This window comes from Cupressus sempervirens, chromosome 3 (assembly GCF_028749045.1).
Source record: "Cupressus sempervirens isolate cs-2001-9-10 chromosome 3, ASM2874904v1, whole genome shotgun sequence".
In the NCBI taxonomy this organism is placed as follows: domain Eukaryota; kingdom Viridiplantae; phylum Streptophyta; class Pinopsida; order Cupressales; family Cupressaceae; genus Cupressus; species Cupressus sempervirens.
Genome location: NC_143120.1, coordinates 1,067,380,154 through 1,067,452,242, shown reverse-complemented (window position 1 = coordinate 1,067,452,242; position 72,089 = coordinate 1,067,380,154). Strand labels below are relative to the sequence as shown.

Here is a 72,089-nt window from a genome sequence, read left to right as displayed (position 1 = left end):
CATACTCCTTCATCCTCCCGAGGTAGGCCTTTAAGTGAATGGGTTCCAAGGTGGCTAAGAAAGGAAATAATGAGGAGCATAAAACCATAATTTCCAGTGGATGAGGAGGATATTATTGAGTTGGCCGAGATTTTGAATAAACCTGAGTCTCCATCACATGAAGTGAGACCATTAACAATTGTCAACAGTACCCGGGATCAGGATTTGTTCACACAAGTGGCCATCCATCCTATTGATACAGATGTGGAAAGCCTCGGTCCACAAGATTATGAAATCAAAGAGGTCATGCTTGGGAAGCCCACATTGGATATAACTATATTGATGGTAACTATAGGGATCAAAGAAGTTTTTAGGAATATGGAATAGGAAGAGGTTGAACTTTGAACACTATGAAGGCAAAATGAAATCCTAAGAGGATATTTAGCCAAAGTTTTTGGTCCTCTAGACCCCGAGCACCCCAAGGAGACCTTAAAGACTATACTCAGAGAAGGGGAAGCGGTGCATTTGGACCCATTTTTGAAAGCCTTTCAACAGTGGTGGGAAATTTTTGAAGAGAAGGGCATTTTGATCATCCAAGGAAATTTTAAATTACTTCATGCTACACAAGAGAATGTAAATAAGATGGTAGCAATTTTGAAGCAAGATTTTAGTATACTAGATGAAGTAAGGGCTTGGAGTAAGGACTTACAAGTTTTGCAAGCCATAAAGGGGCAACGATACATGATTTTGGTAGATGTGTATACAGCAGAAGAGTTGGATTTGATTGATGATTGGATAGAGAAGATTGCAAATGGTAATAAAGTAATGGAAACATTACACATGGAGATCCACTAGCTCAAGGACCAAGCCCGAGAGAAAATTTTGGAACCAGAGAGACATTATAGCAATGCATGTTTAGAGATTTTTGAAGATGAGAAATGAGAGAAGTTGTTTCCTATAGAGGTAGTAGTGGAGAGTTTCAAGAAGATTTTTGAGGAAGCTACTAATGATGAAGACATTTGGCAGGCTTAGAATAGAGGAAACCCTATTAGAGTTGGATACCAAACTTGTGGATTTTGCTGAGACTTGAATTGAGGTAGAAAACTATAGACAGAAGGTCAAAGATAAATATGAGGCTCTAGATTTACCAGATGTGGCTAAAATTACTGAGATTATAGAGAAATTCAAGGGCAAACATCCAGACATAACTTTGGGATGAAGGGGAATAGATCCCAGAATTTAGAATTTCAATTTTGACACTCAGTAAAATTTTGAGATTTTCAACCATTTTGAGGTGTGCAATTCCTCAGGTCCATAGGTGCGCTTTTCTAGAGGTGCATTGACAATTAACTCCCAGTTGCAAAAATAGAGCTTTTCATGCATCGAAAACACATTTTGATGGTAGTTTAACTCTGAAAAATGCATAGGGAAGGATCAACTTCTATTTTGTGCACTTCCAAACACTTCCACTTAGACTAAAGCTTTCTTATTCTTCCTTCTCTCATAAATTATTTGTTTTTGACATGTAAAGGCTCATACATCCAATTAATAAATATAAAATGGATGGAGTCCTACTTAGCACTAATTAGATTGTTAGTTTGTATATAATTAGTTTGTTATATTAAATTAAAAGCATTTTATTGCATTAAGATATCTCTCACTCTCAACACAAATTTAGGAGACAATTTCTTATTAATACTCCATTGTAATATGTAATTGGGGCTGTTGTTATTTTGTAATAAAATTATGCTTTTTGTGCTTGCATTTGGAGTATAGTAATTCTTGCCTAAATGTGTCATTGTTTTGTGAATTTATGTTCATGGAATTGTGATTGAGCCAAAGGTTTATTGCTTTGTTTCTGGTTGTATGATTCATTAATTTTGGTGTTTTCTATGGTTTTGATGAATTTCACTAACATAACTAGCTTGAGAAGAAATCATTGAATTGTGCTTGCATAACTTTTCGTCTCACATGAGTGTACTTTTTGTGGCCTTGCAATTTGATGAAGAGTGAAACATCATACGATCACTAAGTTTCTAACCGACAATTGCATCAGTGGAATCGAGGAAGCGCTACTCCTTCTTTCATTGGTTACCTACTGATTTCTTTGAAAGCTTAACTTGTAGATGCATTTTTTTTCCATAGCTTATGTCCATTAGGATTTCAATTTTATGTTATTTGCTTTAATTTTTTTTAATTTGCTTTACTAACCCCCTTGTTAGAATAGGGCTTCATATTAGTTGCATTATTAGATTGCATTCATAAAAAAAATATAAAAATACAAAACATAGTTCTTTTTGTGTGTTATTTTCAAGCAGTGTGCAGATTCTTCATGTCATCCGAAATCAAAATAAACCAGCAAAGGCCTCCTTTTGAAAAATCACATTTATCTTCAACTAAATGGATTCTAGTAGGTTGCAAGACAACCCAGAACCTTGGAGTTGATTAACAAAATTAGCTTTTCAAGAGAGGAGTTCACAAGAATTCCTGCCATTTAGCATCGTGCATAATGATAGCTCAATAGTCATTTGAACTTCCTAGATTAGGAGGATATCAAATTTTGTGTTAGACAATTGCTACTTGAGAGAAAACTATTTTTGAGGGCTATTCAAGCCTCTCATATTCCATGATAGAATAATCATCTTCTACCCTTGGTCATAGACTCTAGGGTCAGTTGCTTGCCACTAGCCACCTCCCTTGCCTTCTGCTTCATTCTTATATTATGTTTCTCAGATTCCCCCACATCCAACTTCAACTATTTCTCCTCCTCAGGTTTCCTTGAGATTCTAGTTAGTCTTCTCTATTTTTTTTATTTCCTCTCTTCTTCCTTAAGAAGGGACAAAGAGGTAATATTTTTTTCTATCCTCTTCTTGGCTAGGGGAATATCTTCACTCAAACTAAGCACTCTGGCTGCCTCCACCACTTCCAAATCTTTCCCTTTATCCTCCACAATCCCTTTTTTTTCTTCCTCCAAACCTCTATACACCTCCTTAATCACCATATTTCTCAATGGGGTTCCAAGGAGATCCTCAATACCTTTCAGAAAAGGAAGAGGATCGCCATCATCAATATCCACTATCTCACCTTCCTCCAACATACTAGAAGACCCAACCAACTCTAGGATCTTCCTTGTAGCCTCCACCAGTTCTATCTTTTCCCCACTTGGAGGCACAACAACCTCCACCTCAAGCCCTTCCCTAGGTAAAGAGTCCATGATCTCCTTCTCTCCCAACTCTTCCTCCCCCTTATTCGTTGATACAACTTGAGCTTCATTTTCCCCTACTGACCCCTCCTTCCCTATGGACTTATTATTCTTTTTGTAGTCCACAAGAAAATGTCCAAATGAAGAATAATTCTAGTAAAAAAGCCCCACATTCTCATAGACAATGGGTTGCACCCTCTCACCCCACTTGGAGCTCAACATAATGGGCTTAGGTAAAGTAGCACCAATCACAAAATTTACACTAAACCTTGCAAACACTAGTCTAGATTCCTTAAGGATAATTGTGTCTGCCACAAAAAAGTGTCCAAAGGAGTTCCCAACTGACTCAAGGATCCTTTTATCCCAAAACTCCAAGAGGAGTCTCGGGAGCCTAACCCAGACTGGAGCCATTCTATTCAACTCTTTTGCTAGGTCTAGAGTAGGATGCCATTTAGCCATCATTAGACCATGTTTCCCATAGAACCAAGACCCTGCCAAAACCATTGTCATGTCTTCCATTACCATAAATTTGAAGTAGAATAATCCTCCTGACATTGGTGGAACAATCACACTCCCTTTTAATTTCCACTTATGACTCACCCACTTCCTAGCCATCTCAATCAATGAGCGGAAGGCCATAAATGTGCCAATCAAGCATAGTTTTAGATTGGTAGACACACTGTCAACCAAACTATCTAGAATAACAATTTCTGCTCCCTCATCTCCATTGATCACCTTGGGAGCTTCTAGTGGGACATGAGTCTCCTTTTCTCCAAGGACCATGTCCTTCCATCCTTGAGCTGCTATAGAGCTCACTACTCTCTCTTGACACTATTTAGGAAGCATAGTAGACTATACATGATCCCCACAAGCAAGACGATTAGAATCTACTCCCCCCTGGACAACCCCAGTCGAGGTCAGAACAAGTTGCAGACATGGGCAAGAATAAGGGATTTGGCCCATCCCTGTGGGGCCATTCCCACTCATCAAAATTCAAACTCCAAGAGAGTGGGAAAACATAAAAAAGTTATAGAGCTTACTCAACACAATTCTTATGTATTGTTTGTTGTAAATAATTGTTTTCAAATGAAGCTGGTAGACATAGTTGACATCTTGATCACACCTAATAAAGTGTGCAATTTCTTCTTTTAGAAATTTGTAAATCTCAAACTTGTAGTCACATTGTAGACAAGATGTGATGAAGCAATTATAAAATGCACTAGCGACCTTAAGAGTTCCATTCACCTTAGCCACATATTTTGTTATGAATTTGGCACATGATTCATATGAGATATTAAGAATTTAGAAAAATAACAAGGCTTTCTTGAAATATTTGTTGCAAGAGACCATTTAACATTTGTAGTGTTCTTTTGTTCTTTGTCTTATGAATGTATGAGGATTGGGTTGTTTTCAATGTGCTTTTGTAATCTATCCTTGCAACAATTCTTCTAAATAATAGTGTAGGGGTTGTGCATATTTAAAGTTGTTCCTCTATAGCCAAGTAGTGGTGGCCAAGGCCTAGGTGTAGTAGAAGCTTTTGACAACAAATATTGTTAGTGTTATTTTTTTAGTTAAAATATCAATGCATTAATTGTTGACAACATGTGAAGTATGCCAAATTTGGGTAATTTTTGTCATTTTACCAATGTTGTGTTTGCGTCAGTGTGGTCTTCCTTGAGTTCAATTGAATATTAGAGGTCAATTTCTTTGTGGTGGTGTAACACCCGTCCTTTGCTATCATTATAGACTTAGTTGTTAAAGTTCTATATGACTCTTCTGTAGATGTGTTAGCCCTTATTTGATATTTTAAATGCAATACTTTGATATGTTGAGTAATTGATTATTTCAGGTTGTAACAATTTCCTACTTGTAGTGATGATGCTTTAATTTCTCTTAGTTAGTTAATTAAATTAATTTTATGGTGATGTCATACGGTGTGTCTTAAAAGGATGTTTATTATGTCCTCACGATGATGAGATATTCATGTTAGAATATGATGTTATTTGTATTTAGGATTTTCTATTATACTTACCCTATACTTGCATGTGTATGTCTATTTTATATTTATGTTTGGCATGCTTGATATGGTTGAGGGAGGGAGTCGTAGTCACCAACTAGTTGGGATCTACACGATGTACCACTCCCCACTATTATATGTTTAGCTTAGATATATATGCACATACACATGCTCATCTTTTATACAAATTTGCAAGTACCAAATGTCGATTGCCAGGATGAGCGTGCCTTATCGCAATAGCTCAATGGTAAGAATGAGGAGATAATGTTGAGGTCCAATCCCAACCATAGCTTAATTACCTGTTCTAAGAATGAGGACATGTATTTGACTTTGCACCCTTTTTAAACCCATGAGTTTATCTTTACTTGTGTTGTTTAACTTTAAGTTTTGGTCAGCTTTGGTAATGTTGCTTTTATGTGGATTTGGCTATGATTTATTTGGTAACTAATTTAATTATAATATTTGAGTTAATCATATAATATTGAGAATTATTAAATATTATTTGATTAAAAAGAAAATATAAGAATATGATAATATTTAATAACTTAAAAATTAATTAAATATGTAATTTAATTTAAAAGACTTAATTTTGAAAATTGGTTAAAGAGAAATTAAAATAAGATGATATTTTTAATTTTTTTAAGGCAAAAGTGGACTAGCCACTATATATATTTTATTAATAAAACTTGATTCAAAGTCTTAACTGGGAAAGAATCAAGAAAGAAAACCTAGCATCATTGACATTTCATAAAAATAGTTAGAAAGTATTCACCTATTACAATATTGGCTACAAGAAAGTCAACAACAACATCTCAAAACGAAATCCCCTAGACCTATAGACTATACGACACCACATTTACAACTCCAATTGTGCATCTGACTAATGAAAATGAAATTCCCTGAGACAACCATAAAGTAAAGGCCAACACATGCACATCATTCCTCCATGTCAATCTGTTCAGAGTGGCACTATTTATGGGGAACCCAAGAGAAAATTAATTAAAAATGTGCTTCAGTTTAATGAATTTAATTTAAAGTCTAAATTGAAAAGTTGGATTAAAAAGAATTAAAATATTAAAAGATCAAAGATTTAATATTGCTTTATTATAAATATTTAATTAATAATTAAATTAGAGTTGCATTTAAATAACAAGCTTTAATTATTATTAATTTCAATAATAAACTATGCTTTAAGGAAAAGAAAATAAAAGAATATTTTAATTAAAAAGTTCTTTAAGTGTGCATGAAAGGATTAAACAATTAAAATATTAATATTTTTAATAAATTTAGTGGCTTTTGAAATATTGGAGAACATAAACCCTAGTCAGGGTTATGGTTCTTTATTAGGGGGTTGGTAATTCATTTGAGGGACACACAAGTTTTGGAGAGCAAAATTTGAAATTTGAGCCAAAGAATTGTTGAAAGTTTCAGAGGGTTTGGATTTGCATGCATTCACAAGTTATCTCATCTTTTAATTGTTGTTTTGAGGTAGATTTGAAAATCCATTGTAGAATCTTATTGAAAGATCTGTTTACTTCATGTCTTCCTAGGTGCTTGCATAAATCTTATTAACTTATTGTATTGATTACTGTAGAAAAATCTAGAAAATTATTATGGTTGTATTCTTCTAAAACCCTTTCTAATATAGAGAAAATTAAATCATAGAAAATTGGAAGAAAATAACAAATTGAACAACTAATGTTTCAACTTTAAATTTGCCATTAGAACTATGTGATTATCATAAATTTTCTAAATAAAGATAAATATTCTTCTTATATCTAAAATAATTTGGTTGTAAAATTTATTGCAAAAACAAAAGATTAATTGAGAGAAAAGCATGTTAAAACTAAACTTATACATGCATGTGAAAATAAATATACTAAAGATAGAAAACTAAGTACATTATGGGTGCATGATAAGAGTGATCAAAGACATGTGAAAATACTAATTACTTTTTTATTTTTATTTTATGAAAATATAATATAACTTTTAGATTTATTTATTAAAAAAATTATGATTAATTATTAATTTTCAAAATTTTAAAAATATTATTTATTTATTTTGAAAATTAAATAAATAATACTATTTATTTTCTTATTAGTGAGTTTTTAATATTAATTACTTTTAAAACTCTAAGTGAGATATAACTTATTATATATTTATTAATGTAAGTGAAGATACAAATTAATAAATATATAATTATGATTTAGATATATTTTAGAAGTTATAGTGGAGTTCACTATATAACATCTGGTTGTGAATATTTAATATTATGAGAGAAAATCTAAATAAATAAATTATAATTATAATTTCAAATTTGAGTTGTCTCTATTTGCATTATAAATTAAAGTAAAAGTATATATTAATATTGGACTTAAATCTCAACAGGCTGTGCTAAAAAAAGAGTATCAGACAGTCGGCAACACCACATTCAGGGCTCTAGCTTCGAATGCGGAGGCTAACCTTGATGAGGTGGTTTCTCTTTTGACTCCAAGATGGGTTCTCATTAAACAAATTCCTCCTTTTTTGTGGCATTTTATTCCTCAGTTGGTTGAACCCCTAGGAAAATTCTTGCAAATGGATGACTCTACTCGTTTATTCCCTCATTCAGATGTGAGGGTTCTTATTGCATTGAAACCTAGTCAGGATTTATCAAAAGAAATTAACATTTCTATAGTTAATGAGCAAGTTTCCTACCCTGTTGAAACCCTAGGAGGTTTGAACACGTATTTTTTATATAGAAAAGAGAGGCATCTTAGGAAAGATTGCCTGATTATTAGAAATAAAACCCAAAAGAATACTAATCCTTTTAACCTCCCCAGTTCTACCGAGCCGGTTCCCCCTTCTTATATTAAAACTAATCCTATGCCTTCCCCACTTGCCCCCTCACAATTTGTCCCCTCTCTGCTTCAAACACTATTCTCTCAAAATGTGTCATTTACTAGCATAGTGGATATAGATGGTTTTCAAACTATTACAAAAAAAGGAAAAATCAATCAAGTAAAAATGACTCGACTCCAAATATGCTTTTTGTATCCCCTCCTTCAGCAGCTAATATGACTACTAAAGATAAAGCTAAACCCACTGTCCCTCCTCCATCTGCTCCTAAGGTTCTCACTGAACAAATTACTTCAAAACAAAATCCCCTTGTGAAAGTTTTTCAAGAGATCTCAGATGATTTCATTCTTGAAGTCATTTCAACAACCCCTGCTCTTGTTAATAATCAGTCTCCAGAGCTGGAGGCTTCTTCTCCTTCTCTGTCTGATAATGAGGTTATCCCACTATCAGGATCCAAGAATAAGAACAAGACCAGTAAGAAGTAGAATCAAACTGACTCTGAGGATGTTTCTCCTATGGAGGACATCGTGGGTGCTAAGGCATCTAATTCTCTAATTCAGTCTCAATGAATTGTGTTTCTTGGAATATTAGAGGACTGGAATGTCCTGATAGAAATTTTGTCATTAAGAATTTTATCAGTTCTCGAAATAATATTGATATGATTATGCTAGAAGAAATTAAGTCTACTGGATTCAATCTTGAATCCAATCTTAATTTTATCTAGAGAGATGCTATCAAATTCTCCACTAATCACCCTCAGGGTAGAGGGGGAGTGGTAATTTTACTCAACCCCAAATGGGGACCTAAAATTAAAAGTTTCAATTTTTCAACTTGTAATAGAGCTATTTGGTTGAACTTTAATCATAATGATATGGAATTTGGTATATGTTCTTTTTATGCTGCCAATGATTATATGGAAAGGAGTATGTTTTGGTCTTGGCTCAGCTCACTTCCTAACATCCCCTGGATGTTTGGAGGTGATTTCAATATGATAGAGAATCAAGAAGATAAAATGGGAGGTCTCCCTTTCTCTTGGAAAGAGTAGGAAAGACTTACCTGAAAAAACTTTAAAAGAGCTAAATTCCTTTTTGATCCTTTAAGGGGAAGCAAGAATAATAACCGTGGCCTATGGTTTACTTGGTGTAATTTTCAAAAGGGTCATTATAGAATCTACTCTAGACTTGATAGATTCTATCTTAATAGCAATTTCTTTTTTGTGATTCTAGATAAGAATAATAACTTGGTGCTTGTCTCCCCTACCACTCTTTCGGATCACCACCCTATTTCTATAAATGTTAATCTTGGATGCTCACCTATTTGTAGCAATCATTCTAACCATAAATTCATTCTCAACACTAGCCTTCTAGAGCATAATGAAATTCTTACTGCCATTTCCATTATAAGACTAATCAATGAGTCTCATTTTCCCTCTTTATCCTATACCCATAGGTGGAGTCTAGATGTCTCTGCTTGGCAGAACTTTTTAAGAACTATTGGTCAAAAGAAGGCCAAAGATAATAGATTTAAGGAATCTTGGCTTAATAATAATCTTTATAATTCTGAAATTGATATCCAAGATAACTCGGATGATCCTTATCTTTGTCACTAGCTTGCCCATGCTAAGAATGCTCTCAGAAAACATCAACATTAAAAAGCTCTAGGGGTGAGAATTCGTTCAAGAGCCCATTGGTTACATTATGGAGATAGAGGTAGTAAATTTTTCTTTAATCTTATTAAACATAAGAAAACTAAGGAATCTATAGATAAGCTACTTATTAACAATCAATTGATTATTGATATTGATATTATCAAGAATGAATTTGCTGAATTTTATAAAAATCTATTTACTTTAGAGGATACTCAGGAGGCTAGGGCCCTTAGAGATCAATGTAAGAATCTTATTCTTAAAAAGATCTCATCTGAGGATGCTTCTATTCTTGAGCAGCCCTTGTCTCTTGAGGAAATTGAGAAATCCATCAATTCCTTTAATAATGATAGAGCTTCTGGGCCTGGTGGGCCGCCTGCGAAATTCTACAAGGCTAACAATAAATGGATTAGCAAAGTCTTAATTAATATTTATAATGAAGCCATCGATACTAGAACCCTGGGTAGGGATATTAATTCTAGAATCATCAAACTCATCCCTAAGGAGGGTGATAAATCCCTTAGTAAGAATTGGAGGCCTATAACTCTTTTAAATGTTTCTTATAAAATTTTGGCTAAGATTATGTCAACTAGGCTTGAAGCCATTCTCCCCAAATTTGTTTGCCCTACCCAAACTAGATTTGTGAAGGGTAGATATATATTAGAGAATCTTATTACTAGCTGGGAAGCTCTTAATTGGGCTAAGCATACTAATCAAAGTGTCTCTATGTTATTGCTGGATTTTGAAAAGGCTTATGACAGAATTGAATGGAATTTTATTATTATGATGCTCGAGGCTTTTGGTTTCCCATCTTTCTTTTGTGGTATTGTGAAAATGCTTCTCAAGGATGCTCATGCTCAAATTGATGTTAACAGATCCTTGTCAACCCCTTTCCCTTTGGGAAGATTGATAAGACAAGGGTGCCCTCTTGCTCTTGCTCTTTTTTGTTATTTCTTTTGAAGCCCTATTTTTTATTCTTCAAGACAACACTTTATCCCCTACTATTAAAGGCATCATCCTTCCTAATAATAAGGAAATTATAAACTGTCAGTTTGCTGATGATTCTTCTCTATTTCATGAAGCCTCTGAAAAGAATTTTGTTGCCATGATCAATAAACTTAATTTCTTCTGTAAAATTTTTGGAGCTAGATTATCTCATGCCAAATCTATTTGTCTTGGTTGAGATGATCAACCTCCTAATTGGTTTAGTAAATTTGATTTCCAATGGGGTGGCCCCTCTAAAGTTGTCAGATATTTGGGTATCCCCTTCTCTATTGATCCCTCTTTAAAAGAGATGTGGGGTTGGGTCAAGGATAAGATCCATAATAAGATGAACAAGTGGCACAATAGGTCTCTATATCTTGTTGGAAGAATCCAAGTTTACCAAAAAAAATTGTCTTCTTACAATATATATTATGCTTCTACTTGGATGTTTAATGACTACCAAGTTTTGAAAATCCAAAAAGCTATTAGAAATTATCTCTGGTTTGATGGGAAGGGAAATAAAAAGCTGCACTCTATCAATTGGGAATGGTGTCATGTTGATAAGCTCCTTGGGGGCCTGGGGTTGAAAGATCTAAGACTTTGTAGTCTTGCTTTGGCCTCCAAATGGATCTTTCATGCCTTAGAGGGAGATGAACCTTGGAAAATTTTGATTCATAATAATATTGAGAGGGGATATCCTAAAAATGCTAAATTCTGGAAAAATCTTCCTCTCACTGATCTCATTTATGGTGAATTTCCTATTATACTTCAAGGCTTGACAGTTTTTAAATCCATCTGGAAAGCCTAGAACCATGTTAGGAAATTCATCACTAACAAAGACTTCTATGATAATAAAACCCTCCATGGTGAAAGATCCATTTGGTGGAACCTTAAGCTTGGTAATAAACCCCTTGCTCTTACCCAAGGGTGCTCGACCAAGTATTGGGCTAACCTTGGAATCAAGCAATTCATTGATATCTTTGAAATGGATAGATTTATCCTTTGAGATGGATTAAAGAATAAATTTAAACTTCTTGATTCCCATAAAAAGACTTATAGTATGTTTGTTAAAGCTAGCAAAGACATTCCTACCTTGTGTCACGTGGACTCTAATAGTTTTTTGAAGATAAAATGACCTGATGGTATCATCATCTCCAAACATAAAGCTAAGAATATTTATTCTATTTTAAATTATAATGTTGACATCATAAACCATATTAACAATATTTGGAATACTGATTTGGATATTTCTTCTTGGAAGAAGGTTTTTGATTATCTTTGGAAAAGTTCTATTGATCCTAAAATTCAATTTTTTAAATGGTTACTTATTCTCAATAAGTTTCCTATTAGGAACCCTTTCTCTGATATTAACTATTGCAGCATTTGCAAAACCTTGGAAACACAAAAGCATATTTTCTTTGACTGCAGTTTTGCTAAAGAGGTTTGGTTAGTGTTTGGTATTTCTATTCCTTCTAATTTCAATATTTTTGAAGTTATTACTGGTTTTATCTCTAATGCTAGAAATGATGTTAATATGAATTGGGATATTACCTCATCTAACATTTTATGGAAAATTTGGAAGTGCATAAATGAAGAAAGGTTTCAAAATATCCCTAGAATGCTTACTGAGTCTTTTCGAAGTCTCATATATTTCAAAAAAATTTCACAGATTTAGATGACTATGAAAATCAACAAGGCTAAATTCGAAAGTCTGCTCAAGGACGGTCATGCTACCTTTTTTGTGAATGAGGTTAAAAATGGATATTTCTGGAGGCTGCACTTGGTTAATATACATGTTTTCAATCAAACCTTTAGCAGAATTAGCAAGGAGATTAAAAGAAGACCTCACAATACTACTAGTGAGATGGTTTACATGCTAAAATAAATTCAAGATCAGAAAAACATGGTTTGGATGGATGGCTCCATGGGCTAGATGGCTTGGGTGGACACCTAGGATGATGTGCTTCACTAGGTGTCTTGGTTCATGATTTTGTTCTACTATTTCATTGCATAGACTTCTTTTTTGATGTTGTGAGGCTTGGCCTCTGAACTCTGATACTCTTCGATCTCTTGTATTTTTGATCTCCTTATTTCTAATATAAAAATATTGGACTTAAATAGGAGCCAAATTAATATTTTAGAAATGAAATTAATATTAATATGTAATTGAATAATATGCATTTATGTTATTAATTAAATCATCCATGATTAAAAATAATAACATGATAAGACTGCATAATATTTTATATGCACAAAGAAATTTGACATTTAAATACTTATTGATTTGCTTAAGCATATTAGCATAACAATTTATATTAACATGTACATTCTTACATTATTTCTAAACATGTACTTATGACCCAAACGAAAAAAGAGATGTTGATGGAATCAAATCATATGGTTGAAAACTATGTGTTTTCTTATATTTTATTTATAGTTGTGATTTTTATTTTGGTGATGATTTTCTACACCTCATAGAAAAAATAGATCCACTCAAGTATTTACTAGGTAAGGTTGCCCTCACCGGTAGACTTGCCAAATGAATGATGATCCTTTCAAAATTTGACATAGAGTACATTGAGTGTAAAGCAATCAAAGGACAAGCCATAACATATCAATTGGCTGATTTCCCAATACAAGATAATGCACCTATTCAAGTTGACTTCCTAGATGAACATCTCATGTATATGATTGAAAGAACATGGAAGATGTTCTTTGATGGATCTTTTATGTAGAATGGTTTAGGAGCTGGTGTGTTGTTTGTTTCTCCTCATGGGAACACGATTCCTAAGTCTTACAAGTTATTGTTCCCATGTACTAACAACATTACTGAGTATGAAGCTTTAACAAATGGACTTAAGATGACCATAGAATGGAGAATCAAATATTTACACACCTATGGGGATTCACAATTGATAATCAACCAAGTCAATGATGAATATCAAACAAAAAATGATAAAATGGTACCTTACAAGAAAATGGTTGATTCCTTGAAATGATACTTCACATTTTTCACGTTTTAGTAAATCCCTAGAGCATAAAACAAAGTAGTTGATGCTATGGCTACACTTGCTTCAGTCCTTCAGTTAGAGCAACATGAATCTAGATTTGAATTCTTTGTGGAAGAGGTACATCACCCTATCTATGACTCCCAAGAAAGTCATGTTATTTGTACCCTTGTTGGTTGTGAGTCATCCTATTATGGTGCCATTAATCATACCTTCATGATGGAATTATACCTAAAACCTTTAGCTGATCTAAATACAAAAACCTTACCTGAAATGACTCTCACCATTCTCTTATCTTTGGTGATTTTTATAAGAGGGGTCTAGATGGAACACTTATTAGATGCTTAGAAAAGGAAGAATCTGACCAAGTGTTAGTTGACATCCACAAGGGCATCTTTGGGGGGCATTCCAATGGTCTTTCCATGACCCAAAGGTTGCTTAGTGTCGGGTACTATTGGCCTACGATGCAGATTGATGTAATAGCTTTTGCAAAGTGATGTGAAAAGTGTCAAAAACATGGTAACTTGATACATGCTCTAGGCAAGGAGCTCATTCCTTCTATATCTCATTGGCCATTTTAGTGTCAGGCCTTTAATCTTGTTGGGGAGATTCATCCCAACTCATTAGGTGGACACAAGTTTATTATCATTACTACTGATTGCTTCACTAAATGGGTAGAAGTTATCCCACTTTCTGTTGGCCCAGGAAAGACAGTCTCTCCATTCATTCTGAACCATATCATCTGTCAATATGGAGTGCCTTCTGAGATTATCACTGACAATGGAGGTTGGTTCAAAAATAAAGACCTTAAACAACTCTGTAAGAAATTCAAGATTAAACAACATTGGTCCTCCATTTACTTACTACAAGGAAATGATCAAGAAGAGGCATCAAACAAAACCATTCTTAAAAATCCTACATAGAACAGTTTTTAAGAGTGGTAGAAATTGGCACTTACAAATAAATTTGACTTTGTGGGCCTATAGAATGAGTATTCGTACTCCTACTGGGGCTACTCATTTTTCCCTTGCATATCGTGTTGAAGTAGTGTTACCTTTAGAGGTTGAGATTCCTTCACTTAGAGTTTCCCTCAAAGGTCTAGTTACAAATGAAGACTACCATGCCATGAGACTTCAAGAGTTAGAACTTCTTGATGAGAAAAGTCAAGCATCATTTGACCATATGAGAGTTTATCAAAAGTGCATGTCTAAAGCCTTCAACAAAAGGGAAAATTTGTACCTAATTGCCTTGGACCTTACATCATTACAACAACTATTGGGTCAGGTTCTTATTTATTGTCTATAGTAGCGGGAGAGAAGCTCCCTAATCTTATCAATTTCTTGCACCTGAAGAAGTTCTATCCATGATGCCCATTCTAACTGAGGGCATCCTTTGTACATACTTATTGATCTTGAAAAAAATGCAAAAAAAATGATATATTGTCAAAAATTCTAAAAATTAGAAAATGTCTTGAAAAATGATCCTCTTATGAAAACCTAGCAATAAGCTCTTTGGTGTATCTCCAAAAAAATTATATGTTCTAAAAAAACAAAAAACAAAAATCAAATTTCAATAAAATCCAAGTGGTGAAAACTTGGAAACAGGCGCTACTTGAGGCCTTTGCACCCTTGTTTCTTAGTGCGTGTCCTCAACACTTATCCTTTCTCCATCATGCCTTGTCGTTGTTGCCTTAGTTTGGACTTCGTCTTTGTCTTTGTCTAGGGGGCATAACTATGTTAGCTTTGGTCTCTTGGATGTGTTAGGCTTTAGGACACCTCGCAAATAGTGTTTTTTTTAACACCACCCCAACTATATTTTTCAATACAACCCTTGACATTGAGTGTTTTTCAACACTTATCAATTTGGTCTTACCCAATTTTGTCATGTGATCTTACCTACTTGTAAGCATTTGATCCTTATCCTCTGAACTCAGTATCAACTAACACACTTAATTTTTTTTAAACAACACTTAATGATTGAGCTATGTCATGATCTTTTCTTTGTGTGCTGACTATTATTGATTTTTATTGAGTGTCCTTGTCTAATAAGTCTCTTTGATCTGCATAACTAGAGGACTTGGGAAATGGGGCATGTTTTTATTTTCTTTTTACTTTTGGTTGTGGTCTTGAAACTCTAGAGTGTCTATTGTTGTCCCCTTGAAACACTTTAGAGATTTCAGGCATCATCCTTCACTATTTTTGCAGAGCTGTTCTATGCGTTGATGCAAGCATGGTTTTGCTACATTAAATTGGGTAAGCTAACATTGAAGTCATATTGAACTTTATGTCTTTCATGCTTATGTTATATTATTTCCACATTCTAATCTAATATTAATCACATTCATATCTTCATAGTTGTGCTTGTGACTAGTGATGATTGTGTGATTTTTCCATGTCCGTTAATAATGGCCCAATGATGAAAATAAGTTCCTTAAAATTCTCTAATGAATGATGAACACAAAATCCTATGTTAATTTCTCTATTGCAAGTAAACCTTTTCATTTTCATGTGGCTTGCATTGTTAGCCTTCATGTTAATTTGTATTTTTAGGCTGCATTATGAGTTTGAGAGGGTTTTTTTCCTTCATCTTTCTTGTGGACTTTTAATCAACTGTGGTCATATTTTTATCTTCATTTCCTTATCTTCTTTCATGATCTCAATTGAAAATTTCTATCTTAAATAGTTGATTGATTTTGGGGCATTCTCTTTCTTAAGATAAATGATCTTTCTTCTCTCCATTTCTTTCCACCTCTTCCAAACTTGTATCTTCCATTCGCTTTCACCCCACTTCTTTTCTTCTAATTCAACCTTGAGGAATAATCTTTCATGCTTGATGATCTACCTTGATTCTGTGATCCTTATATCTTTCATCTTACATCGAGAGCTTTATCTTTAGTTTGATTTGATTAAATTTATTAAGTTAATATTTATCCTCTATCTCATTTCAATTTTGTTCACGAGGGGGCAATACCTACCAAAATTCAATCCTTGATTCAACTTTATCAATCCTATCAATTGCTTTGCTTGAGGCAACATTGCTTGAGATTATTATCTTGGACATGTCAATTACCTATTTACAGGGGTGTTGACCTTGTCTTTTTCAATCAGCTTATCTTTGTCCTAATGTGTTCCCATTCATCAATTACACGTCTAGGTTGTTTTGTGATCCCAAATTGATCTCACACTTCAACTGCATTCTTTGATTGCATGTGTTCCCATAAAGATCACACATTAGTCAGAGGGGCAAATCTATGCACTATAAAATAGTCACCTAGACTATGGGCCCCGATTCTTCAATTTATCAAATGATGGAATCAAATTATCAATTTTCTAAATCAATGCCTTACAATATTTTTAATTCAAATCAATTTTCTTGATCAAATCATAATTAATTCAATTATTTCAATATTTTCTAAGGTTTGATCATTTCATCAATAATTTTATTTATTTAAAAGAAAATCTCTCTTTTAATTAAATAATTTTATCTTATTTAATTGAAACCTCTCTTTTAATTAAATAATATTATCTTATTTAATTAAAAGAAAATATCTCTTTTAATTAAATAAATAAATCCCCACTTAAAGCTTTATTTTTAATGAAAAAAGGAAATAAATTAAATTAAAATAAATAAAGTTTCATTTTTTGCAAATATTTTTAAGTGGTGGGGTTTTTCCTCCCACTTGTCGTTTTAGGGATATATACCACATTGCTCTTGAGGATGCATTCCTTTCTACACCTTCCTTTATAAGAAGCCCTTTCCTTCTCATTTTCATAGATCAAGATTTTATTGTTAGGCTATAGGCTTGGAGAGTAGTTTTGGAGGAGAGCTTGAGCAATTGAGCTTGGAAATTGCAACTTCTCTTTTCTATTAATCTCATATTGGTTTTGACGTATGAGTGACAATATATTTTTAATTCATTTACTTAGTTCATGCCGAACAAGTAATACATGCTGAGCATAAGTTATCACATAGTAATGTCGAGCGGCAGATATTTAGTATGTGCCAAGTAACTAGTAAATGTTGAGTTACTCAAGTGTCAAGAAAATGGTATGTGTTGAGCTATTTAGATGTTGAGTTATCGATGGATGGTGAGTCATTCGGAGGCTGAGTTATAGCATTGAAGTTGTAGTTGATATTGAACATCAGGGACTTCAAGTGCCAAGTTATACAGTGTTGACATAGTTGTTTGTAATGGCACAAACTTGTATGAAAATTGTTTTTGGATGAATTAAGGATTGTTTTAGGATCTTAGATGATAAGGATGAATCTTAATTGTGAATCCCTATGCATTACATGCATCCAATCAGAAAAAGAGAAGGATTAAGTGGCAATTTGGGTGAATCACTATCATTGATTCATACCTAACCCTAAGTCACCTAGGTCTGCTTAAGGAGGACAAACCCTAAAATTTTTATGAATGTGAAAGGAGAAAGGAGAGAAGTTTTCATGTGCAAACAGAGCATACATGGTGACTAAGGAGTTATGATTTGAGTTACATTGAAAAATTAGTTAGAGTTAGTTAGAGGAGAACAAAGGAAAGGAATCAAAAGACAACATAGATACATCTAATTAGAAAGGAACAAGTACACATAAGGAAAGAGGTGATCTAACATCAAGTAATAGAGTGCTAACCAAAGGATCACTACTGAGATGTTCTAAAAAGTGAATCAATTAAATCTCTTAATAGAGTAGTCTTGATAGGCTATTATAAATCCTTTAACAGTGTGCTTACTTCATTGTAAGTTAAATTCCTTTTACTAGGCACACTTTTGATAGGGTGTTGAAATCCTTTAACGTGGTAAGATCTAACAATCTTGTAAGCCTTTAATAGGGAAGACCTTTCATAGCCTAGATCATGTTTCATGATCAAAAAATTGTAACCTTTATTGGATACACTTTATTACTATAGTAGTAAATATTTGTGGGTGTCATCCCCACCCTAGTTTTACCTTCACCTTAGAAGGTTTCTAGGTAACCAAATATCTTGTGTCATATATGTGTTGAATGTTTTACTTTCATGTTATGGATGTATATGCTTAATTTGGTATTTTAGTTTATATGCATAGATCGTGAGATGGATGTGTGGTGAATGGTTTTTGAGGTTGAAAGTTTTAAGTGTTGATTTACAGCCCCCCCCCCCCCCGCCCCTATTGTATTTCTAACAATTGGTATCAGAGTTGAGTTCTTTGGAAAGTAAAGCTTTGCAAATTTGAGGAATGATCTTAGAAATGGAAGTCTACAAGTTGGGAAAGACTATTGAGAACCAAAAGATTTAAATTCAACTTTCCTTACATTAGTTGAATGAAGCAAGAAATGAGTTAAAGTGATCACTGAAAATAAGGAAGGAAATAACTATTGAAGAGAATGACACACTATCAAGAGATTAACACTACTAAATTGTTTGCAGATGGAAACACCAATGAATTTGATGCAACCATTACAGATCTAATGGAAAAGAATGGAACCCTAATTGAAGAGGTCAAAAATCTCAAGAGAGAACAAGAGTATGGACATGTCGTTGAAAATTACATAAGAGTACATTTTAGAAGTGACTACAAAAGATGGTTGAGTCAAACTACATGTTTTAGCTATTTGAAGATTGGTCACATAAGTAGGAATTGTCCAACAAGGTCAAAGGCACCAAGCAGTGAGCTGAACAAAGGAAAAGGAAAGTTAGATGTTGAAAATGATAGAGATGAGATGAACAAGATATGTAAGAGAAAGGAAGATTATAGCACACCAAGTGCAGATGGGATCACTTCACCCAATGTGTCAGGTGATCACATAACCTCTAATTAAGCAATCAAGATGTATGTATGCGACTGATATTTAAAATACATACTATAAGAATTTTCCTTAGGGAAAAATCACCCAAGATCAAGAAGCTCAAGCACTAGCACAATATGGACCAATAAAGTATGATTAAAATAACAATATGAAATTGAATTGATGTACATACACACTAGGAGTGCCTATATATAAAGGCCTCTAGAATGACTCAAAGTCAACAGAGTGATAAGACTCATAGCTAAGCACATGTCCACCAAGAGTGGATTATCCTCCATTGAGCATAAAAGTTAGTGCAATGATGAGAGGATAAGCTTACATAGACGTGTCACATAAAAAGATGTTGTAGACACAATGTGCTTAATTAGAGTGTGAAAAAATGTGTTGTCTACATGACAACTCAAATAAATATGAAAACTCCTATGTTGTAGACATCATGTGTTAAATTAGAGTTTCTAACTCTTTTTTTGTCAATGAGACAACTCATATGAGTACACATACTCCTAGGTGTCTAACTAATAAAATAATAAAAGAATGCATTAACCTAAGTAAGTAAAACTTAGGGAAATGCACTTAAGCTCATGAAAGCTATGATGAAAATGCATGATGGGTCCAGGCTACTAGGCCATATTAGGTAGCCATGAACAAATGCAATGCAATCTCTCTAAAAACAAACCCTCCCCCAAAAAGAGAGATGAAAAAACAAGATGCATGGATGGATGGAGTAATTAAGACTCCCCCCATTACAACATACATCATGTATATACAATAGAGAAGTATGAGGAGGACAAAACCCCATAAGAGGAAAAAGTCCTCCGCCCCACCCTTCCCCCACCTCACCTCCCATAAGAGAGAAGAAGAAGAAGAAGCAAAAGACAAGATAGTCCCCCCCTAGAAAAATGTAGAATGTCGATCAGTGATAACTACTCCAAGATGAATGTCGAAGCTGATCCATGACTGTTGAATAATGTTCCTTCCTTTAGGAAGAAACAATGTCATAGGTACATATCAAATGCTTCCCCATTGTGTAGAAAGAATCCTAAAGATGAATGGTGTCTTTGAAACCTACTTAACTATCCCTATGTCAATATTGACAGTCACCCCTTCCAACACTATTGAAAAGAACAATTTTAGATCTAGCAAGGATTGATGTAGAACATGTCCCAAAGAACCAATTCTCTCGTTGAATGATAAAGAGATCTCCTACAATTTTTGTACATAAGGATCCACAATCATATCAACCTTATAAGATTGATCATGTAGAGAATGGACAAGAGGGTCAGAGTGTTCCCTCGCAACAACTAAAGAAGGATCTTCTTCATCAAAGAGAAGATGTATATCATCAATGATGTCTCCCAAATCTACTATGTAGGAATCAACAAAAAATCCTAAAATATCTGTTATGTAGTCATCCCTTGATTTTGGAACTATAAGACAAGGTGTACCTAAATGTACTAAATTACATGGACCAATCACTGTAGCAATGTATGCATGTGGATTTTGCTGATGTTGTGACCTTGTCCTGTATCTATCAATAGGATCCCCCATATATGAAACTATTGAATCACTATCATTATTGTCACTATCAGTTTCCATAATGTGTGAAGTATGGAGAGGATTAAAGGATAAGCTAGGTGAACTTTCCTCAAAGTGAACATTCTTCTCTATAAATATCTCATGAGTCTTAGGATCCATAAGTCTATATGCCTTAACAATGTTGTCATATCCAATGAAAGTACAAGGCCTTCGTGGTGGTACCTTACATTCCCTTGAAGATATGTGTACCCATGTTGGACAACCAAAAACTCTAAAATATTTCCCAACTAATTTTCTTCCGCACCATGCCTCAAAAGGAGTCATTCCATCTAAGACATTATGAGGAGATCTATTAAGGATGTGATTGGCACTACTTATAGCTTTGACTTCAAGTGATGGATCAAGAGACTTAGCTTGAATCATGCAACTTGCCATTGACTTAAGAGTTCTAATCCTCATTACTGCAACACTTGTCTTTTTTAGACTAAATGCTACTGGATTCTGAAGATCAATTTCCTCAAGCTCACAAATTTCTCTAAATCTTGAGTTCACATATCCACTATCACTATCCATACAAAGAACCTTGATGGATTTACTTGATTGCTTCTCAACATGACTCTTGAAGGCTAAAAACATATCAAACACTTCATTTTTATGATTAAGAAAGTAGACCCATGTGTAGCGTGAAAAATCATCAATGAAAGTGAGGATATAACGACCCTTGCTAACTGATGCCACTGTAAAAGGGCCTACTAGAACTGTGTAAACCAACTCAAGAACAACTGATGCTATCACTAGTACATTTGAGGTCATTTTTTGACCTTTATTGGTCAAAATTTTCAACCAAATTTTGACCAAATTCGACCAATCCATTGGTCAAAAATTTTCTCGTCGAAATTTCAACCAACCTATTGGTTGGTCAAAATTTTGACCAACAGGTTGGTTGAAAATTGCACATAAGTGTTGGTCAATTTCTACTAAGCATTGGTCAAAATTTTGACCAATGCTTGGTAGAAAACTCCATAGCATTAGTCAAAATTTTGACCAATGCTTGGTAGAAAACTCCAAGCATTGGTCAAATTTTTTTTGAAGCTCACAATTGTTGAGGTCCACTTTAGCAATGGCCCTTCCTATGAAATTGCTGTCTAAAACTTTTCTAATGAGATAATGTGTTGTGAGCTCTTCATCAGTGGGATGGAACGTGAATCCAGGAGGCAGTTGTGCATCACCCATATCATGACTGTAACTAAAGTTAAGAGCCTCTATTATTGAATTCTCTTCCCTATCACCCATATTTGCAATATGGGTGATAGGGAAAAATATGGGTGATAGGGAAGAGAATTCAATAATAGAGGCTCTTAACTTTAGTTACAGTCATGATATGGGTGATGCACAATTGCCTCTTGGATTCACATTCCATCCCATTGATGAAGAGCTCACAACACATTATCTCATTAGAAAGGTTTTAGACATAAATTTCACAGGAAGGGCCATTGCTGAAGTGGACCTCAACAAGTGTGAGCCTCAGGGAGGGTTCAATTCCCTCCTTTATTATTCACATTTTTCTAAACATAACAACAATCAATCTAGATTAAACCACTTAAGTTCCATAGTAACATAGGCATTACAGTAGAGGATCTGACATGCCTTTCCCTCAAATCTAAAAACCAATAATTATCTCATAATGGAAACATTTATACCAACTTGGTTTGTATCTTAATTATAAGCAAACCATCCAACATTCTTTCTAATGGCAAGCTTTGACAGTATCAAGGGCATAATGAAGCACTTTGCAGCAATCACAAAGAAAATCTTCCAATTTGCCATATACCTGTTCAAACTTAGATATATCTTGCTAATATAACAACATCCCATCATTAAAAGTGCCAGAAAGGCATGCAAACATTTGTAGATCAGCATAAGATCCATAATACTGAAATGTACTTGTAATATGCACTTGGAGATGATGCATAGAACCTCTATCTACAAGAGTCATTCTATGAAAATTCCTACAAAAATAACAAAGTTCCAGATACAAGCAAACAATAATGTGCTACTCATCTTGGATCCTATGCCTTCCCACACCTGAGATATTAATATCTTTAATTTATGAAATAGTAAATGCTGCCACCAGAATCTCTTCAAATTCTCAAGCTACCAACTAGCAGCTTGTATAACATTTTTGTAGTTTGATTCTCATTCAACCACCTTAAGCTACAAGAGCCTCTTCTGATATAAAAAGAATGTTGCCTTTAAAAAATTAAGTTATGCCTCTCAGAGCCTGATTCTATTCCAGCCTATGACAACCTCATGATCACATATCGGTATGCCATAAAGATGTGTTAAGGAGACATCATACTAATATAGCTCTGTAGTCTACTACTCAAACCCCAGTAAGCTCTCACAAACAAAAGATTAGACTTCACTATTAGAGACTAAAATTTTATAGTAGAAAATCTGACAATTATACTTACAGTTTAATAATAGGATGAGCCATTGCCACGTAAGTATCCACCACCCATGCCATGACTCGAATACAAAGATGAGTAAGAACCTCCACCACTTGCAAATAACATTATAAAATGAATAGGAGACTTAATCTGACTTCAACATATGGAAGTGTTAACATAAATAAAATCATGCAATTCAACATGGTTTCTCAATATTGTCTTCTTGTTTGTAAGATTCAAATAAACTTAAAGAAATGGAGGATCATGAAGATCTCAAGTAAAACTTGATTTACTGTCCATATATTTCCAAGTCTAGCCAATAGAAATAGTAAACATTTATCAACTTTCTATTTAAATGAGAAGTTACACAAGGTTCCCTAGAATGTAATCATTAAGGATGTATCACTAATATCAAGTATGAGCCACAATGATGCCTGTATTTGAAGTATCAAGGATGTATCACTAATATTTCAAAATTTACATTTTTTAAAGCTTCACAGGTGTACTATTAATTATTAACAAGTAAAATTTTGCTAGAAAAGAGTTGAATATCAATTATATCATTTACAAGGAACATTGATGAGCTTGCTAGAATTTTGTTCCTTTCAAAGTTTTTTGAAACCTGGGAGACTAGTTGCCCCTGCCTCTTATTTATTTTCATAAAAACATGGAAGACTTGGTGGACTGCTTACAAAGCTAAAAGTTATCACTTAATTGTTAGAATTTCACAACTGAAATTATTAGATGTTGCAGTATAATTTTGATAAAAATGCACGTCTGATAGTCACTTGTTATCCTTTTATGGGGCCTCAAGTCAGCATGTACAAAAGGAAAACACAATTATTCAAAGATGTTAGTTGATTTCTTGTCAAGCGAATTTTCATTGTGCAGATGGCAAGCATTGCATCTTGACAGACACATATTGCAACAGAACTGTAGGGTCACTGCCAATTTTTTGGAGAGACAAGAATGCCCAGAACATGAAACATATAGGCCTTAGGCACATGAAATAAGAGCCAAATCTAGGCACAAAACTTGTAAACAAGGACCTAAACTAGATCCAATCCAAACATGTCACCTCAAATCTACAACGCAGATCCTAATCGGCAAGGTGATCCCAAATCTAGGCTCTAAGCTCATTGATAAGAGAGGCCATCAGCAAACTAACATGCATCCTTGGAGGGATAAATTAGGCCCTAATTCAATTAAATTTCAAGCAATTTAGATCCTAGTCAAATGAGTGCTTTAATTGGGACCCATGGAACTAAATCTGAGTTTGCCCTAAATCTGAGTTTGCATTAAACTTATAGCTGCTTCTATCAACCATATGGACCTAAATCAGGCCTTAATTTAGATGAGGCATGACATAAATCTGCCCTCTAATCGAACACATAGTTCCAATTTCAAATGCATGGGCCTGATAACCAAATGTGTGGCCCATTTTTCAATGATTGGCCCTTATATCCAAATGTGTGGGCCTCTAATTGGGCCCAGATCTAAATGCATTATGCCCTACCATGAAATGTGTAAGCTAGAGTTTGTAAATTGGACTAGAAAGAAATGCATTAAGCCCCAAATTATCTAACGTGTGGACCCAAGGCCTTAGATCTGGCCCCTTGCTCAAGCAAATAGGCCTAATGAGGCCCAAAACTCAAAAAAATAGACCTTAAGAGAGAAAGAAAGAAATGAGCAAGCAACTATAGGAAAGGGAGTTAGAAATGCTGAAAGTGCTAAGGCGTGAAGGTTGGCATAGTTGAAAGATGATACATAAGAAATGACACATCAATCCAACTTCACCTCTACATGGGAGAAAATTGGAGACACCAATCTTGGGCCATTTGATATGAAATTTTATAAGGGATAGAACCAATCCAAGGTGATCAAGATGATCATTATGAGTGGCATCGCACAAGTAGCGGTCTTCCCTCCTACACATCAATGAATAGAGTTAGTTTTAGAGATGGCAAAAAACTACACTCTAACCACAAAACAAGTCCTCACATTGAAGGGAAATGTTGCAGCTCCACTCATAGTGGATACCATAAGAGATTGATTATAGTAAAGATGAAGGAGATCTCATTTTGATGCATGGTCACCTGGGCATGTCCAGGGGCTGTTTGGAGGAAGAAGAGATTCTTGGCATATGTTCTCAATGGACTCCAGCAACCACCATGCATGGTGTAGGGCACCCTGGCAAGAGCATGAGAGGAGAGTCATTTAGACTCATGAAGATCAAAGTGATCTTGAAACATTAAGAGTTAAATGTAATCGGATCTATGATCCATCTTTGTATTTGATGTTTTGATGTAATGAAGCCTAAAACTATAAAGGCAATGTAATAGAGGTAAATGGTATTGAAAGATTAAAATGGACCTAAGGGGTTATTAAGGGTCATTTTTTGGATCCTAGCCTAGTTATGGGATTTAAAGACCTATATGGTATTGGACCAATGTAATATGGTCTCTAAAAGCCATTAAATATTGTAAAAGCACTAAAAGTGCTCAAAAGTTATACTTTGCCATGTTGGCAATTTAGGTCTAGTAAGGCTTATAAGGGGTTTAGGTGTCTTTGGAAGGGTTAGTGAAGTTATAAAACCTTTGAAAAGGTTAGTGAAATGTATTAAAGGCATATATGATTGTAAGTTGTCAAAGTTGACACTTTTTGTCAACTTAGACAACAAATTTTAGTTTATAACTGACTATTACTATTACGGTTAGACAATAGTGGGTATTGGCCTTGTTTGGCTATTTAGTGGAAGGTGGTCAAGTTTTAAAGGAAATGGAGAGTTGGTGTTTGGAATAATAAGACATGTAATAGACTCTAGAAGCAATAAAAACAAGTTTTTTCTCTATTAACTAGCCACTATTTCGGTACAATCATAACCAATACCTCTGAAATGATAGTTGAGTTTGGATCTTGATTGATCACAATGTAGGAATCTTAAGGAAGTTGTGTCCTATTCTTTTCACGCATTTTCTTCCTTATTTCATAGTGAAGTTGTGTTTGTAAGATAGTGATTGGCAGAGCACAGTCGGGTTTAGATTTGAAGTTTTCTACAATGTGGCAACTCTTACACCCTATGTGATCTATGTGATTGGTGGAAGATTTCCACAATGTTTTACATACTCTTATATTATTTTTTTTCTACAGGAGAATAGAGAATCTTGGTGGAGAAGCAGTGTTGAGTGTTTATTTGCTGATTGTGAAAGAGCCTGTGTGAGCACCAGTCAACATGAATGGGCTTTCCTTCAAGGATAATGATATTTGGTGAAGGAATATGTATGGGTAGGACATTTATGAAGTGTTGGTGAAGTCCTTTTGTTTTGGTGATGTTGTTAGAGGTCTCATTGAACATGCCCTAGTTTAGTGACCCTAGAACCAAGGGTTTGGCGGCAAATGAATTGGATGGCTAATAGAACATTGGAGATTTCAAAATATCTTGTTTTATGAGCCCTAGAAAGACTCTTTCAATGTTTGGGGACAAGAGGATAAGTGGAGCTATGAGTTGCTTTGAAAATGGGAGAGAAGTAGGCCTTATTTGGTGTCACTAGCGGTATTGGATCTTGGGTATGGTCCAAAAGAGTTGATATTGAAACTTAGGGAGGATGTATAGATCCCAAAAGGGTATCTTAATTAGGTTCTAGTTTCCCTAGTTGTTTGGGAAATATTGGAGAAAAACCCAAATTAGTGACTGGGATAAAATGAACCACAGTTCTTAAGATGAACCATGATAATCATATCATTCATGGGATAAAATGGGGTTGTAGTAGAAATCATCTCTCTTTGCAAAATCTCATGTTTTAATTATTTGATTGGAAAATTGCTCTTACCTGAAATTGCTAAGGAGTTGGCTTATTTCTGAATCTCTCATAAACAAAGGCTTCATTCGGGACATTTCAACATTGGTGGTGAATTCAAGTCCAAGCTACAAAAGAAAAGACATTTACATAAAAACTAAGCAACCCTGTCTAGCAAGAAAAGATATATAGAGATTTTTGACTAAAATTACAAATTGATGCTGAAAAACTTAAACCATAAGAATTGTTCTATAGAATAATAAAACAAATGATGATAGCATACATTTCTCATTTCTAGGCTGTTCTGGTGCTTAGTGGCAGATTTTTGTACCTGCTGAATCATGCTACATGGAATTATATGGAATATTTGATTATTTAATATAATCTACATGCATTATGCAATCATATGATTCAATATCTTACCTAGTCGTACAATAGACAAATGATAAGATAGTTGACAATGATTTATGATTTACTAGGATGTAGAATATGCAAATGCCACGACAATCAAGATCGATCTCACAAAGTTTAAGAGGTGTTGCTTGATAGCTTGACTTGTTTTAGAGGCAGTCACAAAAGGATCAAATGCCCTAGAAAGAAATCCATTACTATAATATACCTAACAATTCCCTTAACAAAAATAATATATGCTACCAATTTATTCCAAATCCAAGCAATCAGATTCAAAATACACTAAGCCAACAGGTTTTTAGTTGGTTGCAGCTAGGATCGAGGAATATGATACCTAAAAAACAAAAATTATTGTCTATCAACTACATATTCCTCTTAGTAGCTCTTTCTTTATTTTTAAAGCTCTTAAATTCAAATTTTACCACAAAATTTGCAGTATCATCCCTAAACTGGCATCAAGTAGAAAGTTGAACACAAAAAATATAAGAAACCTCACCAGCATTGAGATAGTTGGCCACAATTTTCAGCACATTTCTTTGGATGAAAAGTTCCTTGATAGTTGTATCCATCTAAGTAGACACCATTGACATGATAAGAAGGCCAGTACCATCCAATATTCTAACCATTTACCCATGCTTGGCCTTTACCCATTGTGCTCAAATCTAATCCTACTGGATCTTCACTAGTTGGTGCATCAAATGTTGCCTGTACAGTAATAATTTAAATTTTAATGAAAAATTTTAAACAAAGTACACAAATTGTAACTATGCAAACCTTTTCATGGTTCTCATGGTTGCTGACACAATCGTAGATTTAACATTTAACATCAGGAGCATACCTTGTACCATATTAGTGGTTGTCTCTGAGGGACAACTACTCCTTCCATCCATTCAACAGAGGAATGCCCATCTATTGTATGGAGATCCATTGATTCAACACCTTTCAAACCAACCTGCATGCAAAAAAAATTAGATATGCATATACATTGAAAAATATTACAAAATAAGTTGGAGCTATATTATCAATCATAATAAATCACAAGATTCCAAACAAGCATTTCTCCCAAAAATCTGTACCACACATTTGTAATCCATTCAATACCATTCACCCTTTTACATTTGAACTCCAAAAAAAATCCTTTATGTCAAAAACTAATGCTAATATCCTTGAATATTAAGGAAGAAACTTAAGTTGTTCTAGAATCTGAAGAGAAAAAAATTAAAAGACACCTAGGTCCACTTGCCACAGGTAAAATGTGTAGAGTCATCATGTTATTATAATTTGCGAAGACATATATAGAAAAAATATGGTGTTGTTGGGATGTTTGGAAAGAAAAATAATCAATTTCAGTTCAAATTGTGATATATTAAGCAAAGTACAAATATCACTAGCTTAGCAGGAAGACACAAAATGACATATTTGATCCAAAATTGATGACTTCAACCATGTTTTATTACTTATCCATTTGTGCTCTCGAAAACATGTATCATATCTAAATAATTTAATCAATAATTAAAAATTTAAATGTATATAAACTATTCTTTTCTACTCCAAATTATAGTATCCTATTTAAGAAAACAAAATAAAAAATTTACATAAACATGGTTCATACATAGTAGGACCACTTTTGTATCGACAAGTCTCGTGTTCCCTCCTTAAAGCCACTAAGGGTAAGTGGACCAAGAATCCCTATATTCCAAGATTCAAAATGGGGTCCAATATTTTGTAACATAAACAGATAAATCAGGAATTAGTATCTAATGTGGAAAAGCATTATACTATTATAGTGACAACCAGTAATATTATACCTGATTTCATTTCACATAAACAACTAGTGACCAAATTCTTATACATGAAATTAGACAGAAAACAAGATACTGGCATCACTACACCTACTATTTTCACTTCTACATCTACCAAATAAGACAAAAATATAGAAGCAACTGCACATATGTGGTTTAAAACAAACCTGTAAACAACTTGTCATACTCAAGAGTGCAATTATGTTTGTTCCAACCCTAAGCTTCACACCGGATGGATATCTCACTTTAGGGTTTTCCTTGCTTCCAAATTGAGAGCCTGTCAAAAGCATAAATCCAACATGAAAAGTCCTCCCAATTCTCAATTTCTATGTCTCAACATCCAAAAACCAAAAACAAAAACACAAACCAAACTAGCAATTATTAGTCCACTCTGATTGTCTGACTCAACAACACTAAATTAGAAAACACACTCTGAATTCAGGGATGTCGGATGATCTTATACCTGCAAATTCTCCATTGATGAAAACATGCAATGCATCACGTACTGAATCTATAGAAAGAACTGAAAGAGCATCACTCTTTATAAAAGGCTCATCCTCACCAACTTCAACACTATACCATACATGATACAACAAACATATTAATATGTGAAACTGCCAATTTGTGCCCAGTGAAAGAAAACTCTTAGGTTTGAATTGATTTAAGATTCTTGTTTAACAAACTAGATTCGTGTTCAACAAACAAAGTTACAAACTAACCATATGACTATTCATCAAGTAGTCTTCCTATCCACAATTCAACATTAAACATTTAGAATCTAGAGGAAGCATTAAATATTAGATCTACTTGGAAGAAAAAGGAAAATAATTGTTTATGATTTCCTTAAATATTCCTCTGTTATCAAGAGTAACATGTTAATATTTAATGGAGTTAAAAACTTAAATTGTTAAAATAGAAGAGCATTCAGAGCTCAGATACAATCAATATGGATACCGTAAAACAAGTCAAATTTGAAGCGTAAATGAGCAGCAAGGAACATCAAGAAAAATATTTCCAAAAATGGAAAAGATATGAATGCAAGACATTGAATAAATTTATTTCACAACAAGCATAAGCATGCAAGAGATCAACTAAAGTTATCTTGTGATCTATGGATTAGAAAAGAATTAATTTTCTAACATTTCTAAGATACAGTTACAAATCTCAACAATGTGAAAATCGAAACCAACAGAAAACAATCATTCTAATTAGTAAGAATGTTTGATAAAATATTCACCTTGGTAACCATTTAGAAAACTACAACATTAAAAAAAGATGTGGAAAAGGTATATCTCACCTTGTAGTGTACCACAAGTAGTTGGTATTATCTCTTATAGTGTTTTTTTGCTCCAGCAAACCTATTGCAGTGAGAGAGCTATCCACATTGGAGGTAACATATTCCTGGAATGATTCCCAAGAAAATCCCTTAATGGTTGTCATTTTCATTTGAGTTGTTTGGGCAGCAACCTGTCATAGAGCATGTGAATTTATTAGTGCCATAAATTCTGCAACTCATGTGCAACTAAAGTAATTCAAATACATTCTATCCATGTATAGAAGAAATATAATGTACTCTAGAAGAGAGCATATTTTAATAAATAAATTTTCACACTAAGTTTCTGCAGTCAGGGATAATGCTAACAGACCAAGTAGGAATGTGATAGTGCTGATTGTTAAAAAAGACTGCTACATCAGAGTTTGCATCAAAATTTGCAAGGAAAGCAGCACAACTTCCATGCCTTGCAGAATACACATAAGACTGAAAAGACAATGTTGTTAGCTCATTGTGTTTATAATAGCATTATCAACTTCTTAATTTTTTTCCCCCTTTTTCAAATGAGACTTTAAAGTTTAAACTAAAAATAGCCTATAAAGTAGCAAACTAGTCAACATGCTCAACTTACTTGCTGATAAGTGCCAAGAGAGTTAACTTGAGGATCACCACTAACTAAAGCAACCTCACAAAGCTTTATAGCCTTATGTAATTTCGTAAGATGTCCCCACTTTGGTTTCCTGAGAAGCCCCACAAAGAAAGGAAAAGAACAATAGTTCATGTTCTAATTCCTAAAGACTTTATAGTATTTTTGAGATAGAATAAAAATACCAAGCTCAAAACAATTTACATGTTTAAAAATACTAAAGATCCAACTGATTTAATTTGACCCTAAGGTAGCAAGGGACTTAAAGCAAGATATAAACCTCATCTTTTATAAAGATAAACAAATGTATTGCTCTTTAAGAATTTTATGTAATTTAGAAAAAAATATCTGTTCCAATTTGACATTGTTAACAAAGAAGAATATCAGCACAAGTCTTATCTCATGCCTGACAAAATATACCATATTCATCAATAGGTGCATCATAGTCATAACTAGTTGTAATGAAAGGTTCTCCTGTAGTACGACCAAAATTTGTTCCACCATGATACTGCAAAGAAGAGAAACTAAATTAATATAAAAAATGAGGCCATATAAGAATGGCATGTGGTAGGATAACCCATTTGCTTCAAGGTGAGCTCTACCATATAATAGTTCACAAATGATCCTCCTTTTTTAATAAAGCGAGCAACTGCAAAGGCCAGATCTTCAACAAGTCTATGAGAAGTAGTACCCCCAAATTCTGTAAACCTACAAAAATAGTAGACAGTGAACTTATAATTATAATGTTAATGGCATTCAGTGTACCCACTAGTTAAAACTTAAAAAAGAAAACACTTTACTATCATTTCTTAGAAAGCTAGAATCTACAAGCCATCAAGAAGACCGATTGCCTAATTACTGAAAATAGCACTATATAAGCAATTTTCAAAATTCAACAGCATTGAGAAGAGGGAATGATCTGTACTAGCTACTCCATGCCTCAATCTACATTGATGGTTTGTAGGGTTTGTTAGGTACAAAGTTGTCACAGTAGAAACCGTTGCAAGTGTTAATCTGTCAACAATATTCAACAAAAGGGTTGAAGCATTGAATACTCAGATTATCAACAAGAATTATTATAGGAACATAAAATAACATGTAGACACCTCAGAAACCTAAAAGCTTACATTACATTATTTACCACTTCTTCAATTGTTTGGATAAGTGTACATTACATTAAAATACAAAAACTTAAATGCTAGGAAAGTGAACTGATGAAATGGATTTAGTGTAATTGCAAGGACACAAGATAATTCCAAACTAACCATCACAATTGATAGAGGCATTAGAGTCCCCAAGCCTCAAAATAGAAATGGGTCGTATGAAATAGAACTCAGCACAGGATTTGGCGCATCATCCTGTTTGCACATAACCCAGGGTACACCCGTACCCAATCCCTTAGCCATTTGTGTAGCCTAGTTCATGTATGATACCCCAACAGGCCCAAACACCACTTCATCAGGTCTGTATTCATTTTCTACCTGTGAAGAGGATGAATTAGCAGGTCAGGGTATTCATTGATTCCATACAGATGTACACTTAAAACTCTTCTTGTTTCACTAATCTTTTGTAAGATCAGTGGCCTTAAGATAGAAAAAATTGCCTTAACACAGATTCATGGTAATGTTGTAAGAAACACACACACTTGGGGCATAATAATAGGTCCACCTTGAGACTCAAAGAGCCCTTCACTCTTCATTAAGTCCACAACCTTTGATGTAAAACTTTGCATTGCCATCTGCAGTACTCATCACTTATTCAATATGAGAAACTAGATCAAATATTATGCATTAAAATCCTGTAAAGATACAAGGCATTTATAAGTATTAAAAGTGTCATCATTTCATAGAGAAGCACCTTGAAAGACACGTTATCCATCCTGAAGCTGATACCATGGACAAACTTTAACCAAATTGGAAAGCCCTTGCAAATTGATCAATAGCATTAATATCCACATTTAATAAACCATGTTGGGTGTTTGAAAGAAGAGAAAATCACATGTAATATAGATCAGTTATAGAAAATTATACCCAAAATTCCATTCGGCACAGACATAAGGACCAATTTGAAGGTTGACATATAATTCTTCCTGTTGCACTGTCTTCACGAACTTTACCAGATCAAATCTCCCCTCAAAATAGTACTACAAAAGCAATAAAGAAACATAGAGTCAAAAATAACTTCAGTAGCTTTGGAACCTAGAACATACTGTGAATCTAAATGCAGCCCTATACAACTGAGTAATTTTAAGAAAAACCCATGACATTCATTGGAGAGAATCTAGATTTTACTTAATAGGACTATGAGAAATGATTTGCATGCTATGGACATTGAAATTTGATGTAAATAGGAGCTCTTCATAAACACTACGATGAGAAATAGCGCATGCATTCAGTTCGATAGAAAAGATGCCAACAAATGGAAAGCCCTCTGTCAATTCTTATATTATATAGCAGGTAGAATGACTAGCTTTTCGATATATGTGCCTAGAGTGCACATATATATGTGGCTTCAAATTATTTTATGAAAAGGAAATACTCAAGACTAAAATTAATTTACACGTCACTTTCCTAACATGAAAACTACCATCATAACATGTACACTAAAATTAAAGTCAAACATAACTTAGGTTTAAGTGCCTAGATTCTGTTTGTTCATCTGTTGATAGAGAAACTAGAGAGAGATGCTACAACTTGTAGCTTCATCTCCATATCTAGTTCTTGTTAACTTTGTTTACCCAAATCCATAGCCACTAGCACCCTTTAACAGTAATTTGAAATAAGACCCAACACAATAGTAGGGCATAGGGGTAGGAGCCAGCCCTTTAGAAGATTGGGGGGGCATTTGACTGAATGAAAGCATGAGTAGCCTAGGACCAGTAACAAAGTTATCAGCTAGAAGGACATGAATCAATCCACCAACATACCTGTTGCCACAAGATTGAAAATGTGTACCATACCTTGCAAATCTAATAACATGAGCTGTTTCTTAAAAAAATATGCATAACCTCTACAATATACCAAGAAGCCTCTTGCAATGAAACCTCTTGACATATTGCATTTGTATATCACTGTGTGTGTATTTCATATTACATACTACAAGAAAAAAAATGATACACACAATTTATGTGCCTAGATAGACATAGAAGAGGGCTTCAAATGCAATTCAATATTGAATGCTTTTTGAATAGATAATCAAACTAGTTTTCATGTAAATACAACCAAAGTTTTAAATTAGAAGTTGAAATGCTCTAGATATTTGTTTATTCTTCACTTGCATTTTGGGAGACTTTTCTTGAAGACTTTGCATTGAGTGTAATATTTTCTCCTGCTAATTTTCTTGATTCTCCCGACTAGATATCAAGTTAAATGAAAATAGCTTTCCATTAAACATTAACGAATACAAGATACATTTCTCCTTAATATGACATGTGTCAATCCCAATTTAGACATAATAAACCTGTTAATTTACCCAAAGCACTCACATTTTAGAAGATTTGGTTTTGACTGGAAGACAACATGTGTAGAGATGTTCTACCACCTGCTGAAATTTGCAAATGTAAAATATATTAGAGAAATATGAAATTAATAGAAAATTTCAAACAACTCATATCACCCAAACCATACCCTTATATTCAAATACTTTAATTGCATGATGAAGGTCATTCACCATGTAATGCATATTTCATAAATCCTATTCATGATCATTCAATTAAATATCCTCACCTGCTGGATAAATCTAATCTTTCCATTTTCCAAGAGGGACACTCCCTCCCATGTGATAATAATAAAGAATCTAACATCTAATAAATAATGGATGATATTTTCAACTGTAGGTGCAGATGCTGGCAAATCCATTAATCATATTTATATTGGATATTCAACTATCATTTACATATATAGTGTTTTCTTTCCCAAAATGCAATAAAATATCAAATAAGGAATTATTTCTTGCAGCTTTAAATAAGATTTAATCCATTGCATGAAATCTTATGCATATACAAGCACTTTAGAATTATAGGCGAAAAATCAACAACTAAGCATCTTTAACATCTACCTACATATAACTCAGACATATTTTTAAAAATTGCAAATTTCAATGGTGTTTATTAAGGGTTACATTACTGAAAATAAAACCTAAGAGACTCAACCTCCACACATCTATAAAATAGTAGATAAAGAACATATAGGTTCTATATTTATCTATAGTTTGCTACTAGCATTTTAAGCTTGTGGATTCTTTGGATCTATTGGCAAAGCACTAAATTCTCACCTTTAAAAAGATCAATTCTTATTTGTTGCAAAGGGTTGAGTCCAAGAGTTACACATTATAAGGACAAGTTCAAAAAAACTTTTGATTTTTTATTCAATTTCTAAATAAAAAAATTGAAGTGCCTATGTCATTATCTAAGTTATTAGTTTCTTTAGAAAATGCCCAAGTTTTGTTGCAGGTGTGAGCCTAAGACTGGTTCTAGGTCGGTTCCACCAAAAAAATTGAGTCAAACCTACCAAGAGCTTTGGGTGCCTAGGAAGCACCTAGGCAGAACCTAGGATAACCAGTCTTTGGTCATTTTATGTTATTTCAATGCGAAGAGGAATATAAATATTATATATTAAATATATAGTAATTTGGATTTTCATTGTTTAATGAAATTGCGTGAATTTTGCAAATCATGAATATATGAAGTATTTTATTAATAAGTTTATTCACAAGTATGAAAAAATCGTGCATGTGTATGTAACTGTGAAACTGTAACATCCAGAACTGCATCACTAGACTTATCAATTGATGAGCTTAAGGGGCTTTCTAATGAATGGTTCATAAGGCACAACACTTGGTAAAGGTTTTGCAAATGGGGTTTCAAGCTTTGGGTTTAACTATGGAGGAAACTCTATAGTTAAGTGCGCTCAGGCTAGAGTAGTACTGGGATGGGTGACCTCCTAGGAAGTCCTAGTGCTTCACCCTTGTGAGCATCACCTAGATCCAATGAGTGCTAAGTGTTCCATTTATTCTCATGAGAGATGAATTCATATTGAATCACTACTCATGAAACATGGGTCATTGAGTTTGACTCAAAAATCACACAGTTAAATCCTGATATTCATATCACAATTTGACTTATTGTTGGAAATTATCTCCTACTTATCAATCACTAGAATTGTTCCTACTGCATCACTAGATTCATTCCTTCAGTTCATAGGAGCTAGACGTCACCACCCATGCAACAATTAGTGCTTTCCTTGGAAGGTGTGGGACTTTAGCCCCCTGGGGACCTCCAACTATTACCGACATCATGTGGGACACAATAATTTTCTTAAGCATTGGACAAGGTGCAGTGTGGACTATATTAATCTTGTGGGGCAACAAAAGCATTTTGTGGCATAAGAATTATGAACATTTCAATCTTAACTATTTAGCCAAGCTAAGCTAACTAGTCAGATTACCATATATCTAAGAGACACAAGATATTTGTGCAAGTAATTAGTTAATAATTACATTGAAAATTCATTTCCTACCAACATAGCATGGCATGGAATGGAGGCTTTAGTTCTCAATAACTAAGATATATGTGAGATTTTCAATAAATCATTAGTAATCAGGTTTGATGGTTTTGTCAAGTTCAATTCACTTGTTAATGATCAGAACCATAGATTGATCAAGACCCTAAAGTTTAATAACAACAGTGAATTCACTTCAATACACTTCCAAGAATGCCAAGAGAGGTAGACATTTGAACAATTCAATCCAATACACTTCTCAACAAAATCAGGTGATTGAGAAGAGAAACAAAAATATAATGAAAATTTCCTAGTACATGATGCACAATAGAGCCATGCTATAAAGATAAGAGGCAGTGAACAATATGGTATATCTACCAAACAAATTTTAATTTTATCTAATTTGGCAATACTTAAGGTTTTCTAGCTAATCTTTGATATGAGAAAATATGAGCATGATAATAGCATGTCAAAGAAAAATTCTTTCAGGTTTTTCACAAAAATGTATTTGAAAATAAGTCAACTACTTATCTTTTTATGTACTTGTGGAGCTCAATATCTTGTTTTCAAGGCTATTATATTTAAAGTTTACTAGGAAAAAGATTGATGTTTCAAAAATTTTATATTTGAAACTATTCGTAAAAGTAGATATTTTCAAGGATGTTAAATTTAAGTTAATCAAAGAAAAGATTATTCAAGGATGACCATTTCAAAACAACCTCCTATATTTTTTAGGAAAACTTGAGAGTGATAAGTCCATGCATAAAAGTTGCAGTAATTGCCTCACCTACAGAAGCATTGAAATGCAAAAATTTCAAATCTTGAGTGTGCCTGCCACCAGCTTTTATAGGGCTTGAGATAGGCATTTTGGTTGAAGAAAACATAGAGAAAGACTAAAGTTGAGCCATATCAATATATGCAACTTCCAATTTGTCTTGCACCCATTTTCCATTTTAAAATATTAGATAAATTTCAATGCCTACTCAAATTACTAGAGAATGGGAGATGTAAAAATACACACAGTTGAATCCCAAAAGCACTCTATGTTACTTAATTCATGTGTGTGGAAAACTCTTTCCTACCATCTGAAATAAATGAAATCTTCTTTGAAATTATTTTAGTTTCTATGAAAATTTAAAAACTTTAAGAATTATTAAAGCACACTTATTGTCTGTGATGTTCAAAGAAAAAAGACATCACATAGGCTGAACAGTGCTTGTTGATAAAGCAAGCCCAATTTTATGAAATGGAGAAAATATTGTTTCTATCCATCATATGAGTATGGATAAAATTCAAATAAAATTTGAAGAATAGTGACAATAATTGTGAGAAATAGAAACTAAAAAGGTTTTTAGTGCAAGGAGCTATGGCCTAACAGTAGTAGGGACAGTATAACCCAACAAAGGTTCAACCCTATAACACCATGGACATGAGGAGAGTTTATGCTTTAGCAAACACTGAGTACCTTTGAATGTGACCCATGTGTAATAAGATGCATTAGAGACTGGCCCATGAATAGATATCTAAAAAATGTGCTTCAAGCTTATTCCACACAAAAAAATGTAGTCTAAGTTAACAAACCCCACACAACCATAAACATATCAAGATATTCTCCCACAACTAAGTCAAACTGTGCACCATATCATAAACTGTATAATTAATCTATCAGTGGTAGACCAAAAAAAAAGCTTATTTCATTTTGCATATATTATCTACAATAGGATATACTAATAAGTTAAAAAAAGAAGCTGTGAAACTATAAAAAGCTTCCAAGAATCATTCTCAAGTTATTAGTAGCTGCTAGTTTATAAAAGATAGAAACCCTTATCTTTTTTAGTATATCGCAGTGCCCCAATTGTATTAACTTGACTCTCGATGGTAGTGCTTTGATCTCCGTTAAGTGATCATTTTCATTGAGATGCAGCCCCTCAAAGATAGGGCTAACGGTCTTCACAAATAGAAAGCCTGCACACATTTTTTTTTTGCAGATGCACCTCCTTGAGGTTACTTAGTCCAAAAGTAAATGGCGCAGCTCCAAAATATACTTTGATCAGACAATTCTCTACTTCTAAATATTCTAAGAGATTAAGTCACACAGAAAACCCATGCGCACAAATGAGAAAGTTCATTTGGTTTGATGTATAAGGCCCATGCTGGTCAAAATTTTGACCAACACGGGCATTACATGTAAAAAAAATGAATTTTTTTTCTTAACATTTCGACCAACTTAAATTTATTTAGTTAATGGTCAAAATTTTTGGTCAAAAAATGAGGTTAAATGTAGTAGTGTATCCAAGACTTCCCTTTGTCAATCTTCTCTTCTAGATGCATATTCATTGAACAAGTTGAACATTCACTTGTAGAAAAGTTGATTGTAGGTAGAAGTTTGAACATATTTTTTGAGCTAAGTTGATGAAGATAGAAGAAGAAAAGATATCCATACTGCTCATGCCATAATTTTCTTTGTAATTGTGAATGTGTCAACAAGGCATGTGAAGGAGACTTAGGCACAAAGTGGGAAAAAGAATAAAGCCTTGTGTCATGATGACTTTACCCATTGCAACCAATGAATCATCCTTAAGATTTTGCACCATTATTGAGTACAGAACGAACTCAACTTTATTACCACGTCCATAGTGAGTGATTTGGTAAATTGAGAGGAGATTAGTGCTAAGGTTAGGAACATAGATAATGTCTTTGAACTCTTGATTTTCCATCTCAACTTGTCCTTTCCCTTCAACTTCCACTTGTGTATCATTCCCTACAAAGATGTGAGATACCTTAGAATGCTTCAATGAAGAAAAGTGTCCTTTTGAAGAACCCATATGATGTGAGGAACTTGAGTCAAGAATCCGTTCCCCTAAAGAACTTGAACTTGCCATAAATGCTTGCCCTTTTCCCTATGAAGTGGATGGATTTGAATCCTTGGAAGCATTTGGCTCATTGATTTTTGTCTTCCTAAGTAACTTTTCCAAATCATCTATTCTCTTAGTCTTGCAATTATGCTCATCATGATATGGTTTCTTGCAATATGCACAAAATAGTTTATCCTTCTTATTGGAAGAATAATTGCTTTGTTGTGATGATGAAGATTGTTGTGTCTCTGATTGTGATTTTGGCTTCCACTACTTTTTCTTGCTATTGCTAAAACTTTTTCTGCCTTGATTTGATTGGTTCTCATTACTAGCCACCAATGTTGTAGACTTGGATGACTTGAGAATTCCCATATCTATCAACTTGGATTGTTCCAACATTAACATTTCTATAAATGCATCAAATGAAGGCTTAGTGAAGGCACTTCCCATGGTCAGCCTATGAGTGCTATAACTCAAAACAAAAGATGCATACTCTAAAGGTAGCCTATTCAAGATGTGATGAATCAATCCATCATCCTTTGTGGGACTACCAAAATCCTTAAGCAGTGCTCTCAATTCATTGGCTTTGTTGACATAGTCTTGAATTGTGTCAAAATTCTTAGGATCTAATGGAAGTAAATCATTCTCAATTTGGAATCCCTTTTCCTCATCCACCTTACCATACAACCCTTCAAGTTTGTCTCAAGCACTCTTGGCATCCTTAAAGTTAGAAATGTAGAAGAAGAGATCTCTATGAACATAACTCCTAATAATTCCTAAAGCCTAGTTGTCTTTAACTTGCCAATCAACTTGTACAACAACATTAGTGGGTTTTACAATTGTACCATCAACATGTAGATTTAAACCTTTTCCATTAGTCTACTCCGTATAATATCTTTCCATGTAGTATAATTGTGTGATGTTAGAAGTGGAGTTTTAGGTGAACCCATGATGCAAAGAATTAAAAGAGCACAAGCGAGAAAGAGAGACACAAGAACACAAGACACACGCCCCTATTCACTCAATCAAAGAATGCCCCCCCCCCCCCAAAAGTGATACTTTTGGCACTTTATATGTAGTGCATTTATAATAGGTTACTTGTCAAAATGGAAAAAAGTGGGCTTGTGATTTTGCTGTTTACAACCTCCTTTTGGAGTTCAAATCTGGTACTTAGTAATGTAGCTCAGATATAGAACAATTTTGAAGTTTTATCAAAGCAATACAATGCAAAAAAGGACATATTTTTTAAAGTGGTATTTTTGTCCACAGAAGCCTATAATATAATTCTAGATTTGGAAAGTAGACAAAAAATTAAGCACTTTCAAAAAAATGGAACTTGGAAATGTGTCCAGATGAGCCTGTGCTAAGCCTTTGAGGTTGCAAAAATTAGGATTTGCAACTTGCAGAAAAATTTAGGAACTAAGATCTCAAACATCCTACACCAATGTGTAGATCATGAAATTCTACCCCATAACAAAAAAAATTGCTCGAAAAAAAGAGTTTATAGGAGGGACATATTGTTGTTTGAAAATCACCTCTGTAATTTTTTTCTTCAATTGCCACCATCACTCCTCCAAAAATCAAATGACTCTAAATTTCACCTCAGATGTTTGATTTTGATGAAACAAAAGTCAATTTGTAGTTTTTTTGACCTTTTGAATGTGATGCCAATATTTGATTTGCACCAGCAAGCTCCAATCTTGTCTTGCAAAAAATCTCTCCTAATAGCCTGATGGCCAATTTTTTTTTGGAAAATAATGTAGATCCAATTTTTTTTGTAGAGATGCAAATAAAAAATGTAGATCTAAAACTTAATTGCATAGATATGATGAGATCATCCCAATTTCGTAGATTGGGCTTTCGGGTTTCAGTTTGCAAAAACAATTCACCTCAGATTTGACTATGGCCTAGGGTAGTCAAATTTATAGTCAAAATTCACCAAATCAATGCTCTGGATGCAATGGCGAGGTCCACTTTTTCTATAGATGATCCCAATGACTACAAATTCACCAAATCTAAATTGATGGCCCTCTGAGAGGTGACACAAAAATGGTCTCTAATGGTTATGTGAAGAGAAGCTCCCTCAGCTTTAATACCATGTAAGAATTTTCCTTAGGAAAAAATCACCCAAAATCAAGAAGCTCAAGCACTAACATAATATGGACCAATAAAGTATGATCAAAATAACAATATGAAATTGAATTGATGTACATACACACTAGGAGTGTCTATATATAAAGGCCTCTAGAATGACTAGGAGTCAACAAAGTGATGGGACTCACAACTAAGCACATGTCCACCAAGTGTAGATTATCCTCCATTGAGCACAAAATTTAGTGCGACGATGAGAGATAAGCTTACATAGGTGTGTCATGTGAGAAAATGTAGTAGAAACCATGTGCTTAATTAGAGTGCGAACAACTATGTTGTCTGCATGACAACTCAGATAAGTATGAAAACTCTTGTGTTGTAGACACCATGTGCTAAATTAGAGTTGCTAACTCTTGTTTTGTCAATAAGAAAAATCATATTAGTAAGCATAATCCTAGGTGTCTAACTAATAAAATAATAAAATGATGCATTAGCCTAAGTAAAATTAAGTAAAGTGTAATAATAATTAATTATTTACACTAACACATACTATACATCAGTTTGAAGGATTTAGTTTTGAAAAGATTATATATGCATGAAGAAAAATGCAAGGTGTTGATTATAACTTGGAAGAAATATTTTTGTTAGTTTTCATGTTATTGTTGAGCATGAAAAGTTTCATTATGGTTGCCAAGTGAAATGTTAGTTGATACTAAGCTATCAAAGGTGATAGTGTTGACTGAGCACATAATGGTTGCCGAGCAAAAAGGAAACTTCATGGAATCTGAGTGAGTTGAAATCTCTTTTGAAGCCAAGCTTACAACTGTATAAGAATTGAACATTAAATGCAAGGTTTTAAGGTCTATTTGATCAATTTCTACTCATTTGACATTATTAAAATTTGAAGAGAACCACAAAGAGTGAAAGCCGAATTGAAATAAATAATTCCAAGTATTTAAAAATTGGATTCAATAGTTTCTCAGCATCATCTTGATAGATTTAAAAAGGTATTTATCATGTACTGGGCTATGTAGTTTGAATTTTTACAAACCCTAGTTTTTTAGAATGGCATCTAGTTCTTCAGTTCCTAAAGTCAAAGAGGGTAAATAAGTTTTGAATGTACAATTGATAAGAAATTAATCATACAACTAAATTTTGGAGCCATTCCTGATATTGCTTATAAGCAAGATTCATTCTGGTGCATTATCGATGATACCACCTTGAATTTTAATGATTCAAGATGTGAGATGTTGCTACACATGCAAGGTGGGTAGCATAGGTGACATGGAAATAAGAGAAACCTATGGAAAATTGTGTGAAAATAAAATGTTGAAAGAAGAATTCAAAATTGTAGAGAGAAAATGGTCAACCCATGCCTTAGATTTCTCCAATGTCTTTAGAATTGAATGGATAAAGATAGCTTTGAGAAAAATTCATGACAATTCTATATGGTTGGATAATGGATCGATAAAGATTACAAAGAATATTGTACATAGAATAACAGGGTATCCAACCCTTGACGAACCTAAAACCATGAGGAGTGAATCTAAGGAAGTTATTGAGAAGAATACAGGGGTAGTGTGGAAAAAATGAGGAATGACAATTGACATAATCTTAGATCCCCTAATTGCTTTTGTAGTGAGGATAATAGCACATAAATTCTATTAGTTCAATAGGCTCAATAGTGTACCATGTATTTTTATTGACACGGGCTATAAAATAGTTAAGAAAGATCATACTTATGACCTTGTCGAGTTGCAGATGCCATAATTGTCAGAAAATTTGGGAGCAATAAGGAAGACCAAGAGTGCACAATGTAAATTTGGTTCAATTCTTGAATGTATATTCATTTTTGTACAGAATACATTTCCTACTTTTGGTAAAGTTGCAAGGAAAACAAACAGATCTACTACAATATTGATTGTTGAATTTATTGAGCAACTTAGAAATAATTTTGAGTCTATAATGGCAAGCTACTTTGAAGATTTCAAGAAATTGTTGTGATGTGGAGCCTAATTAGACTCAAAGGTTTATTCAATGTAGTTTCCCTCTAGATTATGTCTGTGGGGGTTTGGGGGAAGCACCCCCAAGACGGGGCTGAGGGGCAGTGCCCCTACAGGGTCCTATTTTTCTGTCATTCTAGCCCTAATTTTGTAAATGACAAAAAGCTTGTATAAAAAGGCTTAGGGTTAGGGACTTTCATAAGGTGTGATGCAAAAATTGGTTCTTGTAGTGGTAGTGAGTTGTAAGGGATTATGGATTGTAATTAGGTTGTAATCACTAGATCATAATAATATTGGACTTTCTGTTGGTGGATGTAGCCTAGGGATTGGGTGAACCATGTTAAATCTTGGTTTCTTTTGTTTTCTTATGTGTGATCTATTATTTTTTGATATTTGTTACATTTGCATGTAATTGTTATTTCTATCTGAGTTTAACAAGTTTAATAGGCAAAACTTTCAATTATAGAAGATGCAAATGGAGAACTATCTCTATTAGAAGGATTCATGGAAGCCGTTGGAAGGAAAAACTAAAAACCAGGGAACTATGACAAATGAGGAAAGGGAGATTTTAGACAAAAAGGAACTTGAAAGCATTCAATTATGCTTGGAACCATCAGTGAAATTTAACATTACAAAAGCAAAGATGATGGAAAAGTTGATGGAAACCGTAGCAAAATTGTATGAAAAGCCCTCTGCTTCAAATAAGGTATTTCTCATGAAGTATTTATTTAATATGAAAATGGTAGAAGGTGGATTTGTTGCAAATCATTTAAATGTGTTTAATATTGTTACTAGTTAGTTATCTTTTGTGGGTATTGAATTTTATGTAGAAATTAGGGCTCTCTTGATTTTGTGTTCTTTGCCTGAAAACTAGAATGGCTTGGTAATGGTTGTAGATAATTTTATTTCTAGATCTAATACCCTAAAATATGATGATGTGTTTGGTGTTATTTTTAGTGAGGAAACTCATAGGAAAACCTCAGGTGGATCTACATTAGGAAGTTCTTTGAATGCACAAAGTAGAGGCAAATGACTAAGAGAGGAAATAATTCTGGAAATCGTGGGTGTAGACACCTAAAAATCCTTTAAAAAATAAAGTATTTTTATTTTTTGAAAAAAGTCCTGATGACATCATCATTTATTAATTAATTAATTAATTAATTAATTAATTAATTTTTATGCCATTAAATCCCTTTATCTTAATTAAAAATATTTAATTAAGGAATCCCTCCCAAAAATGTTTAAATCTTATTTAAACATTATTTTCTTATTTATTAATTATTTAATTAATAAATTGACCAAAAATCCTAAAATAAATAAAAAAATTATTTTTTGCCCAAAACTTGGCCAATTTCCTTATGACCAATAACCTCTTCCAAAATCTTCTAATCCTTCTTTAATTTCGATTAAAGGCTAATCCCATCATTTCCTACCCCTAATCCCAACTCAAAATATTTAATTAAGATTAAATATTAATCCTCATGTTTATTAAAAAAGTTTTAATAAATATCTCCTCAACCCAAACCCTTGAAATAAATAAAACTTTATTTATTTCCTAAAAATCTAATTTATCCTCATCCTAAGAAGTTCTAGACTCTTCTAGAAAGTCTTCATCCTCATCCTAGGAAATTCTAGACTATTCTAGAAAGTCTTTATCCTCATCCAAAGTCTAGACTCTTCTAGAAGATGTCTTTAAACCTAATCCTAATCCCCTCCTCACCTTGTCACATTCCCTAAACATGGGTTAAAACTTACTAACCCAAGCCAAAGTTAACAAATATCTCCTCCTTCACCCACGCTCATTAAATGCCATCCACTTGCCTATCCCTAAGCTAATCCTAAACCATCCTAATCCATCCTCTAATCATTTGCACAAGCCTAAACAAGCTTAAAACCTTCCTAATCAAGTCCAAGTCGAAATTGCTCTAATCACCCTCAAAATATCTCAACCATAAAACTTTATGAAGTCCACTAGGTCATAAATGACTCTTACAAGCCCTTTTATTGCTCTTACAAGTCATTATGAGGGTCTTTATGAAGATTTTATCCCTTGAGCCTCCTTTGTTGACTCATCCTTCCCCTTTCCTCCATCCTCTCACCATGTGACATGTGTCACTCCTTGATTGGCTATAAGGAAGCACAATCGATGTGCTCTCTTCTCATGCAATCTGAGCCCTCCATGAGCTTTTTCCCATCCTTGCATCTTAGCCCTCAATCCCTCAAGCCTCTTGCCTATAAATTGGATCCTTCCCCTTTTCAAACTAACACAATCCATGAAGTAAAGTCATAATGCCATTTTGAGAAGCCATTTTACATCAAAACCATACACTCACACCCAAATTCCAACTCCATTTGAAGCCCTTTTTGAAGCATAAGCTTGAGCATACATCCTATCTATTTAGACAAAGCTACTCAACAAGAGAGCTTCTCATTGAGAGAGCCCATGAATGGCTCATATTCTCAATTGAGAGCTCATCTTAGTCTATCTTGAAGTTTATGAATTTTGTTTAGTTTGTAGAAGCTTTATTTAAATTTGGTTTCTATTAGCATACTAACATTGCTCATATACAGTGGGAAATCAAGAGGAAAGTCAAAGGAGAAGAGGTCTTAATCTAGAGGAACAAGAGATTGCTGGTACTATGGTAAAACAGGGCATAAGAAGAAAGATTGTTGGACTTGAAAGAACAATGAAGGAGATAAACTAGAAGGGAACAAAGAGGCAAATGTGTTAAGTAAAAAATCTAAAGAGGATGCTTTGCTTCTATTTTAGAAAGTATTGATGATTCATGGGTTTTAGATTTTGGTGCTTCATTTCATGCTACACCTCATAGAGGTTATTTCATTGATTATGTACAAGGGGTTTTTTAACTTGTTTATTTAGGGGATAATGAACCCTTTCAAATTGTTGGAAAGAAAAAAGTTATGATTAAGTTGTAGAATGGGAATCATTGACTACTACATGAGGTAAGACATGTTCCAAGGCTTAGTAGGAATTTAATTTCAGTAGGACAACTTGGTGATAAGGTTTGTGTAGTTACTTTTAATGATAAAAATTGGAAGGTTTCAAAAGGTTCCCTTGTAGTAGCAGAAGGTGTGAAAGTAGGTACCTTATATCTTTGTATAGGTTATATTGTTCCCTCTACTTTGATTGTTTCAGAGAAAAATGAATGTTCAGGAACAATTGTTGTAGTTGAGTAGGGAGAACAAATAACTGCTGTAGATTTTGATACAATGTTGTGGCACAACATACTTGGACACATATTACTTCATTCAAAGAAAGTTTTACCAGGTCTAAAATGTGTTAATATGGATTTTTGTGAAAGTTCTGTGTATGGAAAATAAAAGAGAGTAAGTTTGTGAAGACTGGGAAGGAAAAGAAAAGTGAGGGATTAGAGCTTGTGCATATACATGTATTGGAACCAACTCAGGTATCTTCCCTTGATGGATCTCATTATTGTGTTACTTTTATTGATGATGCAACTAGAAAAGTATGGGTTTATTTCCTTAGACAAATATGTGATGTATTTCAAACTTTTAAGAAATGGAAATGCTTGGTTGAAAACAAGACTAGTAAGAAATTAAAATGTCTTAGATCTGATAATGGTGGTGAGCATTACAATTATAAATTTTAAGATGATTGCTTTGCTAATGGTATTCATAGACAAAAAACTATTCCAAGGACTCCACAGGAAAATGAAGTGGCTGAACGCATGAAAGGACTATAATGGAGCATGCAAGAAGCATGAGATTACATGCAAGGTTGCCCTTAAACATGTGGGAAAAGGCTATGAATACTATTGTATATTTGATTAATAGAGGACCCTCTACTCCTATGGGTTGTGATATTCTAGAGGAATCATCGACTAGTAAGAAGGTGGGTTATTCTTTTCTCAAGACCTTCAGTTGTGAAGCATTTGCTCATAAAGATTCTAAAAATATAACCAAGCTAGAAGCTAAGTCAAAGAAATGTGTATTTGTTAGATATGGAATTAATGAATTTGGTTATAGGTTTTAGGATTTTGAAAATCATAAAATTGAAGCTAAGTCCAAGTTGCTCTAATACCATGTAAGAATTTTCCTAAGGGAAAAATTCACTCAGGAACTAAGAACTCAAACACAAGCACATAGTAGACCAAAGAGAGAGAGTATGATTAGAATAACGATGTATTCAATAATTGGTTCATAAGAGTACACTAGGAGTTCTTGTATATAAAGGCCTCTGAGATACATCTAGAATGCCCTGTAATCAGCACCATGATGTGTCGTACAACCAAGCACATGTCCACCAGATATGGGTTATCCTCCATTAAGCACGAAAGTAAGTGTGGTGATGTGAGGATAAGCCTACAAGGATGTGACACGCAAAATAGTGTTGTAGACACCATGTGCTAAAATAGAGTTGCGTACTCCTGTGTTGTCTACATGACAACTCAAAAGGTGTGCAAACTCCCAAGTGTCTCACAAATAAAAATAATAAAATAATGCATTAACCCAAGTAAACTTAAGTAAGTGTAATAAGTAAATACTTATTTACACCAACAGTTTTCCATGTAGTCATGTAGGCCCGTAGTGCTTCAGGAAGTTATGTTGCCTAATTCTTTTTATGAACTGACACTATTTTGGTAAGAATTTTTTCAAGCTCCCTGTTAGTTACCTCTACTTGGCCATTGGCTTGGGGATGGTAGGGAGAAGATTTTCCATGCCTAATTTTATATTAGCCCATCAAGGTAGTGATAAAATTTGAAGTAAATTGAGCACCTTGGTTAGATATTAATTCTCTAGGGACACCAAATCTTGTGAAAATGGATTCATATAAAATTTAGCAACATTTTTATCCCTAGGGTGCTTCATAGGCTTGGCTTTTTCCCACTTGGTGATATAATTAGTACAAACTAGAATGTAAGATTGACCTTGTGAAGTAGGTTCAATAGGTCAAACAAAGTCAATCCTCCAGTTATCAAAGGGTGTTACAACAAGCTGTGGCTACAAGGGCATCTCATTTGATTTAGTAGGCCTTCCCATTCATTGGCATTTATCACATTTCTTGGTGCACCTAGCTGCATCCTTGTAAAGTGTTGGTGAATAGTATCCGATGGTCAATATTTTTAAAGCTATTCTTTTGGAAAAAAAATGACTTCCACATGGTTCATCATTGTGTGCTAAAATGTTGACACACTTCTATGAGTCATTATATTTAAGATTGCTCAAGAATGAAATCTCAAATGGTGACTCATAGCTCTCTATTCATGGAGTGCAAGGGTTTGTAAAGTAGGCCCTCAATTTGACCTAGTATGTGCCCATGCAAGTACACCATAAAATGAGAGATTCAAAGATCAAAATATGCTTGCAAATGAAGATGCAAGCTAATCTAAATGATACCAATGCAAAGAAATGCAAGAAAGGAAATCTAATTTATGAAAAGAAATAAGAATGCAAGATTAATCTCCAAGGTGGTTCCTCTTGTGGTTCTTTTTTAGGGTGTTTTTGTTCCATCTCAGGCTTTTGCTGTCACTTCCTCTTGTGTGGCCTTTTCCCTAGCTTTGGGTGTTTTAGGTTTTGGCTATGATGGTGTTGATTTTCAATGGCAGAAGGCTACTAGTCTGTTCGAGGATGGATGGACCACAATAAAAGGAAAAAAGGTCAAGCCCTCCAATCCCTCTTTTGATATGGCATTACAGTCCAAAAAGAAAGGGTCAAAAGGGAACATCTGAAGTGGTTGTCCTTTTTTGGATCTTCTAGTTTTTGGCCTATTGTCCTTTGTAGTGTCCCCTGGCTCTTTTAGCCTATAGTTCTTTGATAGTGTGTCTCACCATGGGGTTTTAGAAGCTCAGTCAAAACCTATTTTTGTGGCTGTAGTGTTCTATTTTATATGTATTGCCACCTTGGTCACATTTTGTTTAGTGACTTGTTCCACCTTGAGTTGTTGTTTTGTATAAGGTTACAGGCACCCTTCAAAACATGTTAGGGGTTTTAGGTGCAAGGTTCAAAACTTGTTTGTGTGGCTGATGAGTACTGTATTATCTGTGATTCCACCTTGGTCACTATGTCATGTTGGGTGACTTGTTTCACCTTTGGATTGTAGTTTTATTTGGTTTGGGCTTCTTTGAAAATTTCATGATTTGTAAAGGGTTTTAGACTCTCTTCAAAACCTTTTTTTCTTATAAAAAAAAAATGCAAGATCAATCTATGAAACAAATATGACTCTAAGATGATATGAAAATGCAAGGATGAAGCATGATGATGAAATTCATGGATGCATGAGAGAAGAAGACAAGAAGAGATAAGTTTTAATGAAGCTTCAATGTCCAAGCCCTAAGGCTCAAACCCTAATGACCAAACTCCTTCAAAATTGCTCTCCAAACCTGCAACATAAAAATATTATAGCAACTAACATCTATTCTTCTTATAAAATGAGAAGGAGAGGGCTCTTTATATAGTCAATTGTGAAAGTGGGAAGCTTCTCACAACCGATATGGAATAATAAGGCTTGATCCATGTGAGACAAAATTCCACCAATGAGAAAAGAGGAGTGTTTGACAAGAAAGTGGAAAGAGGAAATTAAAGAATCCCACTTAGAAATATATGCATTTTAGTGTAGAGAAAAAGGATTTATTTTTTTATATTTGTTTAATTTATATCCTTTTTTCCATTGTAAGGAAAGATTTAAGTGGGGATTTTATTTAATTACAAGGGAGAAAGTTCTTTTTATTAAATAGGAGCTATTTTATTTAATTAAAAGATAAGTTTTCTTTTAATTAAATAAGACTTAGAATAAGATGGTCAAACCTTCAAAAATATTGAAATAATTAAATTAATTGTAGTTTGATCAAGGAAAATGATTTGAATTGATTCAATAAAATATTTGTGATGCATTGATTTAGGAAATTGATGAATTGATTTAGGAAATTGATAAATTGAAGAATGGGGCCCCATAGTCTAGCTGACCGTTTTAGGGAGCATACAATCATGACATGCCCAAAGGATATCATATGTTTCATCTTCTCTTACACATCTACACATCACTTGATCAAGACTAGTGTAGAACATAAATCCAACAATCCAAGAAAAACTAAAACTTTTCTTTGCTAACAATTTTCTTTGCATGGGAGAAAAGTGAGTTGGTGTCCTTCGCGTGGTTAGATAATTTGCAATGTCAACATACCATGGATTCTATGCTGATAGTAGAAAAAGATGCTCATATGGAAAGTTGTTATCAATGACTGTAGTATCCTTAGGAACATGTAAATGAGATGGGAAGTCAACTACTACATTGGCTTTTCCAGGTTTATCCACAATGGTGATATCAAATTCTTGCATAACAAACAACCATCTAGATAGTTTGCCTAATATGGCAAGTTTACTCATCAAGTATTTAATAGATGAGTGGTCAATATGGAAAAATATCTAATAACTAGTAATATAATACCTAAACTTATTCAATTCATGAATAATGTTAGGGGTTTCAGGTGCCTGTTCAAAACTTGTTTGTGTGGCTGATAATTGTGTTATCTATGATGCCACCTTGGTCACTATGTCGTGTTGGGTGAATTTTTTCACCTTTGGAATATATTTCTATTTGATTTGAGCTTCTTTGAAAATTTCATGATTTGTAAAGGGTTTCAGACTCCCTTCAAAACCTGTTTTTCTTATAAAAAATAATGTAAGATTAATCTATGAAGCAAATATGACTCTAAGATGATATGAAAATACAAGGATGAAGCATGATGATGGAATCCATGGATGCATGAGAGAATAAGACAAGATGAGAGAAGTTGTAATGAAGCTTCAATGTCCAAACCCTAAGGCTCAAACCCTCACGACCAAATTCCTTAGTCAAAATTGCTCTCCAAATCTGTAGCATAACAATACTATAACAACTAACATCTATTCTTCTTATGAAATGAGAAGGAGAGGGCTCCTTATATAGTCAATTATGAAAGTGGGAGGCTTCTCACAACCAATATGGGATAATAAAGCTTGATCCATGTGAGACAAAATTCCACCTATGAGAAAAGAGGAGTGTTTTACAAGAAAGTGGAAAGAGGAAATTAAGGAATCCCACTTAGAAATATGTGCATTTTAGTGTAGAGAAAAAAAGGATTTATTTTTTTATTTTTATTTAATTTATTTCCTTTTTTTCATCGTAAGGAGAGATTTAAGTGGCGATTTTATTTAATTAAAAGGGAGCAAGTTCTTTTAATTGAATAGGAGCTATTTTATTTAATTAAAAGATAAGTTTTCTTTTAATTAAATAAGACTTAGAATAAGATGATCAAACCTTCAAAAATATTGAAATAATTAAATTAATTTTAGTTTGATCAAGGAAAATGATTTGAATTGATTCAATAAAATATTGTGATGCATTGATTTGGGAAACTGATGAATTGATTTAGGAAATTAATAAATTGAAGAATGGGGGCCCATAGTCTAGGCAACCATTTTAGGGTGCATACAATCATGACATGCCCAAAGGATATCATATGTTTCATCTTCTCTTACACATCTACACATCACTTGATTAAGACCAGTGTAGAACATAAATCCAATAATCCAAGAAAAACTATAACTTTTCTTTGCTAACAATTTTCTTTGCTTGGGAGAAAAGTGAGTTGGTGTCCTCTGTGTGGTTAGATAATTTGTAATGTCAACATACCATGGACTTTGTGCTAATAGTAGAAAAATATGCTCATATGGAAGTTGTCATCAATGACTATAGTATCCTCAGGAACATGTAAATGAGATGAGAAGTCAACTACTACATTGGCTTTTCCAGGTTTGTCACAATGGTGATATCAAATTCTTACATAACAAACAACCATCTAGATAGTTTTCCTGATATGGTAGGTTTATTCATCAAGTATTTAATAGCTAAATGGTCAATATGGAAAAATATCTCATAACTAGTAATATAATGCTTGAACTTATTCAGTTCATGAATAACTGCAAGCAATTCCTTTTCTGTCACAGTATAATTTAATTCTGCTCCCTATAAATTTTTACTTGTGAAATAAATGGCATGTTCTAACACTCCTTTTTGACCTAACACTACTCCTATGGCATAGTTAGAAGCATATGTGTGAATATGAAATGAAAATCCACAATTGGGACCTCTCAATACTAGTACTATTGTAAGAACCTCCTCAAGATGCAAGAAACACTTGTTACAATTAGAGTCCCAAGAGAACTCATAGTCCTTTTTCAATAAGTTGTAGAGAGGTGTGGCAATTTAATTGAAATCCTTGATAAATTTTCTATAATAACCAGCATGTCCAAGAAAGCTTCTCACATCCTTTTGCTTCTCACAAATAGGCAAAGTGTTGATTACCTCAATTTTTGCTAGATCTACTTGAATGTCTTGTGATGAAATGAAATGACCCAATACAACACCTTCCTCCATCATCATGAAACATTTTTCACTATTTAGAGAAATATTATTGTCCTGGAATCATTTGAGGACCTTCTCCAAATTTATTTTTGCTTCTTCAAAAGTGGTCCTATAGGTAGTGAAATCATTCATGCATATTTCCATGCATTCATTAGATATGTCAGAAAAAATACAGATAAAAACTCTTTGGAATGTAGCTAGTGCATTACATAAGCCAAAGGTAAGAATGAGTATCCAAAGGTTCCCCATGGAAATGTGAAAGTAGTTTTCTCCTTATCTTCTGGAGCTATTTGGATCTGATTATAACCACTAAAACCATCTAGGAAAGATAAATACTTTTTGCCAACTAAATTATCAAGGACTTGATCTATAAATGCCAATGGAAAATGGTCTTTTTTGGTGGCTAGATTTAGTTCTCTATAATCTATACAAACTCTCCATTTCTTTCCTTTCTTTGGCACTATGACAAAGGGAAAACCCATTGACTATCAGAGATTGGGCAAATAAAACCAACATTTAATAATTTTTGCAATTCAGTCTTGAATATGTCTCTTAAGATAGAATTAACCCTTCTTTGAGGTTGTCTCATAGGCTTATATTATGGGCTAATATAAATCCTATGAGTACACAACTTAGGATCCAAGCCCTTCATGTCTATATAATCCTAGGAAAATTCTTGTTGATTCTCTTGCATCAACTTTAGTATACTTTTGTTATGTGAAGGGGACAAAGCACTACTATTATTTAGTTCTTTTCTTGGGCTAACCTCAATCCTAATTACTTTTTCCATCATGGCTGATATTTTAGAAATTGGAGGTGAATGCATCTTATGTGGTATTAATAAATGAAGGAATTGGGAGGATGATGAATATTGAGGTGCATTTGGAGGTGAGAAAATAGTTTCCAAGCTACACTCCTATTGTGAACACAACTGAGAATTGAATCCATATTCATTTGTGAGAATAGATGAGATAACATCATCATCTTATTGAGGGGTTACAAATGGATCTCTAGTTATCACCATTGTTGACATTAAGGTCAATTTGTCTATCAGTGAATCAAAACTTAGTCAATTGGTTACATTTCTACCAAGCTCTATAGTTGCTACCAAGCTTATTATTTAGTTTGCAGTGTTAACCAAGTGATTCAACTATTCGCAAGACAAGTAGTTAGAATGTAGTGTCTACCAAGCACCTAAATTAGTTTGCAGTGTTTTCCAAGCTACATAGTGCTTAGTGAGCTTTAGAGACAAAGTTTAGTGCAAACAAAGCATAGCAGAGGCTACAAAGCTATTTAGTGGAAGTGAAGAAGATCATAGTGTTAACCAAGCTCTATAGTGTTAAACAAGTTCTATAGTGTCTACCAAGCTTGCCGTGTTAACAATGTGAATCTAGTGTTGACCGAGTCATGCAGTGTCAATAGAGTGATTTAGTAGCTACCAATTTTCTTAGTGTTCATTAAGTCACATAGTGCTGACCAAATTTGAGCTACTTGGACGTGATTAGTATGGACTAAGCTTCAAGTTCAACCGAGTGCCAAAGATTGCCAAGCATTGACATTGTTTTCCATGTATCAAAACATCACCGAGTTTGTCTTTAGAACCTAAGTTACAATAGTTGGCCTAACTTTGTGGATTATGATGAAATTGGTATTTTAGCTAACTCTAGTAAGTTGTGATTTGGATTGGTATATATGTAATACTTTATATCATATCCAAATATGAATGTGAAAAAGAATATGATGAGCAGGAGTGTGAATTGACGAAGGCTACATGTAGTATAAGGGATAACAGAGATTTATCTATTACAATTATGTGAGCATTGTAATACAAGGAATCTCAAATAGAAAATTAGAGTTATAGATTAGAGATAAGCCACAAGTTCATCCTAATAGGTACATTAGTCAAATCCTTTAATAGGATAGACTTAATAGTCTTTTGCTAAATATCTTAACTAAGTGCATACTTCATTATATGTTTGTAAATCATTTAACAAGGTGGACCTCACAATCCTTATTGCTCCTAATAGCGTAGGTCACTAGAAGTGGTCAATTGTAAGCCTTAATAGGTTAAATTTATACTATAGTACTAGAGCTTGTGGGTATTATCCTTATTTTTACTTTCTATTTGGAAGGTTTTTGGGTCACCATATCTTGTGTCAAAGTGTTATGAATGTTTATTTAATTTCATTCTTTCATGCATGCAATTAGATCAAAATATTATATGAAGTATTAATAGGTGAAGTAAGATAAAGTTTTATTGGTTCCCGATTCACCCCTTCCCTCTCAATAACCTTGCCTACCTTGTATTTCCAACAATTGGTATCAAAGCATTGGTTATCACATCATAGGTTTAGTAGTTTGAGATAAGATTGGAGGCAATGGAGGTATATATGCTAGATATGGCTAAAGACAATGAAAAATTGGATCCAGGATTGGCCATTGGGAAATTGAAGAAAGAAAAGGAGCAACTCTCTCAATCATTGAAAAGAAGGAAAGATCTTGTAGTTCAAGTGAATGATAATATTTACACTAAAGAAAGAATTGAAGATATATGTCCAGAATGAAATTCAAATGAAGCTAATAAAGTAATCAAAGACCTATTAGAAAATAATTCCAATCTTCAAGAAGAAATCAAAAAGATGAAACAAGAACAAGAAATCCAATGAGTCAGATTATGTGAAGTCATGGAAGAAAAAGAAAAAGCCAAAGAAGAGGTAGAAGAAAACAAAAATGAAATTTAGTAACTATCCTTTCAACAAGAAAACTTCAACTTACTAATGTAAATGAAGAGCTTATGAATCTAAGATGAGAGAATGAAAAACTACAGAATGATCTTAGCATTGAAAAGAAAACCTATGAAAGAATGATGAAATCTTAGGAAAGAACGAATCAATTGAATGAGAAAAGTTAGTATAGACACAAAGGAAAAGATGGAATAGGATACACAAAATAAGGTGAATCATCTTAGAAAGGAGCTCAAAAGAATAAAAGACCTACTTGCAATCATTTTGGTAAGATAGGTCACACATCAAATAAATGATGGAGTAATGGAAAAGTAAAATTCAATGGAAAGTGTTACAGTTATAATAAGCATGGTTATAGATAAAGTGAATGCATAGAGAAACCCAAGTTTGAAGGTAAATGTTGTTAGATTATGGTGACTGATCAGGAAAGTACTGTACATACATGGTAGCCGACATATTATGGCCAACATATGGCTGACATGTTATAACCCTAAAGCGGTTTAATACTTGTATAAAAGGGTTTAGGGTTGGGTATTTTTCATTATGTTGTGATGCGAAATTGGTTCTTGCGGTGGTATTGAGCTGTAAGGGATTACAGATTGTAATCAGGTTGTAATCACTAGATTGTAATAAGATTAGACTTGCTCTTTTTGGTGGACATAGCCTAGGGATTGGGTGAACCATGTTAAATTTTGGTGCCTTGTGTTCATTTCTGTGTGATCTATTTTTTTTTTTTATTGGTTATATTTGCATGTAGTTTTTTATTTCTGTTTGTGGTTTATCCTAACAAGTGGTATCAGAGCAAGGTTATCTTTCAGTTATCCTCTGCAGGAAAGTCTCATGGTTGAGTGGGAGCGATGGAAGATGAGGGAAAGCTAAGGGTTGACAAGTTTAATGGGCAGAACTTCCAGTTATGGAAGATGCAAATGGAAGACTATCTATATCAGAAGGATTTATGGAAGTCATTGGAAGGCAAAGCCAAGAATCAGGGAACTATGTCAGAGGCTGAATGGGATCTTTTCGATAGAAAGGCACTCAGAAGCATTCGGTTATGCTTGGCATCATTGGTGGCATTTAATATTACAAAAGAAAAGATGACAAAAGATTTGATGAAAACCCTAGCGACACTGTATGAAAAGCCCTCCACATCAAACAAGGTATTTCTCATGAAGCATTTATTTAATATGAAAATGGTAGAAGGTGGATCTGTTGTAGATCATTTAAATGAGTTTAATACTATTACTAGTCAGTTATCTTCTGTGGGTATCAATTTTGATGAAGAAATTAGGGCTATCTTGATTTTGTGTTCTTTGCTTGAAAGATGGAATGGCTTGGTAATGGCGATGAGTAATTCTGTTCCTGGATCTAGTACCCTAAAATATGATGATGTGATTGGTGTTGTTTTGAGTGAGGAAACTTGTAAGAAATCCTTAGGTGGATCTACATTAGGAAGTGCTTTGAATGCACAAAGCAGGGGCAGAATGACTGAAAGAGGAAGTAACTTTGGAAATCATGGGAAATCAAGAGGAAAGTCAAAGGGGAGGAGGTCTCAATTGAGAGGGCCAAATGATTGCTAGTAATGTGGGAAACAAGGGCACAAAAAGAAAGATTGCTGGAATCGAAAGAAAAATGAAGGAGATAAATCAAATGGAGACAAGGAGGCAAATGTGGTAAGTAACAAATCCAAAGAGGATGCTTTGCTTTTGTCTTTAGAGAGTGTTGATGATTCATGGGTTTTGGATTTTGGTGCTTCATTTCATGCTACACCTCATAGAGGTTATTTCATTGATTATGTCCAAGGGGATTTTGGGCTTGTTTATTTGGGAGATAATGAACCCTGTCAGATTGTTGGAAAGGGAAAAATTAAGATTATGTTGCAGAATGGGAATCATTGGCTACTACATGAGGTGTTCCTACTACTTTGTCAAATTTGTACAAGTCATATTGTTCCTACTACTTTGATTGTTTCAAAGAAAAATGAATGTTCAGGAACAATTGCTATAGTTGAGCAGGGAGAACAAATAGCTGTTGTAGATTCTGATACAACGCTGTGGCACAATAGACTTGGGCACATGAGTGAGAAAGGTATGAAAGTACTTCATTCAAAGAAAGTTTTACCAGGTCTGAAATGTGTTAATATAGATTTCTATGAAAGTTGTGTGTATGGAAAACAAAAGAGAGTGAGTTTTGTAAAGACTGGGAAGGAAAACAAAAAGGAGAAATTAGAGCTTGTGCATACAGATGTATGGGGACCAGCTCAGGTATCTTCCCTTGGTGGCTCTCATTATTATGTTACATTTATTGATGACACAACTAGAAAAGTATGTGTTTATTTCCTTAGACAGAAATTTGATGTATTTCAAACTTTTAAGAAATGGAAATGCTTGGTTGAAAATGAGACTGGTAAGAAATCAAAATGTCTCAGATATGATAATGGTGGTGAGTATTGCAGTCATGAATTTGAAGATTATTGCTCCATTAATGGTATTCATAGACAAAAAACTATTCCAAGGACTCCATAGGAAAATGGAGTGGCTGAACGCATGAACAGGATTATAATGGAGCGCGCAAGGAGCATGAGGTTGCATGCTGGGTTGCACTTACACATGTGGGTGAAGGCTATCAATACTGCAATATATTTGATTAATAGAGGTCCCTCTACTCCTTTGGGCTATGGTATTCCAAAGGAAGCATGGACTGGTAAGAAGGTGAGTTATTCTTTTCTCAAGACCTTCGGTTGTGAAGCTTTTTCTCATATAGACTCTGAAAATAGAACCAAGCTAGAAGCTAAATCAAAGAAATGTGTCTTTGTTGGATATGGCATTAATGAATTTGGTTATAAGCTTTTCAATTTTGAAAATCTTAAAATTGTTAGAAATTGGGATTTCATATTCCATGAGAAAGTGTTGTACAAAGATCTATTGCAGCAACATGAGAAGAAAGAAGATGATTATGTAGTGCTGGATGATACTCCAAAAGCTGATGTTCCAGCCATTCCTCATGATGTGCAACAACTGCAACAACAAATACCACACACACCAGTGAATGTTAGATGGTCAACGAGGAAAATTAAACCTCCACAAAGGTTTTCTCCCTCTTTGTATTCTATTTTACTTACTGATGCTGGTGAACCTGAAAGTTATGATGAAGCTATGCAGGTGGATACTAAGATTCAGTGGGAGTCTGCAATGAAAGATGAAATGGACTCTTTGCTGAAAAATAAGACATGTGATTTATGCAAGTTGCCTGTAGGTAAAAAGGCTTTACAAAATAAGTGGGTTTACAGGTTGACAGAAGAGGAAGGAGGTAAGAAAAGATTTAAGGCTAGGTTAGTTGTAAAAGGATTTGCATAGAAAAACATAATTGATTTTGATGAGATATTTTCTCCTGTTGTTAAAATGACTTCTATTCGTACTGTTTTAAGTCTTGTGGCTATTGAAGATTTGCATTTAGAGCAGCTAGATGTTAAAACAACCTTTCTTCATGGTGATTTGGATGAAGACATATATATGGCTCAGCCACAGGGTTTTGAGGTCAAAGGTAAGGAGAACTTAGTGTGCAAACTGAAGAAAAGTTTATATGGCTTGAAACAAGCACCTCGACAATGGTATCTGAAATTTGACAGTTTTATGCATGAGCATGGATATAACAGGTGTCATTCAGATTACTGTGTTTATTTTAAGAGGTTGGATGATGATAGCTACATTATTTTATGTTTATATGTTGATGATATGCTTGTAGCTGGGTCTAACATGGATCATATTAAGGGGCTAAAATGCCACTTAGCACATGCATTTTCTATGAAGGATTTGGGGCAGCAAAACAAATCCTTGGTATGAAGATTTGCAGAGATAGGAAGAATAGAACATTGATGCTATCTCAAGCTGATTATGTTGAGAAGGTGTTGCAATGTTTCTCTATGGAGAATGTTAAAGCTGTTAGCACACCTTTACCTAGTCATTTGAAATTGACTAAGGAGATGTGTCCCAAGACACAGGAAGAGGAGGATAAGATGTCCAAGGTACCCTATGCTTCTGCTATAGGAAGCTTGATGTATGCTATGGTATGGACTAGGCCAGATATTGCACATGCAGAGGGAGTCGTTAGCAAGTATATTAGTCATCCAAGATTTGAGCATTGGAATGCTCTCAAGTGGATTCTCAAATATTTGAGAGGAACATCCAATAAGTGTTTACACTTTGGGGGCTCTACTACTAATTTACAAGGCTATGTTGACTTAGATTTGGCTGGGGATATTGATACCAGGTGAAGTACTACAGGTTATGTCTTTACTATTGGTGGGGCAGCTGTGAGCTAGGTTTCTAGGTTATAGAAGATTAATTCTCTATCCACTACAGAGATAGAGTATGTTGCTGCTACAAAGGTAGCCAAGGAGATGATATGGCTTCAATTCTTCTTGGAAGAATTGGGGCATTCTCAGAAGGATAATTATTTGTTCGCCGATAGTCAGAGTGCCATTCATCTTGCAAAGAATTCAGCTCTGCATTCTAAGACTAAACACATACAGTTGCGGTACTATTTCATTCAGTTAGTTTTGGAAGATGGACAGTTAAAGATAGAGAAGATACATACCAATGAAAATCTAGCAAATATGTTGACAAAGGTTATAACATGGGAGAAGCTGAACTCCTCTTAAGCTTCAGTTGTTCTTTTAGACTGAACATGAATAAAAGAACAACAGAGTCCAGGGTGGTTTGATCTAGTGGAAGTCCCATGTGGTAGTGGTATTGGTACAGGATCAGTCTCCAAGTGGGAGATTGTTGTTTAGTCTGGAGCCTGATTAGTCCCCAAGTGGGAGATTGTTAGATTATGGTGACTGATTAAGAAAGTACTGTACATACTTCATAAATAGTTTGGGCCATGGTCGACATGGTAGCTGACATATTATGGCCAACATATGGCTGACATGTTATAACCCTAAAGAGGTTTAATACTTGTATAAAAGGGTTTAGGGTTGGGTAGTTTTCATTATGTTGTGATGCAAAATTGGTTCTTGCGGCGGTATTGAGCTGTAAGGGATTACGAATTGTAATCAGGTTGTAATCATTGGATTGTAATAAGATTGGACTTGCTATTTTTGGTGGACGTAGCCCAGGGATTGGGTGAACCAAGTTAAATCTTGGTGCCTTGTGTTCATTTCTGTGTGATCTATTATTTTCTATTATTGGTTATATTTGCATGTAGTTTTTTATTTCTGTCCGTGGTTTATCCTAACAAATGTCACAATTGCAAGAAACAAGGACACAAATCTCCAAAATGTAAAACCAAGAAGTGGAACCCAATAGAAATTTTTTTGAAAGAAATAATTGGATGGGATTATAATATATGGTGTAGATGTCACTACTATGGTGAATTTGGGCACATTGGAGAAAACTGTGTGAAATATCACATGAGGAAAAGAGATACTGCAAAAAGATGTTTTATTTGTATGGAACTTGGACATCTTACCAAGAACTGTATGAACACAGAAATAATTAAAGATAAAATGAAAGACAAAGCTAAAAATATTAGAAAAAACATGAGGCAGCAATGAGTACCAAAATCTCCAAAGAATGCAAACCAAGAGCATGAAGTGAACGACACCCAAGTCAATGAGTTAGGTGGCTGAATCATTTCAATTTAGTTCCTTATGGAGATCACTGGAACTATGCTTCTGAAAAAGTCATCTAACATCAATTCCAGCTAGCAAGAAGAAAGATCCATATCAATATTCAAGATGTATAGGGATCACCGAGCATGATGAGAAGCAAGAGACCTTACCAAGCAAGGTTAGATTGCATATTATTTTTGGTTGTAGACTCAGAGTTGGCAGTTCCTACCAAGTGATGGTGACTCTATCAAGCTGTAGATGTCTCCCAAGAATTGAAGACTAAACTAAGTGGAGAACAACTTCTCACTGAGTGAGTATGAAGTAAAAATCATTAATAATGATCAATAAAGAGGAAATTTAAAAAAAGGAAGAAATCAAATGCAATTGTTTCTATTCCAAGTATATCCACAGCTAGTATAATGATAGTTGAGAACTAGTCTCAACCAAGTATTGAAGTCTTAGAGAAGGGTAAAAAAAATCTTTCTACCATTATAAAGGAAGAAGGGTAAATAAGAAGCAAAAGCAATTGATCTAGATGAGGATATAGTTATTCCAAATTGGGATGTCTCTACCCTCACTATTGATGAAATGGATACCATGGGTGAACTACTGAAGAAGAGAGCTATGTAGAAAAATCTTAGAGATGAAAAGAAGAAAGAAAATCTAGTTCTTGAAGACAAAATGAGCATATTTATTAATGCTTTGAGTATTTAGGTTGATGGAAGATAACCCATTTTGAACCAATTAGCAAAAAATGGCCACAAATATAATGAAGACTTGAATGAATAGGATAAACTGCTACAAAGAGCTGAAAGAAATTTTGAAAATAGAGTGCTAGAAAAAGTTGCATAGAGAATTTCCTTAAATCAAGTAAAGTTATCTACTATTCTCAATTCTCTGGAAATATTTGTTCGTAATGTTATTTCACTATTTTTCAAACTAAGTGATACATCTATCTTCACAAAGGAGATCAAGGATAAACTACACTTGACCCAAGTCATAGTTTTGTACATTATTCAAAGATCAATTATCTGACAAATCCTCAAGTAGAGCTTTTAAAGGAAGAAGCCAAAATTTGAGCCACACTTGGAGAAATTCAAGGCATGATTCTTCTAAACATGGATGCATTATAGAAACACATTGCATATGCAAAGACACTCATCCATGATAATTGTTGTGGTCTCACAAATGCATGCTCCATTTCTAGGAGAAAGGGGACCCCCTACTTTATTTTTTAGCTTTTTGGATTCCTAGTCTAGGGTTTGAATGTTTTTAGGGTTTTATCTAGTGTTTTTGGTCAAATTTGGGTCCCAATTTGAAAACCTAGATTCTGAAAAACATCACCAGAGAGCATAAGTCATTTTGCAAAGAAGAATGACACACCAATGCACCTCCCCAGGTGCGCTAGTGTGATAAATTTCAAAGGAAAGCACACAAAAGAGAAGGCTTCACCCCTTGGTAATGTGTAGTAGTGCAGCTACACAACACCAAGGGGTGCACTAGGTCCCAGGTCTATAAAACTTGGGGACCCCCTCAACCCTTCATTTCAATTTCTTCTTCTGTGCTCAGTGACCTGCACCAGTGCATCTCAATAGGTGTACTCGATGTATCTCCTCCTCCTACATTCACACAAAGCACAAACATTAAACACCAAAAAAGGGGAGTGGAGTTGTGCACCTATTTAAGTGTGCAATTGCTAAAAAAATTTAAAAATAGAGGAACTCACCTTAAAAAAAGGTGCATAGCTACACACATATTTAGGTGCACAACTACACACTTATTTTTTGCGCTAAGTGTATAATAGGGTGCGCATCAAGTGCACCCTATGAGGTGTGCTACTATGAACACCATATATTAAAGCTTAACAATAAAGAAGATGCAACTAGCACACCTTTGAGGTGCACGAGGTGCACCCTTTTTTGCATTTAAGGGGAAAAATTAGGTTTCTAGGTGTTTTCATCAATAGGTTTTTTCTATTTTTTTTCATGTCATTTTTAGGGTTTGATTTAATTGATTTTTCTTCAACTCCAAACTAATAGACATTAGTTTTGTGTAGATTCAATGGCTTCTTCATTTTCCTCCCTTACTATAAAGATGGTCCCAAAAATTGTGGTGTTCAAGTTTAAAGGTGTTCTGGCCAAATCATATTTTCAAGATGATTATTCAAAGATCTGGGACACTGAACTTGATCACATAGATTTGAGCACATTCCTGGCACTGTACAATAAAGCCACCAAAAGATCCCCAATGATATCCACTTTGATCTGATCAGGACTTTTTAATGCAACATCCCATCTAGTATCAGTGCAATCTTCTAAGTTGATTATGAAACTCACTGAGAATTGTCTTTGAAGAAAGGGTTGTAAAGAGTATAACTGGAGAGATCATCCTGGATCTCCAACACAAGAACATAGAAAAGTGTTCTATCTTCCGAAGGCAGATCAATTTATCAAATTAACTTATCACCAAGCTAAAAGATGGTACAAGGAGCATGTAGAGGAAGCTTTCCAAATCATCCAATCCTCGTACCTTATTGAGAAGACTCCTCTAGGGCATAAAACAGGCAAAGTCAACATGATGAGATGCTACATGAAAGAAGATATAGGATATTCTATAATACTTTTGAGTAGAGTCATGGGGTTGCTAGCATCAAGGCACCTAAATATTTGGATGGTGTACTTTATTTAGACTATTGAGATAGTGAAGATGCTAATTGATTGGGCTTTGATTCTTAGTGAGAACTTGGGCGAATAGCTTGTGGTGGTTAAGTATAACTGTAAGTTTTGCATGACATCATATTTGGTGTACTTGTTAGCTGCAAGGGTGACAAATTATCTAGGGCTCTACAAAAAGGGTAGCATGCAAGATGCAAATGCATGGCCCTATATAGTATATCCTTAATTGGTGAAGAAAAAGCTTCTAGAGCATAGCAAGGAATACAAGATAGTGAATGATGCATTTATATTTGCAATAATTTGGTTCATTGAGGGGGATTATGTGAAGAGGATGTAAGAGGAGGTTGTGGCTAAGATTTTAGAGGGTGGAGCCTACTACATCCAATTTTGAACATTCATCTATTTAAGGGTAGTTGGTACCACTATCAATCCCAAGAAGCTCCCTAGGTATCCCAGCGATAAACTCATTCTACTGGAGATTGCTTGACAACTCTTGTCTGCATATGACAAAGTTAGGAAGTAGCATAAAATAGCATGGGTATGGTCTATTACTATAGGACCATTTATTGTGGTCCAGAGACAAGATATTCCATCTTTTGAACCTAAATGGGATCAGTATCCCTTGGAGGAATATAACTCTCCTCGCCCTTATTTTGATAACATTGGAAGGGTAAAATATTTGGTTGGAAGGACTTTTTAGCATGAAGATGAAATTGAGGATCACTGGATGAATGCAATAGATGAATATGATATCTATATAAGGGATTATTTTAGGATGACTCTCTATCTAGCAAGCAGTGTGTTGGGACTCAAAATTGAAGCCTTGATTTTAAGTACCATTCAAAATATCAAGTCCTATAAGTGCTTTGTAATGCAAATGTACCCGACTATCCATTCGAGGCCTAAGAGGTGTTTTATGTTTCTAAAACCTTGAATTTAGTATATCCACTCATCCCATGATGATAAATTTCCATTTTGAATCATTTGGTGAAGTTCTATTTTGAGCAATGTCCAAACCTGCATTTTTTGCCCAAGTGTTAAACAATGTCAGGAGGCCTTCTTTGCAACTAAATATCTTGTACCCATTAATGTTTCATGACTCACCACTTTGGGAGTGTTTAGTATTCATACAAGAGTACCTATATTTTAGATTTTGAGTCATTTTGACATGTTTTGACAAGGTTTTGAATCCCTCAAAGTTGGTCATCTATTGATGTCATGTTGAATTGAATTATTTTGAATTCTAGGAGGCCCTATTTGACTTATTATAACTTTGACCTAGTTGACCAAAATAAAAAAATTCCTTGTATTCTAGAGGTCAGAGACTTGCTATGTTTCAATTTTGAGCTTATGATGTATCCATTTTATAAGTTTTCAAATGTGATTCCAAAAGCAATTTGCAAAGTTTTACTGGTGTCAAGAAATGTAGATTAGTTGATACCCCTGTTCATGATGTCATGAATTGAAATCTATGATAGGTGAGATCAAATGAAATGTACTATTATAATTTTCTCTAAAAATTCTTTAAGTGTTCCAGTTCGCAAGTTTTGATGAATTCATCTGCACACTTTTCTAGGTCCATTCCATTTGTAAAAACCACTTTTTTGCTAGTGTTTCCATTTCTGCGAAACAGTGTAGCCCACTTTGACTACTCACCAAGTGTGATTTATTATGCATCATGAGCCCTAATCATAGATTTATACTATCCTCATGAGAGTGAACTAATTCCCTGGTTTTCATGCCCCCAAGTGTCACTTTGCCCTTTTTTAAGGCCAAATTTGAGCATTGTTTATGGTTTTTTTACATGTTTTCTTGCAGGCAATTTTGAAAAGAAAATTTTAATAGTCAATATCTTTTGACTGAGAATTCATCATGAGACAAGATTTAACAAAGTAAGAGTATGTAGAAAGAAGAATCAATATTGTTGATTTTAGATCTTGGTTAGGTGTTTTTCTCAATTTTTAAAGCTAGTCAAAGGACCAATTGGCAAGACATTGGTAGTTGGCAGAAAGTTGTAAATTGAGTTAAAAAATGATGGTTCAGTGACTAAGTTTAGAATTGATTAGTATTGGATGTTCATTAGACCATTTTAAGAAGTCAATTTTTTGAAATGCAAAATTTTTTTAGTTGAACCCATTTTGGGCCCAACTATTTTTGCTAGGTGGATAAGGTGAAAAGTAAATCACTTAATAATAGATTTAGAGAAAATTAAGGAAGTTTCTTTCAATGGATTCTCCTCTTATAAGAGTATATGGATCCATTTTCTTCAATTCCAATATAGAGCCACCAATTGAATGGTTGGAATCTGGTTCCTTCTACTTTTGTGTTCCACAGATTGAATTGGATGAGTTTGAGAACTCTACTATTCTAGCAGCAACCATTGCATGGGACTATTCCCTCTCAAGATTCTTTGAAGATTCAATTAATGCACTTGAATTATCTTTGCAGTAGGTCTCTCATCAAGTGATGGAAATTGGAAAAAGACTTCTTTTATCAGGGATTAAAAAGAGCCATGTCCCTAATGAGCCCTTTTGGGTAGTGGCTATTGAGGAATTATTGAAGATGTCTAGCTCAAGTTTTTCGAAGGATATTCCTACCAGGACTCAGATCTCAATTGAAACTAATATTGATTGCTTGGAATTGTTGGCTTTTCTTTAGGAGAAGGATCACATTTTCCTATTCTTTATTCAACTCTCTACCTCAACTACTTTAATGGGAAATGTGGTACCTTTTCCACAAGACATAAAGGCTTTAGATTGGCTCAGTTGTTAACCACAGTCTTCTAGATTATTTTTGTGTTGTTATTTTTCACCAAAGAGTTATGAAGGTAGTCTTGTTGAGTCATCTTCAATATATGAAACATATAAGGACATGGAGAATTTACATAAGAACATTCCAAGAGGTGTGGCAGGAGTTGGATCGAAAATTCTATTTAAAAAGAAATTCTACCATTTTCTCCATCAAAGATTGGAAGGCAACAAATTTGGAGGCAGTAGGTGAAGATGAAAGTTTGCCAAGGGAGTTTAGTAGAAGCTACAAGGCTCTTACAACCATCTTGTATTTCCAACCACTTGTGGTAAGATGAGTTACCATTTTTTGTGGTTACCTCAGTGACATCGGTAGCCGTATAGGAAGTTAGAAGAAGCAACAAAAGGTCTTCAAGAAAGGGGAAGGAGACAATGCATTTGAAATATCAATTATCAGACAAGACCAAAGCAATCAGTTGAAGACAATGCAAAAGACACCAAGCTCATCATAAGACATCTATAATTTTAGCACTCTTGGAATCAACTATATGTTTTTCATATTTTTTCATTCTCGTCTAAGCTAAGCTAGTAAAACTGGTTAGTTTCTCGTGCTTGTTCTGGCCCATTCTGGCCAATGGAAATGAAGTCAAACAAATTTTGACTTAAGGAGACTTGTTGGAAAAGGTGCTAGTTTCTGGTGGTCACTATGTTGCCACTAGAAAATGGGAGGGTTTCATTGGTAGAGACATGGTGACCTCTTAGAAAACTTAAAAAGTGGTGGGAGTTGTGGGACCTAGTAGTGGTCAGGGGACTTATCACTATTTGACACATGGCTTCATGTGAGTGGTCAAGGGAGGTATAAGGAGATGCATTTATATTAAAAATGACTTTTTTAATTTCTGGTCGAGTGTTCAATCTCCACATTTAAAAGATTTGTTTTAAATGGTGAATTTTTTATAGTTTTGACTATAGAAATATTTAAAAAATTTCAATTTTATTCTTTTAAATTATCCATTTTATAGCTCTGGGCTAGTTTTTCAAATGGCTACCAGAGGGGCAAGATTGAACCAAAATATGGACTCCAATATACCATTGGAATCGGCAAGAGATGAGCTATTCATTTTTGGAGCTAGTTTTTCTGTTGGTCTTAAGGGATAATTATTACAAGGGGTTTTTTTTATTTTAGTGGAATGCTCAGTTGCAAGAAATGATTTCATCAGTATAGTTATAGAATTTAGTTGTGATACACTTGATATGTTTGGTTGGCTTAGTATGTTTGAAATTTGATACATAATGATGTATTTTACTTCTAGTATTTCATAATTTGCATGCTTTTTGATGGAACTTTTTAGAGATTTTTGACTTTTGCAATCAGTTTTTTTTTTTCCATGAAGTGCTAAAGATATTTTATGCTTTTGGGAGCCAAAATGAGTGAGGATTTGATTTACCAATTGTTGGGAGAGATTACGGAGAGGTTTTTAACTTCTTGGGGCAAGTTTTCCAAGTGGACACATGGTGGTTATAGAGTAGATCTAGGATTTCATTCCTTCTATATCTTTCTCTCTCTCATTCATTATAAGGGTTGGTCATTTTCTCTGTGAAACCAGCAGGGTTCCAATTTTTACTATGAGACCTGGTTGTTGTTGGTTTTACTTCCTATCTAGTTGAGTAGAGCTTTAGTTGTGAAGGCCAGACATCCATTCTTGTGCAAGTTTTATTTTAATTTTTATGTATTTTTTCTCTGGGACAATGAAAATTGATGATAGATCATGTGACATATCTTGAGAGTCATTTAGTGTTACTAGTTAAGGTATTCAATCTTTCCAAGGATAAATACAAAAGAGGATTTACAATGAATTATCTGTGTTCTCTTATTTTGTCTCCTAATTCTTCTTATGCTATTAACTTTGTAATTGAATGAATAAGTTTAATTTGATTTAGGACAACTTGGATGAGTTTTATATCAAATCTAATTTTGCTTTTAATTCAACGAGTTAAGTAAATGCTTCAATGATTTGATAGGGTTTCTGGGTGTATGGAGGGGATGCTAGTAAGAATGGATTTTGGGGATTTCAATTCATAAACTTAATTATAAGGAAATCAAGTTAGGTCATCCTGCTAGTAATGGCCCTATGTTGTAATGGATAAGGCACTGATCGCTAAATTAGATGCAGGTTGAGATGAAGGTCATTTGCACAAATCTTTTTAATCAAATCATTTCAATTTTTCAAATTTTATAGTGGGCTAAAAGGAATTAACCCTCAATTAGCTTATGGGTTAATAGGTTATGATTTGTAGCTATTTCATTCTTATGTTGTTGCATAAGTATCAGAAGATATAAGGGTTTCATTTGCTGTTAGTAAGTTTAAATTTTATGTTATAGCACTAGTACCATATACTAGAACCTCAAGGTTAACCCGCCTAGGTTTTGTAGAGCCTGAAGTTAAGAAGGAGTTAAACCTTATAGTTGGCCCAAGATTAGTAGTCAAGTGCATCCATCATAGGAATTTGCTAGCCTTAGATGTATTGGTTTGGTTTCTTGGTTAATTTTAAATCTATTAAATTAGGAGCCAACATAGTGCCTTGAAACTAAAGATCCCTGGGAAGATTATGCAATAGGATACAGAGGATGTTCTTGATCTATTGTTCAATAGGGATAAGATTGATAATTGACCTATCATGAAGTTTGAGATTGACAAAGAAGAATCAATAGGGATAAGATTGGTGATTGACCTATCATGAATGCTGAGATTGACAAAGAAGAAAACTCAAACATCAATCATAGGGCTAGGCATGCCATCAAATTGACAAAGGATTGGATCAAAAGGCCTTTTAAGTTGGATCCAATTCCTCAAGTGTTGGTCTTCCATGCTCAAGCCCACCCAACAAGAGGTCAAGGAGCTAAGGTCATAATGCCTATATTTATAGTTCAGTCCCCTATGACACCAAAAATAATGCACCAACTTGATAGACAAGTTGGATATTACAGGGCTCAAAAAGGTAAAGGTAAGAGGAAGAGGACTTCTCCTCAACAAGCCAAGCTAGAAGAGGAAGCAACTCAAGCACCTCTAAAGCCAGGGGAAGAAAATGTACAAGGGTCACAAAATATTGAAGCTACATAGACCCAAGACAATCCTCAAGTACCACCAATGAAGGAAGAGCAAGGAGGAGCTGAGATGAAAGTACAAGAGGTGTCTCCACCTCAATAAGAGGTACAAGCCTCCCCATTTTCTATTAAGAGAAGAAATATTAAGACTCCAGTCAAGAGGAGACAAAAGGTGATTAGGAGAGTGATTCCTTTCCCATCAGTCCTAAACATTATCCCAGAAGGAGAAGAAGAAGAGGGTGGTGAGGATGAAAAGGATAACCTTCCTTTGAACCGAAGGACTCTTCTTGCAAATTCTATGGAGTTAGAAGGGAGAAGAAGCTCCATAATTACACTGTAATCCATTCCTAAGTAGCCTATTCTATCTACTACATTAGAAGATGAGCTGGAACAATGGATTGATGAGCAGGAGGGTGAAGGCACTGATGTCTTTTAGATGTCATATTTTTATTTTATGCCAGTCAATATTGAATTGGTGGGAGACAAAATAAGGGAAACTCTAACTAATCAAACTCAACAAGAGGATTGGAGTTAATTTCCATTTAAGCCATAAGGACCTGAATCAACTCCATCATTGCCCATTCATGTTACATTTTGTGTAGATAAGGGATCGGCTACCCCTCTTCCTCCAAACACTGAAGAAGAACAAGTTCAAGCAAAAAATGGGGAAGAGTCACAACAAGTATCTTCCGATGAAGTGTCAGAGGAAGGGCAAATAAGTGAGCAACATCATAAAACTTCCCAAGACACAAAGGTGAGAATAATGGACTCCATAGATACACAAGCTCCTGGTGTGGATCCCTCATAGAAGGAGAAGACTCTAGGGAGGAGGGATAAATAGAAGAGCAGAGAAGAGAAAACTCCTTTGTATGTGAAAGGAAAATCCCCAATAAAGCATTTTTCAAGATGGTTGAGGAAAGAAGTCATTAGAAACAAAAGGCAACAATTCACTACTGAGAAAGAGGATAGGATGGAATTGATTGAAGTTCTTAGGAAATTTGAGTCACCACCAAAGGATGCATGAGCATTAGCCTTCATTATGAGTGATCAGAATTAGGACTTATTTTCTCACGTGGCTATCCCTCCTTCGTATGCAAATGTTGAAGAATTGACTCCAAGAGACTATCAGGTCAAGGAGGTCATGCTTGGGAATTATAAATTGGACATAGCTAAGTTAATGATGACAAAAAGAATTAAAGAAGTATTTAGGAACTTAGAATAGGACGGGGCATAATTGATAACACTTCAGAGACAAAATGAAATCCTAAAAGGATATCTGAATGAAGTTGTTGGTCCTTTAGATCCTGCAAATCCTGAGTAAACTTTGAACACAACATTAGAGAGAAGAGATAAGGGGATAGTCTAGTTAGACCCATTTTTGAAAGCTTGTTAACAATGGCGAGAAAGTTTTGAAGAAAATGGTGTACAGATTATATAGGGAAATCTTAAGTTGTTATACCATATGTAAGATAATGCAGGTAGGCTAGTGGCCATTTTGAATCAAGATTTTGGTTTGATGGACAAAGTACATAACTAGGACAAGGACTTGTAGGCACTATAGGAAATCAAAGGCCAAAGGTATCAGATGTTAATGGAGTTGTATATAGTGGAAGAATTAGATAAGATTTATGATTGGATAGAGAAGATTGCAAATGGTAATAAAGTAATGGAAACATTACACAATATTTCGATCCAACACCAACCTAGATCCAACAATAGTTTATGAAGAAGATTCAATCATTTCTATTGGCACTACCTACAATTCTATAGGGGAACTCAATCTCACCCATGTCTCAATTGATCCTAATTTTTCCATCACTAAGTCAGGACCATGATTGATAAAGGCATCATGAATCAAGATGGATGGCAATGCAGAGATTCACAAGCTCAAGGATCAAACCCAAGAGAAAATTTGGAGGCAAAGAAGAATTATAGTGATGCATGTTTAGAAATTTTTGAAGATGACTCAATGAAAAAATTGATAGCTATGGAGGTAGTA

At 34.3% G+C, this 72,089-nt stretch overlaps 1 pseudogene; it reads right to left on the bottom strand.

Annotated features, from left to right (window-relative positions):
- Window positions 1–27,936: 27,936 nt before the first annotated feature.
- LOC149570425 (beta-galactosidase-like) lies at window positions 27,937–70,212 on the bottom strand (annotated as a pseudogene).
- Between the last annotated feature and the right edge of the window lie 1,877 nt (window positions 70,213–72,089).